At 35.8% G+C, this 72,089-nt stretch overlaps 2 protein-coding genes across 4 annotated transcripts; both read left to right on the plus strand.

Moving 5' to 3' along the window:
* Positions 1-24,564: 24,564 nt before the first annotated feature.
* Positions 24,565-26,784, plus strand: LOC111911353 (pentatricopeptide repeat-containing protein At1g63330). Its single transcript, XM_023907143.3, has one exon. The coding sequence runs from the start codon at positions 24,794-24,796 to the stop codon at positions 26,705-26,707; it is 1,914 nt and encodes a 637-aa protein (XP_023762911.1). The 5' UTR covers positions 24,565-24,793; the 3' UTR covers positions 26,708-26,784.
* A 14,871-nt stretch (positions 26,785-41,655) lies between these two features.
* LOC111911352 (uncharacterized protein At5g43822) lies at positions 41,656-43,857 on the plus strand. Of its 3 annotated transcripts, none has more exons than XM_042898743.2 (8): positions 41,656-41,847; positions 42,211-42,302; positions 42,400-42,562; positions 42,651-42,769; positions 42,844-43,023; positions 43,145-43,201; positions 43,443-43,507; positions 43,612-43,857. In XM_042898743.2, exons 3-8 carry the CDS (start codon positions 42,431-42,433, stop codon positions 43,653-43,655), a joined length of 597 nt encoding a protein of 198 aa, XP_042754677.1. In that variant the 5' UTR covers positions 41,656-41,847; positions 42,211-42,302; positions 42,400-42,430; the 3' UTR covers positions 43,656-43,857. The 3 variants fall into 3 exon arrangements, with proteins under 3 accessions (XP_042754677.1, XP_023762909.1, XP_023762910.1); XM_023907141.3 differs by having other exon boundaries at positions 42,236-42,302; XM_023907142.3 differs by lacking the exon at positions 42,211-42,302 and having other exon boundaries at positions 41,659-41,847; positions 43,612-43,856.
* The last annotated feature ends 28,232 nt before the right edge of the window (positions 43,858-72,089 follow it).

Genomic DNA, 72,089 nt, shown 5'->3' on the forward strand with positions numbered 1-72,089 from the left:
GAATCAGCTATAATTTCCTGCTTGGAACTCTTCCAAGTCCCTGCTCCTCCATTAAGGTTAAAGACCCATCCCGACTGCGAACGGTAGTTGTCCCTGTCGGTCTGGAAACTGGCGTCACTATACCCTGGCACCTTTAAGTCATCACTCCCTCCGAGGACTAGAAACCATTCCTTGTTCCTCCGAAGGTACTTAAGGATATTCTTCACCGCAATCCAATGTGCTCTGCCAGGATTCCCTTGATATCTGCTAACCATGCTCAAAGCGAAGGCTACATCAGAGCGAGTACAAGTCATAGCGTACATGATTGAGCCAACTGCTAAAGCGTATGGTACTCTGCTCATTTCTGCTATTTCAGCTTTGGTACTCGGACTTTGAGTCTTACTCAACTTGGCATTACTTTGTATCGGTAATTCTCCCTTCTTCGAGTTTTCCATACTAAAACGTTTTAGTACCTTCTCTAAGTAAGTGTTCTGACTAAGTCCAATTAGTCTCTTACTTCTTTCTCTTACTATCCTTATTCCCAAAATGTAAGAACCCTCTCCGAGGTCCTTCATAGCGAAGCACTTCCCGAGCCAGGACTTAACCTCCTGCAGAGTCGGGATGTCGTTTCCTATGAGTAATATGTCATCGACATATAGAACGAGGAAGCTAACTATACTCCCACTGGCTTTGACATATACACATGATTCATCTTCGCTTCGTACAAATCCAAACTCTTTGACTTTCTCATTAAAGCAAAGATTCCATCTGCGAGACGCTTGCTTAAGTCCATAAATGGACTTCTCAAGCTTACACACTCTATTCGGATGCTTCGGATCCACAAACCCCTCTGGTTGAGCCATGTAAACATCCTCAGCCAACTTTCCGTTAAGGAAAGCGGTCTTGACATCCATTTGCCAAATCTCATAATCATGAAATGTGGTAATAGCTAGCATTACTCTAATAGATTTAATCTTCGCAACTGGTGAGAAGGTCTCATCATAGTCAACTCCGGGAGTTTGAGTAAAGCCCTTCGCAACCAATCACGCTTTATATGTGTGTACGTTTCCATTCACGTCGGTCTTCTTCTTGAAGATCCATTTGCACCCAACGGTCTTACGTCTTGGCACATAATCAACCAAATTCCAAACTTGGTTATCATACATGGATTGGATCTCGCTATCTATAGTCAACTCCGGGAGTTTGAGTAAATCCATTCGCAACCAATCGCGCCTTATAAGTGTGTACATTCCCATCCATGTCGGTCTTCTTCTTGAAGATCCATTTGCACCCAACCGTCTTACGTCCAGGCACATTGTCAACCAATTTCCAAACTTGGTTGTCATACATGGACTGAATCTCGTTGCCCATCGCCTCTTTCCATTTAGCAGATTTTGGGCCTGCCATGGCTTCCTTATAGCTATTAGGTTCATCTAGATTTATTAGTGTACCATCACTAATATACGTGTCCCCTTCGGTAGTAATATGAAAACCATAAAACTAGGGATGAACTCTAACTCTATCGGAACGTCTAAGAGGTAAGGACTCGTCAATCGGTTCAACCGGAGTTTCCTCCTCGGGTTGATTGCCAGCGGTAGAGGTTCCTTCATCTATCGACTCTTGAATCTCTTCAAGCTCGATTTGCCTCCCACTGTCTCCTTGGCCTATGAGTTCTCGCTCTCGGAAAACTCTTCTCCTCGCAACAAAGACAACATTGTCCTTCGGTCTATAGAAGAGATATCCAAAGGATGTCTGCGGGTAGCCGATGAAAATACATCGCTCACTTCGAGGTTCGAGCTTGTCATGAGTATCTCGTCTTACGAAAGCCCCGCAATCCCAAACCTTGATATGTGCCAATGAGGGAGCTTTCCCTGTCCACATCTCGTGAGGTGTTTTGGCAACCTTCTTAGTAGGGACTCGATTAAGGATATGGGCGGCAGTCTCTAAGGCATACCCCCAAAAAGAGATAGGCAGTGAAGCACGACTCATCATAGAGCGAACCATATCTAATAAGGTTCGATTACGCCTTTCTGCCACACCATTCAACTGTGGTGTCCTAGGAGGCGTCAATTGCGAAACTATTCCACACTCCTTGAGATAATCATGGAATTCAAGACTTAGGTACTCTCCTCCTCGATCGGATCGAAGCATCTTGATTTTCCTGCCCAATTGATTCTCCACTTCATTCTTGAACTCTTTGAACTTTTCAAAGGTTTCTGACTTTTGCTTGATTAAATGATATACCCATATCTACTATAATCATCGGTAAAAGTCACGTAGAAGCGGTTCCCATCCTTCGTGGTTGATCTAAACGGTCCACATACATCGGTATGTATTAAGTCCAATAGACCCTCACCCCTTTCACACGTACTCGTGAAGGGTGACTTAGTCATCTTTCCAAGTAAACAAGACTCGCATGTGTCATCTTCCCTAAGGTCGAATGACTCCAACACTCCATCCTTTTGGAGTTGGGCTATGCATTTCTTGTTGACATGTCCAAGACGACAATGTCACAAGGATGCTTTATCCATACTAGTGGAAGAATCTATATTCAAAACATCATTTCCTAAGTTATTAACAATCATAACAGTTTCATAAATTCCATTACATGGTATAGCTTCAAAGTAAAAGACACCATTTAGATAAGCCAAAATAGAACCATTCTCATTATTAAAAGAAAATCTAAAACCTTGTCTATATAAACCATGAAATGAAATGATGTTTCTAGCCATTTCTGGCGAATAGCAACAATTGTTCAAATCTAAACATAAATTATTCCTAAGCACTAAAGAATACACTCCAATCTTGGTCACAGGCGACGATCTTCTGTTCCCCATGATTAGATTGATCCTTCCTTGCTCCACATCCCTACTTCTTCTTAGTCCTTGCACATTAGAACAAATGTGGTAACCACAACCGGTATCAAGAACCCAAGAAATAGCATGATTAGAATCATTAGATTTAATTGTGTATATACCTGCGAAAGATGGCTTGATCTTTCCTTCCTTGATGGCTTGCAGGTACTCTGGGCAGCTTCTCTTCCAATGTCCTATCTTGTGGCAGTGGTGGCACTCTGCCTCCTTAGGGTTAGGGCAGGGCTTAGCGGGATCAACTTTGGTCCCACTAGAATAGGCACCATCTCGGGCTTTAACCTTGCGATAGTTCTTAGACGAAGCCTTCCTCTTCTTTCCCTTCCCTTGACCAATAGCCAAGACAGGAGCAGCAGGTGGATTGGGAGTTGGTGCAACAGACTTGTCTTTGAAGTTGCTCTCAGCGACCCTCAAGAGACCTTGGAGTTTGCTTAGGGTGACCTCCTCTTTGTTCATGTGGTAGGTCATCCTAAATTGATTGTACATCGGAGGCAAAGAGTGAAGCACCATGTCGATCGCCAAGTCTTCCCCAAAGTCAACATTTAACTTGCGAAGGCGGTCAACATACCTTTGCATCTTTTGCAAGTGCACGGTAAGAGATTCTCCATGACCCATCTTAGCGGAAATCATGTTAGTGAAAATCTCATAACGCTCTTGTCTTGCGTTTTGGTGGTATCTCTCCAATAAGTCTTGATGCATCTCGTACGGGTACATGTCCTCATAGGACTTTTGGAATTCGGAGTTCATGGTGGCTATCATGATGCAATGTACCTTCGTTGCATCTCGCTCATGAGTTTCAAAAGCGGTTATTTCAGCCGGAGTAGCGATTTCAGGATTGATTTTCTCGAGCTTCTCATCAAGGACATACTCCTTATCCTCATAGCGAGCAATGGTGCGAATGTATCTTATCCATTCGCTAAAGTTTGTTCCATCGAAGGTGACCTTTTGGCAAAGGCTCATCAACGTTAAAGAACTAGCAGCAGCGTTGTTTGCGTTCGACATCTACAAATAGAAAGGACAAAGATAGATTAGAATATGAATCCCTAATTATCACCCAATAAGAAAAATTAGGGCTAGGATCCAACAATAACATTTACATATTAGAAAAGGGATGTCGTAATCTAACATGCAAATAAATTGAAGGTAAGTGAATGACGATTCACTAATTCTCCACCATAAAACCTAACTATTAGTCCTAAATGTATTGAGAATTCCTAGGTTCGAATGAGATTCATTGAAACTATTCAATGGCATGTTTAAATCTTGATATGCCCCTCTAGTTTGTGACTGGGATACCGAGGATCACAAAGCGGGTGTGAATTACCATGCAAATTCACATGGTGCCTTCATTGTAACGATCACCTATTCGATGTGCCGGTAAACCACACACGCTCCATCGAATTATGATAAACAATGAATCACCCTTTTCCACCTTTGCTTAGAACCCATTAGTGTGCCGGTAAACCACACACGCTCCACTAACTTCTTAGCAAGGGTGCAAAGTGTAATTTCATGGGATTGCATTAATTCACTTTTCCTAAAGTAACTAAGATTGGGAAATTTTAAAAATGTGTAGTTACTTTGTATTACTTATTATACTTTTAATGAGAGGATGAGGTTGCCCTATCCTACCTGTTCGGATAACGACCCTCCACCGATCAAGCAAGCGGTGGGTGTGAGTGTACACCCATTAAGCGTCATTTTATAGGCCGCAACCTTATACCCACCTTATAAAATATAAATTTCAAAACTTGAGGACAAGTTTTAAACATTTAAAACATGGAGGATCAAATAACAAATAACTTCAATTAACAATTAATTTCCTAATTATCTATATTTGATTTATTCAAGATTTCTTTCAAGATAATTACCAAAATAATCAAAATAATTAATTAATTATCATATAAGGAAATTAAATATTTTATTAGTTGATAAATATCTTTAATTAGATCAAGATTATAGTCATATATATCAAAAATCAGATTAGGGTTGATCTAATATGATTAAGGTAAGTTTCCATAAGATAATCATGAAGAAATCCTGAATCTGGCCATTCCTGACGCTTGGACTCGCCGAGTGCACCAAGGGACTCGCCGAGTCCACTATGGAACTCGTCGAGTCCATGACTCAGAAACACAAAAATCGAATTTTGCAGTTTAGTTTCAGACAATTAAGCAACAATTTAATGAAAACCAAGCTAGGCTCTGATACCACTGTTGGGTTTTAGCCATAAGAACTTTCCAATGTGCGCATGCAAAACCCTAATGCTTGGATCTAGGCTTTCTAATTAAACATGCTTTGAATCCAAGACTTCTAATGACTATTTAGGAATAAGAACAATGTTAAAATAGATCTAGAATCATACCTTTGAATTCCTTGTTGATCTTGTTGTCTTGGAGCTTCTAGAGTCACAATTGTCACTCCTCTAATGGCTTACAAACACCAAATAGCAAGGAGGATGATTTGGGAGAGAGGAGAGGGGATAAATTCGGCCAAGGCTTCTCTACTTTTGGTGAAGTACCGATTTCCTTATGCCATGGGGTCTATTTATACTTGTAGACTCCTTAAGGGTTACAACCTAAACCCTAATTGGATAATCTTCTCTTAAGGCTATCCAAATCCATTCCTTAGATAACTCTTTGACGATTTGAAGCAATCCTTAGCTTCTAGAATCCGTCCAATACATATCAATATGGATTTACAGTCTAAAGTTTAACTATCAAACAATTGATAGTTTATACCCTCTTATTTAATTAATCTCTTTAAGTCACCAAATTAATTCCAATTAATTCTATGACTTATATTAATCAAATAACAATATTATTATTCTTTATATTATTCTCATAATATATTAATAATATTTACTCTCTCTTAATAAATCATCCTATCAAGTTGCTATGGTGAAGGCAACCCAAAAGGACCATGCACAACCGGGTCAAATACTTGCCTAATATAGTTGCAGCCTTAGACACTATTCCAACAATAAGAACTTTCTTATGTGCACATGCAACCTTATAACTTGGATCTAGGTTTCTCTAACTGAACATGCAATATATCCAAGACTTTCATGGCTAGATCTAATGTAAACTAACAATAAGACATATGAAAAACAAATCTAGAATAATACCTGGAGTTACTTGCTTGAAAACCTTCTTCTTCTTGGAGCTTAGAGTCACAAATGTCACTCCTCTAATGGCTTACAAACACCAACTAGCAAGAAGATGATTTAAGAGAGGTAAGGAAGAGGGAAATCGGCTCTAGGGTTACTCCAATAACAAGGTGGTCGATTTCCACAACCCTAAAGGCCTATTTATACTGTGAGCTCCTAGGGTTTCACCCTAAAACCCTAATTGGATAACTTAGCCTCAAAGCAATCCAATATCCCTTCTAGATAAGGCCTTGGACAATTTGTAGGTGATCCACATCCCTAAAATCATCCACCCCATATCTATAAGGATTCTTAGCTCAAAATACAACTATCACACATTTGACAGTTTATGCCCCTTTATTCAATTAATCTCTTTAAGTCATCAAATTAATTCCTAATTAATTTATGACTTATATTAATCAAATAATATTATTATTCCTTTAATATATTATTCTTATAATATATTAATAATATCTCTTCTCTCTATATAAATCACCCTGTCAAGTTGCTATGGCGAAGGCAACCCAAAAGGACCATGCATAACCGGGTCAAGTACTTACCAAATATAGTTACAACCTTAGACACTAATCCAACAACAAGTGTTTTTAAATAGTGTCCAAGCCAAGAAATTAGGGTTTTGGTCATTGGCCTCGTACGCCCCGCGTACGAGCCTCGGCCACCCGTTGCATGCACAAGCGTTCGCTAAGCGTACTCATATGTACGCCTAGCGTACGGAGGTTCCTTTTTTTTTGCCAAAAATGAAATACTTTGAGGGTAAAAATAGGATACCTGGATTTGAGTGTTACAACTCTCCCCCACTTGAACTACACTTCGTCCTCGAAGTCCGCTGACGCAAATAGATCCTGGTAATGCTCTCGCATCTTGTCCTCTGGCTCCCAAGTCCATTTGGATCCCTTCCAGTGTTGCCATTTCACCTTTACTAGCTTCACCACCTTGTTACGAATAGCTTTAGTTTTTCTATCCAATACTGCAATGGGATTCTCCACATAGTTCAGGCTTTTATCCACCTGAATATCATCCAATGAAATAACTGCAGTCTCATTTGCTACACACTTCCGGAGCTGATACACGTGGAAGGTGTTATGGATCTAAATAAGCTCATAAAGAAGATCCAACCGATAAGAAACCCTACCAACTCGGTCAGAAATTCTAAATGGACCAATGAATCGGGGCTCTAACTTGCCCCTCTTCCGAAACTGGATGAAACTATTCCAAGGTGACACCTTCAACAAAACAAAATCCCCCACCTGAAACTCAAGATTCGAACGACGTCAATCAGCTCTAGCTTGCCCCTTTGCATGACTCGCAACCTGTCGCGCACCTACTGAATCAACTTAGTGGTCTTAAGCACCACTTCGGTGCTTCCCATAACACGATGGCCAACCTCCCCTAACAAACCGGAGTCCTACACCTCCGCCCATACAACATCTTGAATGGGGTTCGGTCGATACTAACATGATAATTATTGTTGTGAGAGAACTCCGCCCATACAACACTTGCCGCCTTACGGCTCAATGCATCGGCTACCACATTTGCCTTCCCGTGATGATACAAAATCTCACAGTCATATACTTTCACCACGTCTAACCATCTTCTCTGCCGCATATTCAGATTCGGTTGATCCATCAAATATTTCAAACTCTTATGATCAGTGAAAATGGTGCATCGGACCCCATGTAAGTAATGCCTCCAAATATTTAGGGCAAATACCACCGCCCCCAATTCTAAGTCATGAATGGGGTAATTCTTCTCATGAGGCTTCAGTTGCCTCGAGGCGTAAGCAATCATATGTCCCCTCAGCTCCCAAACCCGAAATAGAAGCGTCACAATACACCACAAAATCATCCAATCCCTCGAGTAACACCAGAATCGGGGCCTCGCATAATTTTCGTCTCAATGTCTCAAATGCCAATTGTTGATCTGGACCCCCTCGAAAGGTCACACTCTTCTTGGTCAAGCGGGTCAAAGGTACTACAATCTTGGAGAAGTTCTGGATAAATCTCCAATAAACCTCCCAACGCATCACCGCATCAATCTTGGCCGGATCCACTAAAATACCCTCTTGGTTGATGATGTGTCCTAGAAACTGCACCTCACGCAACCAAAACTTGCATTTGGAGAACCTGGCATAAAGCCTCTCCCTCTTGAAGGTCTACAACGCCTCTCTCAAATGATGCACGTACTGCTCTTTGGTCTTAGAGTAGACCGAGATATCATCAATGAAAACAATCACATACCGATCCATCATCGGCCTGCAAACCCGATTCACGAGATCCATGAACACTGATGGGGCATTGGAGAGCCCAAATGGCATCACCACAAACTCATAATGACTATAATGAGTTCTGAAGGTCGTCTTCGGTATATCCTCATCTCTTATCCTCATATGATGATACCTCGACCGAAGATCAATCTTGGAAAACCAAGATGCACTCTGAAGTTGATCAAATAAATCATCGGTCCTCAGAAGCGGGTAACGGTTCTTCACCGTCAACTTGTTCAGTTCTCGATAATCAATACACATCCTGTGTGAGCCATCCTTCTTTTTCACGAACAGGATCAGTGCTCCCCACGGGGAACTACTTGGACGAATAAACCTCCTGTCTAGCAGCTCCTACAGCTGCGTAGACAACTCCTTCATCTCAGGTGGAGCTAGAAGATACGACGCCTTGACTATTGGAGACGCACCAGATATCAAATAAATCTGGAACTCTACCTACCTCTCGGGAGGCACCCTAGGCAACTCCTCTGTAAAAACATCAGGAAAATCTCACGCAATAGGTACCCTGCTAAAATTTGTCATGGTCTATCTCCTTGAATCTGACACATAAGCCAGAAACCCAGAACAACCCTGTTGAAGAAGTCTCCTAGCCCTCGCAGCCGAATAGAGAGTTGGCCCATGCGAGGCTCTCTCTCCATGAATAACCAGTTCTCCCCCACTTGGACTTCAAACTCTCACCAGTTATCGCTCGTAATCTATTACGGCCCCATTGGGCCCCAACCAGTCCATCCCGATGATTACATTCAATCCTCTAAAAGGAATCGGTACCAAATCAATAGGAAACCTCTCGTCGAACATATTCAGAATACTCCTCCGAAATACCCTCGCAACGCTCATGGTACAGTCATTCGCATTCTCCACCTCGAGTGGTAATCCAAAGTCCCCAGAGCATCTCGAAACTTCTTGCTAAGTGCAATAGATACAAACGATCAGGTAGCCCCCCGAATAAAAAACAACAGGAGCCAACAATCCATTGACCAAAAAGGTCCCTATACAAGGTCATAACAACAAAATAAATAAGACAGAAATAGATCACATACCAATCATGACGGCCGGCACTGCTCGGGCCTCCTTCGTGGTCAGCTAAAATGTGCGGCTCTTCACCACAGGAGACTTGTGGTGGGCGCAGGCGCTACCACTGCTACCCCAGTCAACCTCAAACAATCGGCCTTTTTATGACCAGTCTGGTTGCAATGAAAACAAATCAAGCCCTTCTTTGGGCAATCCCTGCTCATGTGGCCCGACTAGCCACAAGCATAACATGTCGAGCCTGATGCCCGACAGGCTCCACTGTGCGGCTTGTCGCACTTGGCACAGCAGCCTCGACCCTACTGGCCCGTAATGGGAGGATCGGAGGTCTTAGGCTTCTTGGCTTGACCCACTGCTGCATGAACCTAATCCGTATTCTGCTTTGTCCGGAGCTCCAACTCAATTTCCCGTTCACGGGCCTTCTCCACTATGTCATTCAGGGTTTTGCGCCCTGAAAAGGTCACAAACAAACGGATATCCTCCCTCAGCATGGATTGATACCTCATCTTCTTCATCTCCTCATCTGCAGCGTACTGTGGAACCAATAGTGCCCTCTCTCTAAACTTTGGCGGTGATCTCCTCCACAGTCTCTATCATCTGATGAAGGTCCTGAAATTACCTCACCACCCGCTGCACCTCAATGGCCAGTGCGAACTCCCGATCAAACCTCCGCACAAACTCCTCCCAAGACATCTCATCCATATCCGCCAATCCTACCTCGCGGGTAACCTCCTCCTACCAATCTCGCGCCCGATCCCTCAGCATACAGGATGCGAACCCCACCTTTGCCGCCTCGGGGAAAAAGCTCGTGCGTTGGGCATTCTCCATGTCTGCAACCCAGCGGTCACTAGTGATGGGGTCCCTAACCCCAAAGAACCCAGACGCACCACACGCCTTGAACTCCCGAAATGAGGGAGTTCGAGTCCCAATCTAAGCCGAAAAAATCTCGGCTCGAAAATACTTGAGCCGCTCCTCCATAATCTCCATGATCCCCTCCTAGATGGTACCAAAGATCACTGGGGTAACGTCAAGGATGCCACGAGTAACCTTAATTGCGATAAGCTCGCGCAGCCTCTCATCAATTAGCTCTACACCCGAGCCTGAACCTAATCCTGATCCTGATCCTGAACCCGAACCTCCTCGCATAATCATCACCATCCCCAACTGAAAAAAAAAATACAACATAAAGAACAATTGATAAGGAAGTTCAAAGGGATTCCTCCTCATCGGACTCCTTAGAGCTTCCAAGTTTGTCCTTGTTTCAGGTACAGGTCCTGTGCTTTCAGTAGTACGAGCCCAATACTACCTTCCACAACTACATGTACCTTCCCCGAGGCCATACATGATGCCTCTAATTCACCCAACCACAGATAAACATGACCCACAGAACACAACACAAACTCAGATCCTAGACTATTCTAGGATTTCTCTATCCTCACCGAATCAGAAATCAAAATCATCATCGCACGTTGCCCTATGCATGCAAGTTATACATAAATAGAATCATATAGACTATCAAATAAAGCTTCTAGCCTAAAGCCACAACCAAAAAAGGAACATGACATAAGGCAAAATCCATCATTCTAGGGCAATGCCTCCTAGAAATATACAACTTTGAAAGCATACACTTAGCAAATAATTAATTCAACATCAATTCCAAGAATATATCTCTAGCATGGCCAATACTACCTTCGACACCTATCCATGCTTTCCTCAAGAATCACCCTAACTCCTCTAAGTCACCTACTCAAACTGATGCACCAAAAATTCACTAAACAGCGCCACAAAACCCACTGAAGCACTTCCTAGGTTCCCGACCTCACTACCATATACTACTGAAGAACTCCCCGTAAAGCCAGTCACGCACCTCATGAATACAATCATATTCACTTAGTGGCTAACTCCCATCACCTAGGAATTCCACAAAGCACAAAGCGAGAAGCATTCGTTCAGTAACACTCCAATCCTTAGAATGATCATAGAACACTCAACCCACATACCATAACTCATGCTAGAAATTCCACCATTACTGTCGGTTGCCTTATGCATGCAAATTGTACGTAAAAAATGATCAAATAGACTGTCGAATAACAGACTCTACCCTAGAACCACAACCAGACAAGGAACAAGGAATAAGGCAAAATTAATTATTCTAGGGCTATAAGATCCTAACAGTATACAATTTTTAAAGCTTAGCAATTATTGATTCCAACATATATTCCTGTCACAGCAGAGCATCCAATACACCCAATGCAATAAGGCATCACATATAAGGCCAATCAACCACTAACTAATCAGCAATAGCTGCAAGTCTACCAACTCATATAATATATATACAAGGCATCTCTCCTAGCATTCAATCATGCAAGAACTGAGCAGATCCCTAGCCCTAACTAGCATGCGATTCACAGATTCATAAATCAAGTCATAACAGCTAACATGTATGAGTATTATGGGAAAACTTACTTGATCTCAGTTGATTGCATGTACCACACCCTTCTCTTAGAAAACTCTTTTATTGAGAACACTTTTCTTTTGAAAACTTTACCAAATCCTCAGTTTGAGTTCAGACACACTCGAGAGTATGTCTGAATCCCTCAAACAAAGGCTCTGATACCAACTTGTAACATCCTAAAAATCATGACATAATTTTTTTTTGTTTTTAGATTAATAAATCGTTAATACATGTCTTTCCTATCAAACCAAAGTAACCAAGTTTTAGAAAAACATCGACAAATTAGAGTAATTCACAGAAAGCGGAAACATGTGGTGTGTGGTTTGCAATCATCCTGAGCCCTTCCAATTGAAAACTGGAGTACCTGAAACATAAACTAAAAAGTGTAAGCACAAAGCTTAGTGAGTTCCCTAAAATACCATACAACATACAACCAAAAATTATTATGCAACATACATACATATAGTCGCCATGGCTCCCCCCATAGTCTTTATCAGAATGCCATGAGCTCCCCCCATGGTCTAACATCTAAGTGCCATGAGCTACCCCGGGGTCTTCCATGCAAGTATCACAGAGACAACTAGCATACCACATAACACGTAATGGGCCGACATGGGTGCCTTAGCTCCATGGATATAGTGAGAAGACTCACCTCGAACAGTTGAATCCTACAGATACTCTCTAACTGCAGATCCGCTAAAATCCCCACGTTATCAAACAAATAACACCCAATTAAGAATTTGGGTCCACACCTAATCCAATAATCTATTCATGGGGTAAAAAGACCATTTTACCTGTCACCTAGTTTAGTCCAAGACTAAGGCCCCAAACTTCTTAACATAAAGGCCCACGAACCAATCATCATCCAAAGCCTATTTATGGCTCAATTTTACAAACTGAGCCCAAACCCTTACAGGGGCCTTACCCTAAATCCCAATAACATTTCCCCTACTCCAATCACATTCTTACAGATGGCCTAACCAAACCCCAAGCAATCAAAGCCCAAACTCACAAAGCCCATTTTGACCGAGTACGCAGGGAGTACAGGCATGTACGCGCAGTGTACTCACTTGGAGGTTTGTACACTGCATGTACCTGCTTATATGCCCAACGTACTCACATTATTCAGCCGAAATCTGATTTTCACTCGATCCATTAATCCAAAGCTTTTCAAACCACAGATCTGACCTCCTTGAGCTGAAATACCACGTAAAGTTGCCAACTTTACGTTCATACATTACTAGAAGAAGATCTTAAGCTTAAAAGGGACTTATTGCTTGACTTAATACATGCATGACTCCATAATACACATAAAGCTTGCTCCTTTATGCTCAAGGATACCAAAACAAGCTTAGATATGAAAGGATGAATCCTTAAACAACCTAAGTCATCCATAATCTCAAAAAGAAGACCAAAATCATAATAAACTATCCATGAAGAGATCTAATAATACATAAGCCAAGATGCAAACTTGTTACCTCCAAGAGCTTCCCTACAAGGAGGTGATTCTGGATCCAAAGCTTTCCCACTAAGCAACATAACTTCCAACTTCTCTTCTTTCCTTCCCAAGGGAAAAAATGAGCATCAAAGCCTCCAAAAACCTCAAGAACACCTCCAAGAAGCTCTAAGGTCGATTTAGGGTTTTAAGAGTGTGGAGGCTGACTTAGAAATGAAGGAAAGAGGCTAAAACTATGCTTATATAGGGTACAACCCTAAAAGTTAAGGTTTTCAACCTGACCTTCGTACGCCCAACGTACCTCCTCGTACGCCTAGTGTACGAGGTCTCGCACCCCGAACCATCTTCGCAGTATACTACGCATACATCCAACAACGCCTCGTATAACCTCCCTCGCATCAGTACGCCCTGCATACCACCTTGGTATGCCCCGTGTACTAGGGTTTTCCCCAAACCCTAATTCATTCCGAAGGCTATAACTTTCTTGATACAACTCTGATTTCGACCATCCTTATATCCATGAAAAGGTATCAAGACACTCTACACTATTATCAACTCATACTTTCCATAAGATATCCCGAACAAAGATCCACTTTCCATAAAGCCCGAGCTGACAAATTACTGAAATGCCCTTTGATTCCAAAACACAAACCGAATACCCGAAACATTTGAATTACATTATCCAACCCCAACTGAGTCTGAATCTCAATTCCCCAAGTGTCTGAAGCCTACTAATACCCAATCCATGAATACCATCCCCCAAATCGGGAAACGATTCAAAACAAGGCGTTACATACACACATCGCACTCTCCCCCTTTTACTTAAGAAAACCGTTTTCAGAAAAAGTTAACTTTTGTTTCTTTTGAAAAAGGGTTTACCATTTCCTCGGTTTGAGTTCTAACACACCCGAGAGTGTGCCCATATCCCTCAACCCAAGGCTCTGATACCAACTTGTAACAGCCCGAAAATTTAGATAAAATTTTTCATTTACTCCCTCCATCCCAAAATTATTGTCCACATAAAAAACACTCAGATTAAGGAAACATTAATTACCAATAACTTTATACAATAAAATGACAATTTTCTCCTTACATTGCATTTAATGTTCCATTAAATGCTTAGTTTGTTAAGTAATAATGAAGGGGTATTTTGGTAAAAATGTTATATATTTTTAGAAGTAGACTATTATTTTGGGACAAACCAAAAAGGAAAGATGGACTATAATTTTGGGACGGAGGGAGTAATATTTAGAATTTACAACCATATTTATTTTTCCAAAATTACATTACATAAACACATATCCATAAGAACAGAGTATCCAAAACAAGAAATGCGGAATATTGGAGAGTGCATGTTGCGCCATGAAGCTGGGTCGTTGCCCTTAGACCCAGAAGTACCTGAAACACCAAACAAACTATAAGCGAACACTTAGTGAGTTCCCAAAATACACAAACGTATAACCACATAATGCCATGCAAAATATATACATAGGATTGCCATGGACTCCTTCCATGGTCTTCACCTAGAATGCCATGGGTTACCTCCATAGTCTTACATCCAAGGGCCATGGGCTCCCCCATGGCCTTTACCAAGTGTCATGCGCTCCCCCACGGTCTTCACATAAGTTATAACATGCCAAATAACAACCATTGCATATTCAATTATTGAAACCAACTATCAAGTAATGGGTTGGCATTGGTGCCTTCGGCCCATGAGTATAATGAGAAAACTCACCTCAGTATGCTGAACATAACAGTTGCTCGACTACCAGTCCAAAATCTTACACTAAACAAATATACACATAACCCTAATTAGGATTATGACACAAGGGCCCAAAATCCTAAGTCCAAGTCCCTCCATGATGGCTCAAAGGTCTTTCCTTCACTAATAAGCCTCACATCAAAAATCCAATTCTATATTGGGCCACAAGGCCCAAAAGGCCCAATCATGCCAACATTGGCCCAAATAATAAATCCAGGACCATAACTCCAGCAAGTCTAGGCACAAAACAATTAGGGCCCAAAGGTTCGAAACTTCGACGGAAGCCCAAGACTCTCTGAGAGCGTACGCCCAACGTACCTCTTCAGTACACTTAGCGTACTGGGTTCATGGGTTGTACGTGCAACGTACAACATAGTACGCCCAGTGTACAAGCTGTCTTGCATCCAACTCCATTAAGTTATTAATACATGAAGAATTTTCGCTCAAACTTCAGATCTTAGATGTGTTAAGGTACCTAAGGCATAAAGTTGGAAACTTTATGTTTTTGCATGCCATATATGCTCCCAACAACCCATTCGATCTCATTAATACCTTTCCAAAGGTCTTAACTCATGCATGGATCCATAAAAGTCATCAAGTTTGCAATTTTATGTTATAATCAAGCCAAAGGACCTCAGATTTATACTTCCTAACCTCTAGAGTTGCCCACCCACCCAAGAGAGGATTTATGGACTCAAAAGAGGACTTCTAAAAAACCCTAACTCAACAAACAACAAGGATAAGCAAGGTGAAAGCTTTTTACCTTCCAAAGCTACCCAAGATACTGTAGATGCAGGATCAAGCTCTTCCTACGTTCAAGGCTTGAACACCACCTCCTTCTTCTTGCAAACCCACTTGAATGGCCACTAAAAACACCTTAAGGCACAAAACTCACACTCTCTTGCAAAAATAGGGTTTTAGGACGAAAAGAGGCAATGGAAGCTTATTAGGGTTTGGTCCAAATGATATAAGTGTGTTTAAATAGTATCTAAGCCAACCACCCGATGCATGCACAAGCATACGATAAGCGTACTCATATGTACGCCCAACGTACGGAGGGTCCTTTTTTTACCAAAAATGAAATACTTTGAGGGTAAAAATGGGATACCTAGATTTACGTGTTAAACGGTCAAATGGTATTGCAATCGATGATGATGAAAAGAAAAAAACACACAAAAGATGACCTATTTCTTTTGTGGTGTAGGAAAGGCAGGAAGGTGAAGAATTTGTCTGAAAAACCCATCATTAAGGATTAAGATGTAGTGGCGCACTGTGGGCTTAGTTTCATTAAGTAGTAGCGGTTTTCTTCTCCTCCACCAGTGAAAAAATTCGTAGGAAAACACCATTGTCTTAGGTTTTTAGTTCAACTAAGTCAACATCTTCCCGAGTCAAAAAGATTTGGGTTTTATCTGAACCAACATGGTTGATTCCCCACTTCTTCTGTGGAAGGAGGGTGGCACCGGTGCAAGGTGGTTTTGGATGTGTAGCCATTGAAATTGCTAGCTTAGGAAGAAGAAAAGAGACGTTGAAATCCTGGAACTTTGGTGGGCATAGGGTAGGAATGTTTATTTTCCTTTCTCATTAAATGGAAATGTATAAATATAATGCATAATCTTTTTAGTGGATGAATAAGAATTTTAAGTGGAAAATTTAGCACCCATTAAAAATAATTGATTGAGCTAAATCAACATTAAAAACAAGTGGATTTTTTTGTTGAGTGTTTGTTGTAATCTGGTGCATGAACGTCCATTTAACACATATACACCTCTTTTTATTTAATGATTGGAAATTCGATCATATGATCTTAAAATATATATTTATTAGGGTAGGAATGTTTATTTTCCTTTCTCATTAAATGGAAAGGTATAAATGTAATGCATAATCTTTTTAGTTGATGAATAAGAATTTTAAGTGGAAAAATTAGCACCCATTAAAAATAATTGATTGAGCTAAATCAACATTAAAAATAAGTGGGTTTTTTTGTTGAGTGTTTGTTGTAATCTGGTACATGAACGTCCCTTTAACACATATACACCTCTTTTTATTTAATGGTTGGAAATTCGATCATATGATCTCAAAATATATATTTATCTCATTAGAACCTTAGTGTGTGTGTGTGTGTGTATATATATATATATATATATATATATATATATATATATATATATATATATATATATATATATATATATATATATAGTCGACTACATAGCGCATGTTCGGGGCATAGAGCGTTTGAGAGCTTCTAGTTTCTAGTGTTTGACAAAACGCTCCAATTTGAACAAAAAGTCTTGTTTGACAATACAAGTTTCTAGCGTTTAGTTTAAACAAAACACTCCAAATCCAAAAGCTACTTCACGTATCGTTTAACAAAATGCTACAAACTACAAGCTACCTGCTATCCACTACAAGCTACCCGCTACCAGCTAGTTGTGTTGAAGATGCTCATAGTCTATCCAAAATCGACAAAGTAGGTTCAAGTTGTCTTCCAAGAGAAATTGTGAATCTTTGTAAATTATTTTTAGAAGTATTCGAGGATATTTGTCTAACATATCAAAAATAGGTTAAATGTTAATTAGGTGTTCTTATTATATATAACAATCTTAATTAATTTAAAAATGAGTTCATTTTAGTTGTGCTTTTGGTTAATATGATTCAAGCATTATTGTGCTTTTTTATGATAAAATTATAAACGAAATCTAGATTTATATTTTTTTTACTTTGCTTTGTAAACAATTTGCAGTGTATTGAGTAGAAGTATGAACATTAATTTTTTTTTTCTTAAACATACTAATATAATGAACACAAGTATTTTTATACTTTTATTAATTTTGGAGAATATTCAAAAACACTTCAAAAGTTTTTCATTTTTACAACATACCATAAGTCCATAACGAGAATTATCTCTTAATTTTTTATTAAATTTGGAGAATATTTTTTTTGATATATATATATATATATATATATATATATATATATATATATATATATATATATATATATATATATATATATATATATATATATATATATTGTTAGAGAGGGGTAAATTCAACATTTTACTAAAAGATAAATAAAAAGCTAACTATATTTTAAGAAACTCAATTGAATCGATAAAAAGATAAAAAGAATATTTGTTGCATTTGTATTCTTGTTAGAATATGTTTTCATATATATATATATATATATATATATATATATATATATATATATATATATATATATATATATATATATATATATATATATATATATATATATATATATATATATATATATATATATATATAGTATGCTTTCAACAGAGAATCATTATGAATAGGAAACCAATAAATTAATCATGAGCGTCAGAAATCACAATGATCAACAACCAAAAGAATTGATATATACTTATATATTGGACGCACAGATTATACCATAAAACTCACATCTTTACAAAAAAAATCATCTCTTTTTTTGTTTCAAATTTTTTTAAGCAATGTTTTTTATCGTGAAAAAAAAAACCGAAAACCCACTTTGTTTTGTTATTTTTTTTCAATATGTAAGTTTATTTTATCCAAAAAAAACCAATTATACCAAAAATCTTACATTTTTGTCCTTTTTTAATAAACATCAACATCGACTAAAAAAACTTAATCGATTCAAATTCACATTTTGAATCTAAACTCTAAATAGTTCAATTTTAACATTCACAATGTGAATCTGACTTATTATTTCAACTCTTTGTTCATTCACAAATTAAGTGAAATTTGCATATGAATTGAAATATATTTCCATGTAATTTTATACTTTCTCCGTCCCAAAATTATAGTATATCTTTCCTTTTTGGTTTGTCCCAAAATAATAGTCAACTTCTAAAAATAAATAACATTTTTACCAAAATACCTCTCATTATTAATTAACCAACTAAACATTAATGGAACATTAAATACAAAGTAACGACAAAATTATCATTTTATTATATAAAGTTAGTGGTAATTAATGATTTTCTTAATCTGTATGTTTTTTGTCTGTGGACAATAATATTGGGACGGAGTGAGTAATATTTTAACATTTTGATTACTAGTAAATTAGTGTTGTAAAATCAACAAATAGATTTGTTCACATTGTGAATCTGAAATGTATATAATTTAGTTTCCAGAATTCATAAGATTAATCTAAAGTATTATTATTAACACTATGAATCTATCTGAGCAGATTTACAATGTATAAATATGTGCATAGATTAACAATATGAATTTGAGTAGATTCACATTGTAAAATCTGAACTAAAATTTTGATTTTTTTTAAACATCAATATAAATCTATGTTTAAAGTGTACCAAAACATATGAATTTTGATATATTTATTATTTTTTTCGATAAAAAATAAACCTTAACTTTTCAAAAAAAACAAAGAAAATGAAGTGGATTTTTTGAAAAAAAAAAATTATTTTATATATATGTTAATATGGATCTCTATGGAAAGATGACGAAAAATTATGAACAACGATGTATTTGGTTTTTTTTTCGATAAAAAAATATGGCCTAAAAAGTTAAACTAAAAAAATAAAATGAGTTTTGTTATAATCTATTACATGTGCATTCAATATATATATATATATATATATATATATATATATATATATATATATATATATATATATATATATATATATATATATTGGGTTTTATAATTTAAAGTTTTTAATTTCCGGTATTTAGCACCGAAGCTTGATTTAATTCTTCAATTAAGCATTAAACAATCAAGAATAACATATTAAAACCAAAGAATCAAGAATCCAAACTTGATTCTGTAACACAACTCAAAAACTATTATGTGAGGATGACAAGAAACCAAAATTAATTTTGATAACATATTTGAAGAATAAGACATTACTGAACAAGTCTCGTGAATAAGATTTTTATTTCTTGTTGAATAAAATATATTCTAGGAAGAATTAGACTAAAAAGAGACATTCTATTCTTGAAAAAAAAATTAGACATTCTTGAATAATATGTGGTATTTAACTACCATGAACCAAAACACAACCCTAGCCTTTTGCTAAATTGAATTTCAAGGTCTTCGATCGCAGCTCTCATCCCTTTATCTAAAGTTCTAAAATATAAATAGATGACTTTGTTAGTTTTTGAATCAACATATTGAACAATTTTTTGGGTTGAACTCACTGAAGATGGAAAAGAAACGCTTTTTCTGATGTGGACGACTTAATCGAATGGAGATTGGATAGGAAAAAAACTACCATAATAAAAAAATTGTTGTTAGGATTTGATAATCATCATTTTTTGCCAAAATCAAATGGAGAATAAGAAAACTGGGGAAGAAATTACTTGAATCGAAAGGAGACAAGATCGATTGCAGCAGATGATTATATGAAGAATATGATTCATCTATAACACCCAATCTCCAAAAAGGATCAGTTTAGGGCATAAAAGACTCAAAGGCATGGTTTTGGGTAAAACCAAGTGTCACGATGTGACCATGGGGAGGTCACAACGTGACAAGAAATTAAATGAAAATGCGGATTCATATAGTCTCACAGCGTGAGACACAAGTGCTTACGACGTGAGATGGGTTGCAGCCCAAGCCCATGATCTTTTAGGGTTTCCTTCGTATTTAAACCCCATAAACTTCATTCTAGGGTTCATTAACAGCGTCCTTCGTCCTCAAACACAGAAAAACCCTAACCATAGCCTCTCCTTGAGATTCTAGAGCTTTTGGTGGTGTTTTGGTGGCTTGGAGACGAAGAGATCACCATTAGAGCATAGATCTAGCTTGGAGACTTCATTTGCACCTTCTTGCAATATATAGGGTTTACTCCCTATATAAAGAACACTACCCCTGTGGTTCAGCCTCCCTTCACCCTCATATAGCCTCCACGAAAACCCTAGCCTACTTTTGTGTGTTCTTGTGATTTGGGAGCTATTTGGTAGTTTTTGGTGTAGTTTTGGTGCAGGGTCAGCCCAAGCGTAGGGCGACCTGGGCCACCGCCCAGGGCATCACAATGAAGGGGGCATGAAATTTAGTCGAGCTCTTATGGGCGTATTAATTTTCAGCACAAATTTTGATCTAGGGCATGAGGCATTCGACACATTGAAGGGTAGTAGAAGGCGGCAAAACGCAGCTCAACAATCATGTCATAAAAATCAGAAAATGAAGAGTCGATAATGCAGAATAATCAAGCCTAAATAAGAAATCGATTGCCTTGAGTCTTCCAAGCAACGGTGAGTTTTTTTTTAAGAATCTACTTTTTATTTTTTTTCTTTCATTATTTAAAGTTTAAATCAAAATCTATAATTCCTAAACTCTGAAATCTGAAATTTTGCATCCGAAATAGTAACCAAAATCTTATTCTTTGCGTTTTGATTCTTTTCTTTCGAAAATTCTGAATGTATATTTGTCAAATGGATTTGTGTGGTTTGCCTTAGTTTGTGGAATATGGAAATAGGAATCCCTGTAAATTTTATGATTTTTGCATTTTATAAATAGAGCCTAAACTGGACAATTTTGCCCTTAATTTGAGTTTGGCTGTGCATTTTCTCTTGAGCTGCTGATGTGTAACATACTTTTGATCCAAGGTTGGACAATTTTGTCCCTGAAGATGGTAATTGAAATTTCAAGTGGAGTTGGATGTTGTTTGTAATCTTGATGATCTCTTATGTTAGGAGGTGATGACAACTAGATAAAGTTTATGTTGCAATGTTCTTACAAGTGAACGATTTTCAAATTGGTCTTATTCATGTGGCTGATGCTGGTAATTCTAAATCACTGTACTTATGAGAGGCTTTGTAATATTTTACTATTAATTTCTTGATTGTCTTCAATGTTGGTCCACTTTGCTTGGTTTTTAGTTAGTTCTTTGTTGATAGGATTATAATACTCTTAGAAATTAGTATGGAGTATTAATTTGAATCTTTATATGGATTGAAGATCAAAAGGATTTGGGCTATTTTGTTTCATTTTTATTTGGTTATTCATTAATGGGATTAGTGTATTCTATTTAGCTAATAGGATTAAGGTCATTTTAATTATATGTTTTCTTTTAGTTTTTGAGTCAAATTTATTAATTATCATCCAACTTCAAATATGTTTGGTTTTTATATTCCAAACTACTTTGTTTTGACAGTTATAATTATATTTACTATCGACTTGATAGATAGACTTTTTCTTTATGTATTAATTTATAGACATTAAACATGCCTCTAAATAAAAATTGTATTAGTATTTTTGTTCTAGAAATTGATGTTGTATACGAGCATGGTGTATAGATAGCGCCACTATCAACTATTTTTCGTCCGGGGCATAGAAAACCAATAGACCGGCCCTGTTTTGGTGCCTTGGAAGAGGAAGGAACTTGAAGAAGGAGCAAGGATCCACCAAGAGCTTGTAGATCCAGAAAATTAGCACCATTTCTGACTTATTTGAGGTATCAAGTTCCAACCTTGGCCATTATATTCTTAGATTTGTTTATGTGGGGTGTTTAAAGTTACTTTTGGACTCCATTGTTGAGGCTTCTAGCATCTTAATGATTTCAGACCATAATAGTTGTCCTTTTGGGCTCTTAGAGGCACTAAGAGTCATAAAAATCGAACCTTGGTGGTTAAGCCACAACCATGCAAGTGTTTGTGGGTCTTAAAGTTTGTTAAAAGGACCAAAATCATGTTTTGACCCCAACCTTGCATGCAAGCACATAAAGTTCGTGACTTTATGGTTTAGGAGGTCTAAAAGGACCTAGATCTGTATTTTAGACGTAAAGACTTAACGGATTAAGTCATGAATGAAGTCCCAAAGAAGTTGGCCAGTACGATGGGCGTACTCCCTGGTACGCCGCATGTAATGGGTCAAACTCCCCGTCTTGGTCAAGGCCAGCGTACGCTGGGCGTACGTGCCGGGTACGCCGCACGTACGCATGCAGATTGGAAAAATTGGGCTTTTGGGCCCTAAGAGGACGGGCCTGGACTTTTGGACCCCATGGCCCGTTGTGAAGTATCATTTTGGACTTAGGAATAAGGAACTTGAGTATTGGGCCTTTTTGGGCCAAGATTGGGCCCTTGAGGATTATTATATTAGACTTGGGAATTTTTGGGACCATTTGGGGAAAATAAGGTCTAATTCAGAAATTAAGCAATGAGTGGGCCCTTAGGGAATCCTTAATGGGCCGTAAGAGAGCTGGGCTTGATAAGCTAGAATCGGGACTTAAGTATGTCTCAATTTGAACGAAGGGTAAAACGGTCATTTTACCTAGAGTAGTGTTATAGACTTTGATTGAGTGTTATGTGTCTCTGATAGCTGGGAGTCATTAGAGCAGCTGTTAGAGATTTACTCCACGAGGTTCGACACGCAGTTTACGAGGTGAGTTACCTTCCAGTAGAAGTGGGTCTAAGGTACCAAGGCCGACTCACTAGTAGTTGATTACAATTTAGATGAATGTTTATGTGATAATTGTTTGGTTTGCTATTACTTGATATGTTCTATGTGCCAGTATGTTATGTTCTATGTAAAGTGGTAGTAGGAGGGGATTAGTCCCCCGATCGGTTGTTAGGACCGAAGGGTATGTCGGACACCCCAGATATGTCTGACATCATGTTTATGATATGTTATTATGTGATAGTAGTACGGGGTGAAATAGTCCCCGTGACTGGGTGAGATAGACCAGAGGGTAGGCAGACACCCCAGAATGGCCTGACATGGGTAGTTAGCACCCCAGAATGGCTTGACACGGGTAGTCAACACCCCAGAATGGTTTGAGATGGGTAGGTCGGACACCTTAGAATTGCCCGGCAGCATGTATGATTGTATAGTGTGTGGTATGATGGGGGAACCTACTAAGCTTTGTGTTTACAGTTTCAGTTTTAGTTTCAGGTACCTCTTTATCCAAGGGGAAGGAGCCGGCTGCGTAGCAGCGCATCACACACACATGATTTCTGCATTGAGTGTTCTGGGATTGTACTATGATTTTATTACTGTTCGATGTTTCTTTTGAGACATGTTTATGATGGTTTATGAATTGATATGATATCGACAATGTTTTCAGTAAATGATTTTATAAATTACTTAATTAAAAACGAAATTTTTGGACTCGAAAATTGGAATGTTACAAACATGCTATCACCATTCCAACTGTACCGTTGTCATTACCACCACCACCCACCACTACCGCTGCAACTACCACCACCTCACCCATACGGCCATACCCCTACCGATATTACCGCCATAACCACCGTCGTCACCGTTACTGCTGTCACTACCACCACCCCAATCCTACCCCCACTACCACCATTATTGATTGTTGTTATCATCATCACCACTTCCACCACCATCACCACTTCTTCCATCGCCACCACCACCTTCGACACCCCATCATTGCCGCCACCACCACCCCACCCCGAGCCTAACGCCGCCCCACGATTTTCTAAATGTAAAAACTAATAAGAAAATACACATCTAAACATATTTTTTAATTTTCTAAAATAAATAATAAATAAGTTTATTAAACAAATTTTCTAAAATTCTAATGTACCACTTATATTATTTTTATAATAACAGAAAACGAAAAACAAAAATTTGCTTTTCCCTATCTAAACTCAACCAAAAGTTTTATCGAGAAAAATGGTTAACGCGACATCCCAAACACCCGTAAATCAGTGAGCGTTCGAGAGTGGATCAAAGCCATAGGTATCTGTGATCTTTCAATTGAATCAACAAGTTTTTTGATGATGTCCACTGTATGATTGCAAACCCTAAAACACGTTCAAGCATAGTCCAGCTCTTAAATGGCGATGGAAAACTTGCATGATGACGACGACGATTATGAATTGGCCTCCTTCTTTGAATCCGCTAGCTAATTTGCTTCATTCCGTTGTTGATTTCCCTATAATCGTATCGTTACTTCGAAACAGTCATCGTCGTTCTACGATTGCTCCGCTTCATTCTCTAAGGCATTGCGAGGAAATCGACCGAGAAAATGACCTTGCTCTATACGATGAATTGGTTTCCTTCAATAAATTTGCTCATCGCCAACCTCTCCCCTCCATTAAAGACTTCTGCAAGTTATTAACTCGTATCGTTAAGATGAATCACTACTCCGTTGTTATCTCACTTGTTCAACGGTTAGACGTGTTAGGAGTAAAATCCGACATTTATGCATTCAACATCGCCATCAACTGTTTCTGTCACCTAAACAGAGTAGATTTTGGCCTCTCTGTATTTGGTAAAGCCTTGAAACGTGGTTTCGAACCTGATTATGCTACATTCAACACTTTGATCAGGGGACTTTGTGCTGATGGCAGCCTTGATCAAGCACACAAACTGTTCGACCAAATGCTAGAGAGTGGCTTCAAGCCTAACATCGTAACTTATGGGACATTGATAAATGGGATGTGCAAATTGGGAAACACTACTGATGCTATTATCCTGCTCAGAAAGATAGAAGAAGAATCACCAGGCGTTATCATCTATAGCACCATCATACACACCCTTTGCAAAAACAGGCAAGTTACCCATGCTTTGCATCTTTTCCAAGAAATGACTGAGAAAGGCATAACCCCAAATGTTGTGACTTATCTCTGCTTGATGCAGGGGTTATGTAGTTCTGAATCACCTCAACTTGCCAAAAGATTGTTAGATGACATGTTAGCTCGAAACATCTCACCAAATTTGCAGGCTTTTAACGTGTTAATAAATGCATTATGTAAACTAGGGTTAGCAACCGAATCACATAATTTCCTTGCTTTCATGATTGAAAAAGGAATGCTTCCCAATACAACCACCTACAACACATTGATAAAAGGGTATTGTTTGATTCAAAGATTAGATAAAGCTAAGCACTTATTTAATTACATGAGTACACAAGGTTGTGATCATGATGTTGTTAGCTATAATGTTTTGATCAATGGATATTGTAAGAATCAAGAGATAGATGAAGGGTTAACACTACTAAAGAAAATGTCCAAACAAAAGATTGATCCTAATGTAGTTACATACACCACAATTATCCATGGTCTATGTCTTGTTTCCAAACTCGAGGACGCACTTGTAATTTTTCATAAAATGCAAGATTGTGGACACATTGCTAATGTTGTTACTTACAGTACTTTGATAGATACATTATGCAAACATGAAAGAGTTAATGAGGCTTTATATTTGTTTAAACTAATGGATGATACACATGTTCCACCTGATGTGTTTACTTTTACTAGCATCATTGATGGGTTGTGTAAAGTTGGGGAAATTGATGCTGCAAATGATTACTTTCTAGAACTTTCTTGTAGAGGGTTACAACCGAGTGTATGTACATATACTGCAATGATTGGTGGGTTTTGTAGGAATAGGAGATTAGATGAAGGAGAAGAGTTGTTTATGAAAATGGAGGAGAGTGGTTGTGTGGCAAATGTTCATACTTATACTGTTATGATCAATGGGTATTGTAGGAATGGGAAAGTTGATGAAGCAAATGAGTTGTTTGTTAAGATGAAGGAGAGTGGTTGTTTGCCAGATAGTTGTTTGATTAATAGTATTATTCAGGGGTTTCTTTTACAAAATGAGATGACAAAGGCGATTCAGTATGTTGACATTTTGAGGGAGAATGGGTTTTTGTTAGATGTGTATACGGAAGCTTTGTTGCAAAATTTTCAGTGTTGTGGGGTGTTAGAACATTCATCTAAGAAAGGGGTTGAGATTTTTTCTCAAGAGTGTAATGGTGAATGATATGTTGATAACTTGTAGTTACTTTAATATTCTTGATTGATGAGTTTTTATGTGTGTATGTGTGTATTTTTTTTTAATATTATGATATTCCAAAATGATCCATCTCAATGCGCATAACATTAAAACATAGCTCAAATCTATTATAATAAATGAATTTTTTTTTGTCATATGTCATACTCTCGCTTAATTTGTCAAATATCAGTTTGTGGTTATTTTGAATTAATTTATTTTTCACATGTTATTTTATGGGTTTATTTATTTTATTAAATTTCATATAATATTTTAATGTAATAATTACAATAAATATAGAATAAATGAATATCAATTTCATTAATGAACTTACCTTCTAATTTTAAAATTTTTATATTAAAGCTTATTAGTTTATTTATTTAAATTATTGTTTAAATTTAAAAGATAAAAAAACATTTCAGTTTTAATAATTAATTATTTTTCTTATTTTCTTATAAATTTATATTGTCCTTAAGATCTCTTAAGGTTATTATTGAATTTGGAAAAGTAATTTCTTAAAATGACTTAAGAGTTGCTAACAAATGTATTTTATTTTCCTAAATTTTTTTCACAACATTTGTAAAGCCATTTTTTTTTAGTTTAATTATATATTTATTTTTCTATAATGTTTTTAATACAATTGTTTTTAAACAAATCTATTTTGAAATTTCAAAGAAATACAACTTTCTTATTCGTTTTAACTAAAAGTTTATAAAAGATGTACAATTTTGTTAGTATAACGTTTTAAACTTATTTACATGTTCATATCTTACTTTAATGAAAGTATTTTTAAATGTTATAAAAAAATATAAAAATTTGTGTGTTTTCCATTCTAAAAAATATGTAAAAAGTTATAAAAAAAAAATCTATGAACCATTTTAAAAATTTTATAAAACGAGTTTAGAAAGGATTGTATGAAAGTAATAAAAGTTGTATGAAAAATGTTAGAAAAAAATATATTAAAAAGTTGTAAAAAAAGTTTAAAAGATTTATAAATACTTTGTTTAAAAACATTTTTATGAAAACTGTATAAAATTATATGAAAAAAGTTCAAAAAATCATAACCCAAGTTTAAAAATTTGTGTTAAAAAAACCTATAAAAGACTAAGAAAATAATAATAACTAGGGTTTGGACCTTCTGTGCGATGCTGCGGAAATCCCGTATGTTGAAAAACATGACGCGAAATGGATAGGATTTCTTAGTAGAAATTTTATCAATATAGTTTAAACCTTCAAACTGATGGGTTATGAGCACTACGTCATTCCTATGGAGTACATGCAACCCCTAAAGCTTTGGATCTAGTTTGTCTAATGAGCATGCAATAATCATCCAAAGTCATAAACCCTAGATCTAGCATACAATAATCAATATTATCATAATATAGGGTTTAGATCTTACCTTTGATTGTTATGTAGCAATAACAATCTATTCCTTCTTGTAATTGGCTTCTAAAAGCTTAGTGTCACAAGTGTCACACCTCTAATGGCTCACAAACACCAAGAGCAAGAGGATGACTTAGGAGGGAGAAGGAGGCACCAAAAACGTCCAAGAAACTCCAAGCAATGCTTAGCCGCGTTTTTGGGTGCCTTGGGGGTCTTTATATAGTGAGGCTATTAGGGTTTTGAACTAGGAAACCCTAATTTGACTGCTTAGGCCCTAAACAGCCCATGGACTCCCTCTTTAGAGGCCTTGGATGAATTCTCATGGGTTTCCCCATAGATTTCGTCCACTCCAACCTCTATGGAGTCCATTAGCCCAATATCCAACTATCACACGATTGACAGTTCTAGCCCCCTTTATTTAATTAATGTCTTTTAGCCACAAAATTAATTCATATTAATTCTTGACTAATATTAATTAAACAATATGATTTCTCTTTTTTTATTATTCATATAATATATTAATAAATCATTAATCTCTTTCTCCATAAATCATCCTATCAAGTTGCTTTGGTGAAGGCAACCCAAAAAGACCATGCTCATAATCGGGTCAAGTACATACCAAAATAGTTATGGACTTAGACACTAATCCAACAGTCTCCCACTTGGATAAGTCTAACAACTATTTTGCATATGACTTCAAACCTGATCAACAATTGTAGCTTTCAAAAGCCGCTGTCAACTCTGATCTTATCAGAAGCGTGTCCTTTAGATAAGGGATTATATATTCATCCATTCTAGATATCGTATGAACTGAGACATGGATTTTAATCATACTCTCTATTCATGTGTTGTTTCCCGATTTCCGATTTATGACAACTGACAACAGACTACAATTGAAGACATCAACTTAGTCCCGGCTTGGCCAAGCGCTTAGGGTGTCATCACTAAATCATCGAGGGGACCACATATATCGCTTTTATCCCATTTTGGGTAAAAGGAACGGATAAAATTCGACTCAATGCTTGCTTGTACTCACTCACTGAATCACACACAACAATATGTTTTATAACACCAAGTTATTGATGCGTTTACATATTATCAATGTGTAACCGACTCGCAAGATACAACTCACACATCTCGGTTTCAAGAATATAAGATATTATCGTCTCACCAATCACTCGTGATAAATCCATGAAGAGATCCAAGTGAGCGTGGGTTTAATCCAATGCTCAAATCATATTCATAAGCACTCATGAACGTTGCAACAAACATTTGCTATGTCTAATACACTTTAGGCAATCTACAAACCAATTCATGACAATCTTCTTTCATACCTACTCCCAAAGTATGAGCGACTGTGAAACGATCGAATAATCTTATTATTCAGGAAGTCAAAACATGCAAAGTGAAACACAAGAATAATTGAACCCAATATGGCCCCAAACTTTTGAGTATAAATAAAACTCCTTTTATTTAATCACCATATTGATTACACATTATTCATTATATAATTTTTTGGGTAATCAACTTATTACTTGAATTATAACAACAATTGTCCCATGCTCTTAGCATGCACACTATGTTTACCTATGGTCCTTACTTTTTGAAATAGTATAATTGAATAACATTTTCAATCACACTCATTTCACAATTCCCAATCCTTACCACAAGTTTGAGAATACCAAATTACTGTCACTTATAGAATATGTTAGATTTTAACATTTTATGTAACGATTCTTTCGTAATCTCATAGCGCCAAAGTCACAAAGACTTTGCCAATGAAATTACAAAGTCATCTATTGGAGATTGTTGCAAGACAATTCCATAGACATGAAGTCTCACATTCAAAGTACATTCCTTTGAACATCCTTCTTGCATAAAAGTTTCTAATCTACATAGAGATTCTTAAAGTCCAACTCCCAATATGGAAATAATTCCATATTTACCATATGACAACTCATTATTAATATAATCATATCTAATAATAATAAATTAATAATGTCAGTATAGTCCTTCCATTACCATACTTCCAACTGCTCATAAGCGACCAATCCTTAGCGAACCTTAGATTGTCCTCTTGACAGTTGATTAATCACCTTTAGTCATATCTGGTTCTAATCCTTTTTCCCTCTTAATGCCATAGGCATTTGGAAAATTTTAGAACACGCAAATATTATAGCATATGCAATCGATCCTATGTCTGAAGCATATGGGATACGATTCATAATGTCTTACATAAAGACGTGATACTTGACCAGTCTTTTGCTACAATATCTCTAGTTGCCATGTTCTCACAATTCGAACTATGAAGAGGGATGCCGTAATCATAATCGAATTTGAGAAAACAATCTAAATTTTATATGACTAAATTAAATAAAAAATCAATCCAAGCTTTTAGAACTGAAATGAAGTATAAAATTCTCTCCCTTATTTATAGCAAAACAACTTTTCAACCCTTGCAACTTTGCAAATTGAACCTTTTGTTTTCTATAATTAATATTGCTATCTCGCAATACTAACCATAATTATCATGCTTGATGTGTGTAAAACCCACTAGTTTTAAACCTACTTTTAATTATCAAATAACACACAAAAGGCAGTGAACCTATCAATTGTGGTATAGTTCAAGCAAGTAGGGTATCGAACACAGGGAACGGCAAATTAAGTAGTGAAAACTAATTTATCTAATTTAACTAATAAGTAGGGGTTTTCTCTAGTTTTATAAGACTAGAAACTTACTAATGATTACTTGTTAAACTAGAAAATGAAGACTTTGACTAGATTCAATAACGGAAAAGTACTTCTATTTAGTTCAACTTAATTGATCCTATGGTTGATTTCAAGGTAAAAGTGCAATGGATTAATTCTTTTGCTAGTTACCGATTCAATTGATTAGTTCCGTATTCACTTCATTAATCCTTAGCAAATAAATCAATTTAAACAATGGCCAGTTGTCTATTTCAATTAAATTTACTAGATATAATATTCGGGTTAAGTTAGACTTGCAATAGCTAATTAATTTATCTTTTAATTAACTTCTTGTTTAATGGTCATCTCACAAGCTTGCACATAAATTTACTTGATTTTCTTATTAATCCTAGTTTCATGTTCATTACACTAGACATATGACAAAAAGTGTTCACTAAGCATATGAGATTGATAACTAATAGATGTTCATGCTAATTAATTATCTCCCTATTAACAGAAAATCAATTATCATTCATACACAAGGTTCTTTAGCAAGCTAAAATAACTAAATTAACCAACATAGAATTAATCCTACCAAGAATCAAACCATATTACCAATTTCGTATCCCCAAATAGAAGTTTAAAGAATTTAGTTCATAACTAAGGTAAATAACAGCAAACAAATAAGTTCAAGTTGCTTAATCATGTTGACAAAACAAAAGAAATAAGTAGAATGGTGGAATTATGCCTTAATTACTTCCGGAATTGGATTCTAGCTTCCTTGGTCGACTTCTAGGGTTCTTCTGGCTTCTTATTTGCAGCTAAGCACTTCTGAATCGTCCCAGAACTTCTTTCTCTCGATCTGTGGAATTATCTTTAAATAAGCGGTCCGACTCGTCGAGTCAAGTGGTGACTCGTCGAGTCCCTCTCACATTCTACGTATTGCGATAACTATCTGGGATCCTGAGTCATTATCCTTCTGATTCCTCGACCGGACTCGTCGAGTAGATATATGACTCGACGAGTAGAAGCTTCTTTTTCAGTGTTTTCCTTCTTCATTCCACTCTCAATCTTCTAAACGCTTCTCTTGCTTCCTTTTGCTCCCGAGCTTCATCTTTGGACTGAAAAACATAATTTAACACTTTTAAGTACCTTTCATCCATAATATGCGATAATTTAGCTAATATATGAATAAAAAACTATACTAAATACACACTAAATATGCACATATCAATGCTCCCACTCACATGATGATTATATCTTTTCCAAGCATAACACTTATGCTCCCACTAGCTTTGAAACATATTCAGAAATTAGCTGGACTTCTAGAAACCAATACTTATTGACTTTATTTACAAAAGTTCATATTTCTGAAACCGAGACGCTTCGATAAGCCTTTATCTAAGCTTCTCGAACTCATACACCTTTCCTTAGATAACCTATATGTGTGTTTAAACAATTTTAGAACTTATAACAATAAGTCTAAAATGTTCAGACCCATTTGTCATTCCCCATAATTCGAACTATGAAGAGGGATGTCGTAATCATAATCTAATTTGAGAAATGCAAATTACATAATGCTATCTTCAAAATCTCTCTTAGTGAAAGCGTTTCCTCACAATCATTTTCATGAAGGATAGAAACCTTATGACACTCAGATTTTGTGGTGTATGTGTTCCTATCCATGTGAATTTGTCACAACCATAATCATAAGACAATAATTGTGACAAATCCAAAATCTTATGGATCGAACTTGTCCATTCTTAATTTCATGCCATCAAGGGTCCTACCATTGCTTCTAAGTTATTGAGCAGCTCAACCCTACCTTTCAATGTACTTTCCATTGATTAAGGTGCCTTGCCCCTATGTAACCTATTGAGAACTCATAGAACTCACATGCATAGTTGACCAAATTGGAATGGCACAGAAACAAGAATATGTCAACACGATAGGTTAGAAACCTCAAGTCGTGTGCTAGTAATTAACAACATGTTTACTTTCGATTAGTTCTTGAAACTTTTCAAGATCTTTAGACTCCCACTGACCTCTTGACATATTAGATTCTTTTATCAAGAAACATTTCTTGACAAAACAAATATTCAAGAGTTAGTGTGTGTCTATATCAAGACAAAACCTACACGGAATTTGGTACTAGTTGGTCTTTGTCTTATTCAAGACATCACAAAATGTGCATGTGTAAGAACATTCCTACTTAAGATTATGTCACTCAAGTCACAATCTTGGAGTATGACTCTAAGACTTGATTTTGGAATGAAGTATGATATATCTTATTGACTTAACCACTACAACAATTCTCGATTCCTCTTCTTAGCCAAACTAGTGCACTAAGGTGTCCTTAGAGGATGAATTGTAATATGGTTCCTACGATTACCAAGACGATCATAAAACACGATACAAAAGTACTCTCCCATCTTCTTAGATTGGAGAAACTTTTTATCTTTCTGCCGTCATTGATTCTACTTATTCATTCTGCCATTCATTGAAACTTTTCAATGATTCAGAATTACACTTAATCTTGTAAGTATAACAACATTTACTAGACTTTTAGTAAATAATGACGAATAATGTTATTGTTATTTATGGTGGACTTTACTAGCGCACAACATTGTGAACTCGATCTCCTAGTCCTTCACTTGACTCTTTGTCAAGGAATTAGCCTTAAAATTCCAAAGTACCAAGATTTCCATACATCACATGATTCAAATCATATGATTCCAAGCTTCTGTCCAATTGAAACTTCGGCGATGGGAATCTTTCCTTACTTATAAAATTACGACATTACCATAAATAACATAACTAAGAATCACATTCATTTAATATTGCTTATAACAGAAACACACAGACATCAATTTTCACAAATGCCATTGCAAGGAAATATAAATAAGACAAAATCAAATTTTATTTTATTGCGGAAAAATATATCCTTACAATGCAAATGAAAACTATGCTATTACATATTCCTAAGCATTTATCATAACTCTAAGCAGCAATTCAAAAATCCGATCATCGGATATATGCGATCGTAATCCATTTCTTCGCGATCAGACTCAGCTCGCTCCTTCCTATAAGCTTCCTTTCTTTTCTTTGATCTTTCAAAACATCAAAATGTAATCTTATCACATCATGTATTAAGAATCTCCAAATAGGAACTTAATGGAGTTAGATAGTGGATTTTTTACCTAAAGCAGAGTCATACATCTTGACTCTCCCATCTCTTAGATCTCTCAGGTAGTCAGGACAGCTTCGTAACCAATGCCCCTTCTTTTGGCAGTAGAAACATATGGACTCTTCTGGAATGGCACATGGGACTATCTCAGACTCATCCTTTCTTTTACGTAGAGAAAAATTTTCTGGACTTCCAATGTTGCCATTAACCGTAGAAGGTTGGGATATTGATTTATCAGACCAAAGTTCTCGACCAGTGTGCCAAATCATTTTTTATTCAGCAGCAATAAGCAAATAAGTCAAATCAATAAGGGTCATGTCGTGGTCCATCATATAGTACTCTCTAACGAACTTACCATATGATTCGGGAAGTGATTGAAGAACCAAGTCAACAACCAACTTCCTTAAGACATCGACACCCAACATCCTTAACTTGTCAATGTGTGACTTCATCTTTAAGACGTGTGCACAAACAGACTTTCCATCTTTGTGTCTTATTGCCAATAGGGCTTGAGTGACCTTGAACTTTTCAAGTCTTCGAACACATGGGTCAGGGATAATTATTGGAGGAGGTGGAGGAAGTGAAGCATGATTTCCATTTCCACAATCCAATCGTGGAACATCATCTTCACGTGGAAAACTTTTTCCAACGGATTCAGGAAGACCATAGTTGTCAGACTTTGACATCTATAAAACGGGAGAAAAATTCAAGTTGGTTGATTGAGTGATATTAAGGCTAGGACCCAACACAATATTCTACAAACTGGAACAGGGATGTCGTAATCCAATTTGTAGAATATTTGAAGGTAGGTAGAGGATTTACCAATTTCCACCATGAAAAACGAAAAAGAAGGTTAAGTTTTAAATGTATTGGAAACTCCTAGATCTTTTTAGATTCATTGAACTTTTCAATGGCATGTTTAAATCTCGATACGCCCCTCGATTTGTGACTGGGATGCCGAGGATCACAAAACAGGGTGTGAATAACCATGCAAACATATATGGTGTCCCCAATGTTACAATCACCTATTCGATGTGTCGGTTAACCACACACGCTCCACCGAACTATGACAAACATCGATTCACCCTTTTTCACCTTTAATTAGAGCCCAATTAGTGTGCCGGTTAACCACACACGCTCCACTAACATCTTAGCAAAGGTACAAAGTGTAATTTCATGGAATTGCATCAATTCACTTTTGCCTAAAGTAACTAAGATTGGGAATTTTTTGTAAAACATTTAGTTACTTTAACATTCATTATACTTTTAATGAGGAGAGGGTTTGCCCTATCCTACCCGTTCGGCTAACGACCCTCCACCAATTAAGGAAGCGGTTAGTGAGAGTGGACACCCATTAAACGGTCATTTTATAGGCCATAACCTTATACCCCCTTATAGATCAGCTTCGTGAATGAGACCTACTAACGGTAAGGCTAGCAGTTTAAGTTATACATATATAATATTAGACTTTTAATGTTATATATAGTATAAGGGTGTATTTTACATTTTTAAAATACTAGGTGATTTAATTTTATAAATTACACTTTTAATTTAATTAAATATAAACCATATCATTATGGATTTATTAACTCTCTTTTAATTATACTTTTAATTAACTTAATAAAACTATAAGGGTGTAATTTGAACTTTTCAAAACTAGGGTTTTAGAATTTAAAATTTCAAAATTAAACTTTTAATCATCTTCACGTGGAAAACTTTTTCCAACGGATTCAGGAAGACCATAGTTGTCAGACTTTGACATCTATAAAACGGGAGAAAAATTCAAGCTAGTTGATTGAGTCCTTAATAAAACACCCAAATGAGATATTAAGGCTAGGACCCAACACAATATTCTACAAACTGGAAGAGGGATGTCGTAATCCAATTTGTAGAATATTTGAAGGTAGGTAGAGGATTTACCAATTTCCACCATGAAAAACGAAAAAGAAGGTTAAATTTTAAATGTATTGGAAACTCCTAGATCTTTTAATCAAAAATTTAAATTCCAAAACTTGAGGGAAAGTTTTGAAACTTTTCAAAACTATCTAGATCAAATTACAAATAATTAAAATTAATCAAATAATTGGTAATTATCTAAATTTGACCTAATTCAATTTCTTACTAGATAATTCAAAACAAAATTAAAAATAATTAATATTTATCTTATAAAACAAGTAATTATCTTAATTTTGACAATTATCTTCTATTTTGGTAGGGATAATCACCAAATATTGATAAAATTTGGATTTTATTAATGAAAAATGTTTTTGGTAATCATCCCACAGCAAAATAGGTCAAAATACCGAAATATCCTTTGTCTGACCTCGGGACTCACCGAGTCAGGGACTGGACTCACCGAGTCAGCCTAACTCGCCGAGTTCACCAACTGACTCGCCGAGTCAGTTAGGCAAAGGACCAAAAACTTCGATTTTCAGGCAATGAATGATTAAACAAGCATTAAATGCATCAAACAAACAGCCTAGGATCTGATACCACTGATGGGTTATGAGCACTACATCATTTGTAACACCTAAAGTTTTGAAGGCCAAGAAAGGAAAGAAAACCCTAACTTTAAGGGGAGACTCGGCGAGTCCAAGGAGGAACTTGGCGAGTCTGAGCGGGATCTGGGTCGAGGAGTAAGTGACCGACTCAGCGAGTCGGGCAAGGAGACTCGGCGAGTCAGGTCTGTTCGAGGAAAACCCTAAATTCGGGACTTGGACCTTATTTAAGTGCCTCATTCTCTTCTCTAGGGTTCCTTTACTGCCTCTTTAACCCTGAATACCAAACCCTAGCCGCCATATCCATTGTTGAGCCAATTATTGCCTTGAAGAGTGCACTAAAGCTTGGAAAAGGAAGAAGGGTCTTGAGGGTGCAAGAAAGGGGCTATAGATCTGGGATTGGGAAGATATTTCTGAACATTTGAAGGTATTAAGTCGTTTCCCTCCCTTTAGATCTATTTTGGTTGTGAGTTTTGGGGCTTTTTAGCCATGATTAAGTTGTCCATTTGAGTTAGAAGCCGGATCTAGAGTTGCTACTTCAGATCTAAGCATATTTTGGTCTTGGAAAGCATAAAGTATCAGCCCTTGAGTTGATTATGAAGCCTTTTTGCCTTAAACCATAGTTTATGGTGTATTTAGCCTAGATCTCCTTCTCTACACATAAAGTTTGCAACTTTACGTGAGGAATAGGCTTGGGGAGGGTAGATCTACAGTTTGGAGCCCATGCATGACTCAAAAGTCCTCTGCATGTATGTAGATATGAATGGACTCGGCGAGTAGTATGAAGGTTAGGAGGAACTCAACGAGTGGGATGAACAGCTCGTCGAGCCGGATGATTTAGGCAGGAACTCGGCGAGTTTGAAGAACAACTCGGCGAGTTGGTTGAAGATTGCCTTGGACTCGGCGAGTCTGTTCTTGGACTCGGCGAGTCAGGTCGTGAAACCCCAAACCCTTCGAGTTGAGACTCGAATCAGTGAGTCGAGTGGAGACTCGGTGAGTTGGATAGGTCAGGACTCGGAAATCGGTAGACTCGGCGAGTCATGGACTGACTCGGCGAGTCGAGTCGCAAAGAGAAGGACTCTGAACATATGAACTTGGCGAGTCAATAGGGTGACTCGGCGAGTAGGGTTGACCTGGAAGGTTGACTTTGACCAGGACTTTGACTTTGACCAGAGTTGACTTGGTTGTCTTTCGGGGGTGGTCAGTTAGACTCAGTGTTGCATTAATATTGGTAGCTCGGGGAGCGAGTGGAGCAGGAGTTCAGAGAGTTGTCGGGCAGCAACTAGTGGGTTCATCAGCCAGTGCAGGTGAGTTTCCCTTTGTATGAATGGGTCTACGACCACAATTCCGGCCCATGTAGTTATGAGTAGAAGACCTGGGGATTAGCCCTAGGCACAGAATGCTAGTATGGTATTCGGGACGAGGTCCAATGATAGAGGGCAGGTGCCCAATGAATGGTTTATGTGATAGTTTATACTTGTTGTCTGTGTGATACTCGTATGTGCCTGGTAGGGAGGTGAGTGTGGGCGAGGTCCCATATCACACCAATAGCAGAGTGTGGATGGTGTTCCACATCTCAGTAGCAGCAGATCAGGGGTGTGGCCCAAGTTAGGGAAGAAGTGAGGGTGGGCTGGGCCCGTACCTCACTATCAGCAGGAGTATGGACGCGGTTCCATGACTCATCAGTAGCAGGACAAGGGCGGGGCCCAAAGATAGGCGAGGCCTTAGGACAAGATCCGTTAGTATGTGTTTAGCTTATGTGATGTGATGTGATATGTTTATGTGCTATTATATGTTAGTGGGCGAGGCCCTGTGACAGGCGAGGCCTAAGTGAAACAGATCTGTATCCGAGCGGGGCTCGAAGCCAGGCGGGGCCTGGAGCGGCGGGGCCGTTGTAGCGGGCGAGGCCCGAGGTAGGGGGCGTGGCCCAGTATGTGCAGTATGTGGTTATGCATGGTATGTGGTAGGGTGGGGAACTCTGATAATGAACATGTGTTTTGGAAATTAATACTCTGATTATAATTGGATTGATGATTTTGCTTTAAGTAATGTTTTATTAAAAAGAAAATTTTTAGTCTTGAATTTTGGGATGTTACATCGTTCCTATGGTGTACATGCAAACCCTAAAGCTTTGGATCTAGTTTGTCTAATGAACATGCAATAATCATCCAAAGCCATAAACCCTAGATCTAGCATACAATAATCAATATTATCATAATATAGGGTTTAGATCTTACATTTGATTGTTATGTAGCAATAACAATCTATTCCTTCTTGTAATTGGCTTATGAAAGCTTAGTGTCATAATTATCACACCTCTAATGGCTCACAAACACAAAGAGCAAGAGGATGACTTCGGAGACGAGAAGGAGGCACCAAAAACGTCCAAGAAACTCCAAGGAATTCTTAGCCGTGTTTTTGGGTGACCTAGGGGTCTTTATATAGTGAGGCTATTAGGGTTTTGAACTAGGAAACCCTAATCTGACTGCTTAGGCCCTAAGCAGCCCATGGAATCCCTCCTTAGAGGCCTTGGACGAATTTTCATGGGTTTCCACATAGATTTCGTCCACTCCAACCTCTATGGAGTCCATTAGCCCAATATCCAACTATCACACAATTGACAGTTCTAGCCCCCTTTATTTAATTAATGTCTTTTAGCCACAAAATTAATTATTATTAATTCTTGAATAATATTAATTAAACAATATGATTTCTCTTTTTATATTATTCATACTCATAATTAATCTCTTTCTCCACAAATCATCCTATCAAGTTGCTTTGGTGAAGGCAACCCAAAAGGACCATGCTCACAATCGGGTCAAGTACATACCAAAATAGTTATGGACTTAGACACTAATCCAACACAAACGTGTTTAGATTGTAACTTTTTTTATAAGATTTCGAACCAAACAATTATGTATGGAGGAAGCACACAAAAATACAGGAAAACTATAACGTGACAGTGGCATATGTGGTATGGACTCTGATTACCTATGTGCTTTGACTCGTCTTCGCAATACTATTCCAGGATTCGACTGTAGTGGTTTCACTAATAAGGACATCCCCCCCCCCCCCAAAAAAAAATCCCAGAAAGCATTGGCGTATGCCATTTTTAGCAAAATCACCAAAGATATGAAAGTCGACTTCGACATGACTGTTAGACAGAAAGCAATTTTTGATTGTCTTCGAGCACCTCACGCTCAAGATTTTTTGCTAACTATCCATATTGATGGCCTCGGCCAACATATGTCTCCTGTAGAGTACCGAACTATCCTTCGTTACCGCATCATGATTCATCTATTCCCAATTGACGAGATATGCCTAGTTTGTCGCAAGGCAAGTTTGGACACTTTTGGGGAACATGCGGTTCGTTGTAGAGAGCTCACTGGTTTCAAGTACCGACATGATGTGGTTAGGAATGTCCTCTTTGATGTTTGTCGTCGTGCTGATACTTCTGTAAAGAAAGAAGCACCAGTGAACTTTTTGACAGACTCGTATAATGGAAGATCCACACTTAGGTCGACTGACATTTTTGTTCTTTGGATGGATAGGAGGGAAGCACGCTTGTGTGGATCTTACTGGGGTCTCTCCTCTCGTCGGTATGAGGAGCGGGGGTTTCACAGCCTGACATGCCGCTTTGAAAGCCGTTGTGTGCAAAGTGGCAAAGCACGAGAATGCATGTATAGAAAATCAACATATGTTTATACCTTTTGCATTTGATACTTTTGGATTTCTCGCGCCAGAGGCAGAAGAGCTCCTCAACAGAGTCCAACAGGTCATGCATTCTGATGTTATATCTCCCAGCTCCACAAATGTTTTGTTCATAAAACACCACGCGAACTTTCTCCCAAAAACAACAGAATATTTGACTATCGCCTTCGATCGGGTCTTGGGAAGCCGAAATCCATTTCTCGGCTAGCTTTTATTCTTCCTCTTTTGTCCATGGGACCTTTTCTTGGGTAGTGTTGGGTCAAACCGTTTTTTAATTTTTTCTTTTTAGGTTGGGGTGGTGGTGAATGTTGAGTTTCCGAAACAAAATCTAGCGAATGAGGGGGTTGTGATGGTTGTAGTTAGAATTGTTGTTGTTGGAATTGTTGGAAAGCTTGGTATTGTTGAAGTTGTTGTTGTTGGAAGGCCGGGAAAACTTGATATTGTTGTTGGAAAAGTGTTGTTTATTGGATAAGGAAACCGGTTTGGGGCAAATTGACAAAGCCACCTTTAGGTGATTCCATGGTCGGAAATTGGTGAATGGTTGTATCTAACGCAAAAGTGCTATTAGGTTTGTGATTTCTAAAGTTTGGGGGGGAGGGGGGGTGTTTTGGTTGGGATCAATTTTTGATTGATATGAAATTGTTGTGTGTGTATTGTGTATAGAGAAAAAAAAGAATGATGTAAAAATGAATGTAAAAATGTGGTATTTATAGATACAAATAGAAGTTAGATTTGTTTTAAAAAAAAATTGTTTAAAAAATGTAGCCGTTCAACGACTACTTCTTTTCCTCTTCTCCCATTTGCCGTTCTCCATCGTCCTCCCAAGCACGAGGCTCAATGAACACGACCGACCACGAGAACCTGGGGTGGTGTGGACGGACCACTATCATGGCCACGTAGACCACGAACTGGCTCGTTGCCAGTATACCGGAAGGTCTAAGAGAAGAAAAACAACGACGCCAAATCAGAAGGTAGATTCAGAATGTTTGAGTTTTGCTTTTGTTTCTTCATCGATCGTTCCAGCGATAGAGTAATGCTCGCCGGAACCGAGCAATTCAATGCCGAATCAACGTTCCAAACTTGTAGAAGCATCCCCAGTCCCCTTCATCTTAGGTTTGTTTGTTTGTTTTTTTTTTTTTTTTTTTTTTTTTTTTTTTTTAATCTCAACTTGTAAGAGGTTTTACCTTTTGTGGTTGTTAGGTGTAGAGTAACTACCTACGTAATTTGATGGTATGATCTATCTTTCTCCCTCTTTGTTTAAGTACATCTAGTAAACATTATATATGCCAAATACAACTTTTTTTGGAACTTTTGAGATTTTATTTGAAAAAAAAGTACTACCAGCGGGGAGCTGGCAATTAAAACTAGAAAGCGTAATTTAGCAACATTATGAACTAAATCATCAAATTAGAAGCACGAGAGTATTTTTTTTTTTTTGGCTGATATAGGCTATAGCAACATACTTTTCCATCTATTTCCTTTTTATAAAAAACATAGTAGATTAGTAGCCTTAAGTTTTAACCCCAAAACTCAGATACAAGCATTCACTTGTCTCCTTGAGTGATTCGTGCCATGATACAACACTCTAATCGACGCCGTTTTGATCCTTCTAAAGAGCATTTCCCTTCGACAGAGCCCTAACCTGCGACTGCTACAACATTTAGGTAAGTGGTTGTACTGTTAAAAAAAATGGTATAATTTCTAAGTTTGGCTTTTAATTTTAACACTTCTGATTGAGGCATGATGTCTCAGTTCTTGATCCCTTACATGCATCATATCCCAATTTTCTTGTTCTTTATATGCCTACGCAGGGACACTGTTCGAATTTCGATCATTGGTTTAATTGCTTAATCTGGGCATGTTTTTATTCAATTTAATTGCTACTGACTATACTGATTTATGAAGAATATGTTCTTTTTGGGTTTTGATGCTCCAAATTGGTGTGCTTTGTGTTCATAAGGCTTTAACTTTCATTCTTAATAATCCGAGTGGACACCACACCATGTGTTTGTGTATATGCCTGACAGAGCTATGAACCCCTCATTCTTCCAGATGTTCATACCGGTTATCATGAAGATACTTGGGGTTGAGATTATGACATGTTTACCAAAATTTTGAGGTTAACAACACATTAAACTGTAAACCCAAAATAAATAGGTAAACTTTTAACACGAGTATCAACAGACACTAATCGTGTGTATCTTGCTGGAATATAGGCAAGAATTTGTGTTTTAGATTTGGTTAACAATGGAGGCAACAGTGAAAAAGTTTCAGCAGAAATTTAAGAGGGTGAAAGATGACATGGATAAATGGGACGACCTCCATGCTCGATTAGTGTCACAGTTCAGAAATGCTTCTTCCATTATTGGAAGGTTACAGGTCCTTCACATTCCAATTTCCACATACATAGATTCAATCTCTTGATTAATTCTTATCGATTTTATTTCCTTTTTTACCCTCTTATCAGTTGCTTGAAAGTCCCAAAAACTATGGCTCCCTAAAAAACCTTGATAACATTAAAAATACCATCTTCACAAAACAGATGGAATCCCTTCAGAAGATATTGCTTTCAATGACTAAAACTCTGTAAGTCTATAATAATCCATAATCCTAGTTAATTTATATTTAGCTTAATAATTTTCATATCTTGATGTTTTCAGGGAGGAATTAAATGGTGTTGTTTTTTCTCTTGCAAAAACTGTTCGTGATGCTAAACAGCAAGTGAAAGGTGGTTCTGTTCAGCTTTCAATGAAGCAATTACATCAAAGAATTGGTGTAAAACCAAGTATTGCAGATTGCTTAGAAGGGCTTCGAATTCTACATGAGATGTATCAATCAGAGTATGAATCTATACATACATTATTAATAAATTTAATATTATCAGATATTTTTAATCCTACCATATTATTTTATAATTGGAAATAATATACAGAGGTAGTTTTTTTTAATCAAATGGTGTAGGTATGTGCTTAAATCATCCGTGACATCAGCGCTTGTTAGCCTTGCCTTGAAACCAAGGTATACTTTTGTTACACAAAACTGGACAAGGGCATTTATGTCTTTTGCACAAAGGTCCCAGTCCCACCTTTTTAGATGAGACAAAGAATAAAAATGATTCTCCGATACTACCATTGACATATGTCACAGTCTTAGCTCAATGTATGCCAGATGCAGTACAAGACCATTATGTTCTGAAAAAATTATTTGTAGTACTTGAAGAAAAATTTATATTTATAATTTTTTTTAATGTTCATTGTAGTGTTGGTGATTTACAAAGTCTCGAGCGACTTTTGGTAGATCAACCGAATATCCCGAATGAAGAAGGTAAATAATAAAGTTTTTGAATTTTGAAAGAATGATTGTTTGTTATTACTCTTTTATCTTTGTTTTTGAAGTGCGTATTTAGTTTAATTGGTGTTTTTGTGCAGTGCAATCCATATATGATGTCATATTTGCTGAAGAAATGTGTTGATGGGGGAGAATGTGAAATTAAGGGTTTAGGTGTAGCCGTATAGGACATCAAATCTTCTTTGTTTTATTTTAGTTAAAATGTTAGGGTTTATCAAGAAACTATTTTTTCTACTAATATTGTTTAAACAACAATTTCAAGAAAAAAAATTATGTGTATGTTCAATAATTTGTTTGTTTAGTGTTTTTAGCTTTAAGGAAAAAATTTGAATCAAAGAAAAAGTTTTGTTTGAAAGTTAGCACTTAAATTTTTTATTTTAAACAAAACGTTGTTAACCTGGAAGCTACTTCAAATAACATTTGACAGTTTTTTGTTTTCATGTTTACATTTTACACATTTCAAAAGTTTACAACTATTTTTACTGAACAAGTCTACACAAATAAATATTATAACTTTCAACGAACGATTGATTTTGACAAAAATGTTGATATTACATCCAAATGCGCAATTGAGGCGTCTACATATGTTTATATTTTATTTAATCTTAGTTATAAACTTACAATTACTTGAATATACAAATAATTAATATTAATATTTTGTTTTATTAGAACTTATATTATTAGTGAACATATACTTTATTGAAGTTATATTATTATTGAACATGGAATGATCGGTTGCACAACTACCATATGCCCTTGTCTCTTCGTCAAAACCATGTGAATATAATCTAAATATTTTTTCCAATTGTAAGATGCTCTTAAGTAATTGTTAAAAGTTTCAGTAGAGTAAAACTTAATGAAATGATTAAACTAAAACAAAATTAAATAAAGTTTAGGGCTAATGTCATAAAAACCCTCAAGTTTTCAGGGTTTTGTTGGTTTTGTCCAAAATTGAATTTTATGTTCGTTTTTACCCTAACATTTTCCAAAAAATGTTCGGTTTTACCCATTTACCGGTGATAACAGGTTACCATTATATTAACTTCGCAAAAAAAAACCCCTTAAGTTTACAGTTTTTTAACGTTTTTACTCTTAAGTTTATAATTTTTTTTTACACTTTTACCCTATGTATTTTTTTTTTCATATTATACGTATTCAAACAGAAAAATCATATGAATATGTATATTATGAAAAAATATATACTTGGGGTAAAAGTGTAAAAAAATTATAAACTTAAGGGTAAAAACGCAAACAAATGGTAAACTTAAGGGTTTTTTTTTGCGAAATTAATATAATGATAACTTGGAAAACCTGTTATCACCGGTAAAAGGGTAAAACCGAACATTTTTTCGAAAATGTTTGGGTAAAAACGGACATAAATTTCAACTTTGGGCAAAACCGACAAAACCCTGAAAACTTGATGGTTTTTATGACATTAACCCTAAAGTTTAATGACTAACCACTACAATTAAATAATAAACAACTTAATCTTGCAAAATTACTAATAGTTGTTAAACGATGGCATTAACATGGACCTATTGGATACACTAATACACATAAACATAAATAGTATATATAGGTTCAGGTTCATTTGAGACCATTCTAATTTTGTGAGACCGTGAGACCAAATCTAAAAATAATTTTAAAATGCAAAATAAACGGAAAAATCCAAAAATTCTTTTTTTAAATATTATTTTCGGAACTTGAATTAACTAAAAAAAATAAAAAAATAAAAAAAAATCCCGTTTTTTTTTTGAAAAATACGTGAAATATTCTAAATAGAATATTACACTTACATATTCTAAAAAATAATTTTAAAATGCAAAATAAATGGAAAAATCTAAAAATTCTTTTTAATATTATTTTCGGAATTTGAATTAACTAAAAAAATAAAATAATAAAAAAAAATCTTTTTTTTTTTTGAAAAATACGTGAAATATTCTAAATAGAATATTACACTGTACATATTCTAAAAATAATTTTAAAATGCAAAATAAATGTAAAAATCAAAAAATTCTTTTTTTAAATATTATTTTCGGAACTTGAATTAACTAAAAAAAATAAAAAAAATGAGTCTCACGGTCTCACAAAATTAGGCCGTCTCACATGAACCTAACCCTATATATATATATATATATATATATATATATATATATATATATATATATATATATATATATATATATATATATATATATATAGAGAGAGAGAGAGAGAGAGAGTTAGGTTCAAATGTTTTTGACAACTATTGTGTGACTGAATGCACCAATAGGAATTGAGGAATAATTAAATAATTAAAAAAAATTGAATAAGGGTAATTATGTAACTTTAGAATGATAGTTAAAATAAAATCCCTTAATTAATGGGAATCACCATAAAAATCTCTTTGACCAACTACTTAACCCTAGCCCTAAATCTAACTCATCATCGTTTCTAATCCACGTCTTCTGCTTCTCACCACCAAAATCTTCCCTTACACGGAGGAGGAACCACTCGACCTTTTCGACCATCTACCAGACTCTCTCCTCCTCTTGGTCTTCAACAAGATCGGTGATGTCAAGGCTTTAGGTCGTTGTTGCGTTGTTTCCAAGCGATTTCATACCCTTGTTCCTCAGGTCGAAAACGTTGTTGTTCGTGTCGACTGTGTTATCTCCGATGACGATGCCACCTCCGCCTCCGGTGCCTCCGATAAATCTCGTGGACCCTTGCAGTCATGGCCAACACAACTTCCCCTTATGTCCTCCAAGTCCTCAATCTCTCCCTCTTATAAGTTATATTGTCTCACGGTTGGCTTCTTCTGCTGCTCCGCTTCTTCACACGACTAAACCCTTGTAACTGAAGATGAAAAGGGCGTCGCCACCAAATAATTTCAATCCCAGGTACTTTTAATTTTTTTTTAGGCTAGCAATTCAAATTGACATCTAATACTGGTGCACATAATCTCAAAAGTACTTAACTTTTGATTGTGAATTATGTTTTCCAGATTTCAAAACCCAATTTTGATTGCCAAAATTGGTAAGACTATCACTAATTTTTTTGAAGAAACTGAAGAAGCACACCACGTGTTTGATAAAATGTCTCAATGAAAAAATAGTTAAAAATCATTAATGTTTTTACTTCACTTTGTTCCTTATTCTTTTCAGAACTATATAACTCAATTTAGATTGGGTTAGATGCCATTTTCATAACAATAGGTTGATGCTAGTTCCTTATTCTGTCAGAATTTGTAGTTTAATACATTGAACATATCGAGAAGAAACACATGGAACCCGAAGAATGTTAGTTCCTTATTCTGTCAGAATAGGTTGATGCTAGTTCCTTATTTTGTTTGTTGGATATATTCTTGATAATACAAATTCTTAAAAACTATTCTTGCAGAATAGTTTATTTTGTAAGAATATTATTTGTTGTATTCTGATAGAATTGTAGTTAATTATTTGTATGTTTAATGTGCAGGTTTTACAAGTGTATCACTACAAATTACTTGGCAATGAATTTCTGGTAGAAAAGGCTTCAAGAATGGCTTGAAGACCTGATGGGAAAGGGTTGAAGAATGAATTAAAGATTGATCACACTCATTTTTTAAGAATGTTGTTATTTTTTAAGAATTATACTTGTTTATTCTTTCAGAATGTTTGTTATTATTCAATGAATCACAATCATACAATGTAATTTTTTGATATATTATTAGTTCAAGAATCGATTTTGTGTATTCTTTCAGAATGTATTTACTAGTTTATGTTTGGCATTCTGCCATTCTGACAGAATAAAATCGAAAAATACATTCACTATTTTATGGTTGACACTTTATCATTCTGACAGAATAAAATCAGATTTTTAAATTTGAATTAATTTAAAATATTCAGATTTTTAAAAAATAAAGGAATTAATCATCCCTAAAAATCCGAAAATTTCATTTTTTAATATAGGTTAATTGACTAAAATGCCCTTATGTTGAAATTTGTATGATTATATGGTACATGCTATCCTATTCTACTACCATAGACCCTCAAATCATGACATTTGATTATATTCCATCCGATGGTCCAGATCTGTGCATTCTGGCACACAATAGTTAGTAAAAACAAAATAACCTAACCATATATATATATATATATATATATATATATATATATATATATATATATATATGGTTAGGTTATTTTGTTTTCACTATCTATTATGTGCATGTATCACTGATTCTAGACCAATCATTTTAGTTATTTTAAGAAAGTAATTAATGCATATTACATGTTGAAGATATAATGAATATTAATTACATTTAATATGCATTAATTACTTTATTAAAATAACTAAAATGATTGGTCCAGAATCAGTCATACATGCAAACAATAGATAGTGAAAACATTTGAACCTAACTCTCTCTCTCTCTCTATATATATATATATATATATATATATATATATATATATATATATATATATATATATATATATATAGGGTTATGTTATTTTGTTTTCACTATCTATTATGTGCATATATGATTGATTATGGACCAATCATTTTAGTTATTTTAAGAAAGTAATTAATGCATATTACATGTTGAAGATAACTAAAATGATTGGTCCATAATCAATCATACATGCACACAATAGATACCGAAAACATTTGAACCTAACTTTCTCTCTCTCTCTCTATCTCTCTCTCTCTCTCTCTCTCTCTCTATATATATATATATATATATATATATATATATATATATATATATATATATATATATATATATATATATATATATATGAGCGAGGTTTTGCTTTCCTTACAGAAAAAAAAAAAAACAGCAATTGATTTAAAATAACGAATATTACCTAATTTACTAGTAAGGCTAAACGGAATGACCAACAACTTGCCAAACTTGTTATGGGTTGATGAACACGGCCCCTAACACTCGCTAGGGGCTCGCTATATTAATGTCGTTAAGAATATAAATGGTATTTTTAATGAACGCCAAGCCAATTTCATGCATACACGATAATTGCATGGCTTACTACCAAACTTTTCTTAATTTCCTAAATAATTAATATATTTAGTACTAATAAAAAATGTGAAAATCATTGCTAATTCAATTGAATTTAACTGTTAGAATTTAATTTCGACAACTGATTTACCAACTTATATTAAAAATAAAGTAATTTAGTTAAATTAGAAAAATAAAAAAATAGAATGTTAAGAGTGTTACAACTCCCTACTATGCTAAGATTAAGTGTTAAATGGTCAAAAACGAGGTAACACTAAAAAATCTGACGTTGCAAGGTATTAAAAATGTTACGACTCCCTTAGCCTCAGAACCTCTTTAGTAATTCTAAATATTTGTTAGTTATTAAGTATAAATATTACAAGGAGTTGGACTAAATAATGAAATCAACCCTCCTAAAAGTATGGTAAATATTGTTAGACAAAATTGCAAGAATGGTACCTGTGGTATGTCAAAACTAGCTACTTTGGTCCAAAATGGGTTTGGCTTGCAAAGATGGTCCAATAGTTTTGTTTTGTTGCGAGTTTAATCCAAAATTTTAAAACTTTTTATAATGACGGATTTTCCCTTGGTATTTTTCCTTTTTCAATTTTTTTATTAAAGAAATCAAAAAAAAAAATCTTTCTCTCTCTCTCTCTCTCTCTCTATATATATATATATATATATATATATATATATATATATATATATATATATATATATATATATATATATATATATACACACACACAGAAAATACACCAAGTAATTCCATCCTGTCTTCCTGAAAATTCGTGGACAAACCATCGAAGCTAAATACGAAAGAGAAGTGAACTCAGGTGAAGTTTAATCGGCGATAAAGGCGGCATCCAATACCTCTGTTTAATGCCACACCCAGAACCCAAATCATGTATCTTCGAACACATCTATTTCTCTTTACCCAACTCTACCGTGTTCGGGAGTTCCGTCTATGAATCCCGTCATCAATTTGGGGAAATCATGGCCACAGAGTCGTCGGTCAACTGTGACATGGTGATTGCAGTCCCAGATTTCGGCTAGTCGGACATTCAGTGAACCCTCTCAAAGGATTCATGATTTTGGGGTGAAATTGAAGCTTTCACCAGTAAGAGCGGTTTTGGAGGGAAAACCGGTGGTGGTGGTGGACGATTCCATTGTTAGGGGGCCAACATCATCAAAAATAGTCTGATTATTAAAAGAAGCAGGTGCAATTCCACTTCCCCAAAGTTTCTTAAACTAAAATGGATTTCTTACTTCACCTCCTAGATTTTTGATTTTCAATTTGGGTGTTATAGGGCTAGCTAGTGTTAATTTTTTTCTTGAAAAAATTTGAATTGCAATGCAAGGGGGTCCGTCGAGATTGACAACCCTCTATGGGTTTACTCTTTGTATTCACTGTCGGGCGATTGTTACAACGAGGGGGCTGCTTCGGTGGTCTCCTTGGTTGTTCTTCTTCTTGCCTTTTGTTCTAAAAACAATGGTGAATCAAGAATTGTTCAATCAAATTCTAAAGAGAGATATTGTTCCAAATGTTAAGTCTTACAATATTAAGATGTATGGATTGTGTACAAAGAGTTCGATGTGGGATGTTTTTTTAAAACATCATGAACAGAATAGGAGATACAAAAAAACGATAAACATGTGGTGATGGGCTTTTGTTTGATTCTATATCTGCAAGTCTAAAGCAAGAAGAAAACTCTCGATTTGTAGGTTTGAATCAAGAAGAAAATTAACGGTGTTTGATTTGGAGGTGTGAAAGCGATAGAGACAGAGATGGCGTTCAAGAAGAAAGCACTTTCTATTTGGAATGATAGGTGGTTATTTTACTCGGTAGAATTAATTCATCTACATACAAGGTAGTATAACTTGAAAAATATATATTATATGGAAGAATCAACTTTTTAAATAAATTATTATTTTCTCTTATAAAGTATTTTTATGTTATATTAAAGGTGAGCGTGGTGCGGTTTGATTTGGTTTTTGGTCAAAACCGAACTTAAAAAACCGCAACTTCGGTTTTTTGTAGTTTAGAAACTGCAGTGTTTGGTTTATGTGGTTTGGTTTTTGCGTTTTTTTTTTGTCATTTATTATTATTTTTTTCTAAAACTCAGGAATCTCAGCGATTTACTTTGACTCAGATGAGGAGTGCTACTCATTTTTTTGGAGATGAACAAATACCACCACATCTTGTTTTGTAATCAAATCACATAACTATTCATTCAACATGTCTCTAATGCTTCAATATAATATGGATAAAATATAATATTTGTTTCACAGGTATATGCGATAATATCAATTAATGTATTAATAAAAATTATACTATCATCACTAATACTCTTCATATTTAAATGTTAAACAATGTCATAAACATTTTTGTTATTGTAATTATCACTGAATGTATGCTTAAAAATATACAATCATCCTCTGATATATAAGATAGATATTTATATTTATAGAAATTTTAATTGTAATGGGTTCTTGGTTTTTACAAATATCAACTTTATATATATATATATATATATATATATATATATATATATATATATATATATATATATATATATATATATATATATATATATATATATATATATATATATATAGGTAAGAGTTCATTTGAGACGGACATAATTTTGTGAGACCGTGAGACCAATTTTTTCTAGCGAAATACTTCAATATTTTAGTCATCGAAAAAACGTAATATGTATAATATTCGAACATTATATGTTTTTAGAATATTTTAATGTAAAATGTGTTAAAAATATTGTTTTAGAATATCAAAATATTATATATATATATATATATATATATATTATTTTTTTGAATAACAGAATATTAGAATATTTCACTAGAAAAATATGGTCTCACTGTCTCACAAAATTAGACCTGTTTCAAATGAATCTAACCATATATATATATATATATATATATATATATATATATATATATATATATATATATATATATATATATATATATATACAGAGAGAGAGTTAGGTTCAAGTATTCTAACTAATTATTGTGCGGATATCGTATGCTATAAGAATTACTAAGAGAATAAGTGTTTAGCAATGCGAATACGTTCAACCTTACAAAAATATCGTCATTTTCATACATTATCGATAATTATTATTTATTTTTGTTCTCAGACATCGTTTTTCACTCATTTTCATTCTAACAAAATACGATCCAATAAACATTTTGACAAACATTATGACAGAAATGAAAATAATAATAATAAGTGTATAATAACCTTATATACGATTTAATTAGTGAGAATGTGTATTAATGAAAATAGTTATGAAAGATTGAACGTATTTATATTATCAAACAACATATTTTCTTTATCATTCTCATAGCATACGATATCCGTACAATACTTAGTTAAAATAGAATAACCTAAGCGTGTATATATATATATATATATATATATATATATATATATATATATATATATATATATATATATATATATATATATATATATATATATATATATGCGGTGCGGTTCGATTTTTTGCGGTTTTCGCAATAATAGAAACCGCACCGCACCAAACATTTTTGGCTTTTGCAAAAATAAAAACGCACCATTGGTTTTTTTTTTTTTTTTTTTTTTTTTTTTTTTTTTTTTCGGTTTCGGTTTCGGTTTATACAGATTTTCCGGTTTGCAGTTAAGTTTTTTGCTCACCCTAATATATATCTATCTTAAGTTTCTATTTACTGATAGTTAGTAAATTAGATTACATAAAACACATAAAGACAAATATATCTTTGATATTTTTGAAATGCACGAAACATTAAATACAATATTTTACTTATACACTGTTTTACTTATTTGGTATATTTATTTATCATTAATGTTGACGAGTCTTATGTTTCATAAGTAAAGATAATAAATTTGTTATTTTTTTTTTAAAATTTTATAGGATTCTTGTATTTTTCTTTATCTTTTTCGTTATAAATATATTCAAAAAGAATTATTAATTACAACACTTATACATAAGAGTTATGAAAGCAATAGAGATAACCTGTATATCATAAAAATATTTGATCATATTATATCAAACTTTATGAGATTTTTGTAATGACATGGTTTTTGAAAATTAGTTTACAATTTTAGTTTAATTTCGAATCATTTATAAAAAAAATTTCATAGGATTCTTGTATTTTTCTTTATCTTTTTCGTTATAAATATATTCAAAAAGAATTATTAACTACAACACTTATACATAAGAGTTATGAAAGCAATAGAGATAACCTGTATGTCATAAAAATATTTGATCATATTATAACAAACTTTATGAGATTTTTGTAATGATATGGTTTTTGAAAATTAGTTTACAATTTTATTTTAATTTCGAATCATTTATAATATTTGTAAGAACTTAAATAAGTTTTTCCTCTATGTCAACTGGTGAGAAAAGAATTAATTAATTCTAATTGTTTTAATGATATTAATTAAATCATAAATCTATAAGGATGAGGTTGTAAATTCTAATATCTTTGCAATTATGCAAATTAATAATGACCTAATTTAAAAAGTCAACAACATTTATTTTTTTTGCATTAAAATCAATAGATACGATACTATTATTAAATGTTATAGGAGTTAACATTGTCTATATAATGTCAAGAAAATGAAAAACTAACAATACATAGACAAACAATTGCACACCCACCACACATTGATTTTTCTATCGAATTCATCATAAATCGAGAATGAAAAGAACATTCATCGTGATCTTTTTGCTTTTTGTTTTAGGTGAACAACTCTTTCTATGTTTATGAAATTCATTTTCACCTTGCTCTTGAGTTTTATTATTATTATTATTAATAAAAAAGAGAGAGAAGTAAGAGTGATTAAACGAGAAAACATGCACTTAGCTTTTAAAGGAATGAAAAGAAAAATAGGGAATCTAAGCATATGTTTTCTCCCCTAAAAATCATATGTAGAAAACAAAAGTTTCTCATTCTTTTTTTTCCCTTCAAAACCGAAAAATACTAATTAATTTCTTTTTACCTTCTCTTCCTTTCCTTTTTCATAAATGTAAAATTCAAAGATGTTTATGCATGTTATGAAACAACACTTCTACATCAGTTAGTATGCAAATAATTTTAAGTGTTTATATATATATATATATATATATATATATATATATATATACACACGTGTGTGTGTGTGTGAGAGAGAGAGAGAGAAAGAAAGAAAGAGACTTAACATTTATCTTTTTTTTTTCTTTTTTTTATTTTTTTTTTAATTTGTGTTTCAGGTTTTAATGATGTGATTTCCTATTCACAAGATGCACTTCCAGTATGTAATAGCTTTTTTGATTGCATTCATTATGATTGTGGAATACTTGGGACTGTTTTTTGCCTCCATCATCATTGTGTTTGTGTAGGTAAAAAAGAACAAAAGTTTGTACCCCCACATATGAAAATAGATAAAACTGTAAACAAATAATGTCAAAATACAAATATCGAGTGGAAAAACAAAATTTAATTATTAATATGAACTTTTTGATATATGCAACTTGAATCTTATTTATATTTGTATTTATGCATAAACAAACTAATGTTATATCCTTTATGTGGCATATGATTGTTTTATTGTTGCAACATATATCCAATGTAGTGATATAACTTTAATGATTCAAATAGATTAAATATATAACCATATAAATGAGTTATATATATCATATACATCATGAATGTTTGACATACAAATTTGACATTATATCGCATACATGGAAATTTCTGTTAATCACATGTTTTGCAATAATTTATGAGTTAATTAAAAAAAATTAATTATTTTGATCAAACATGTTTTAAAATGATTCATGTTGTTATATATCTTTGACAAAAAGTAGCTATATTGGATTTTGACATCTTTTGACCAACTTGCAAACATACTTGTCATTATTTGGCCTAACAATGTCACATCAAGATTCAGAGCTATCATTGTTGGTTTTCTATGTATCATTACAATCTATAAATCAAAGATTTATCTTAGTGTACTTGCATCATAAGTTCTAAATTTCATATTATTACTACTACCATATGAAAACATAAAACATAAGGAAGAATAATATACCTCTTATGTAGCCCTTGATCTCTATGCTTGATATCTTTTCCTCCTCGAAGTTTCTTGGTTGAGAAGACACAAACCAAAATCTCTCTAATGATATCATACCTAATAACACCAAAAAAGTGGCATAAAAATAATTATGTAACATCCCCAAAACCATAGTAAAAATTTTCCATTTTTTTTAAAGAGAATAAACCATTTTTCCATAAAACATAAGTCACCAAAAATGTTGTTCCAGAATCATTTCATAAAACCAAAGTATCAAAATCATAGTAACTTTCAAAACATAACAACCACTGGATGTTGTGTATTGTCAAACATTTGCCTTGACCCGATCCTCAAAAGTACCTAAAATATTTAAATCCACAACTATAAGTCAAAGCTTAGTGAGTTCCCAAAAATACCCCACACAACAATACATATGTAATGCATGCATACCAGACCTACAATAAATGGCTGGACCGTCTCCTGAGCCTACATCATATGGCTGGACCGCACTCTCCTGAGCCTATAGTATTAACCGGACCGCTCTCCTGAGCCTACAACATGTAGCTAGACCGCTCTCTTTGGCCTACAGTAATAACCGGATCCCTCGGGTATTTTGGCTTACAACACAAAACATGACCGCCTCAACCCAACCACAACATGTCGATATCAAATACCATAACTCTTAAAATATATGTAATCATAAAAGATCTACCAAACTAACAGATCACTACATATTATCAACATCCTAACACATAAATGATACATACTACAGTACAAAGTATAATGAGAAAACTCACCTTACAGACGGATAGACAGAACCACGACTCATGTAGAAGTAAAGATTGGCACTACGAACACCTATGCATCAATTATAGGTTTTTACACCTCAACCGCCACCACGTCATGGCAAGCAGCTCGCCACGTCATGGTGTCTCACGAATGCGCGCCAATTAAACTGGAAAGGCCATGTCTTGGTCTCTCTACTACCATGTCGTGGCCAAGCCAAAACCTTACAAAAAAAAATTAGATTAAATTATTCAAACTACAAAGATGCATACACTGAAAGCAGATGTTACAAACTAGGAGAAGTCAATATAACAAATCGTAAAAGGGTTAGAAATCGTAAATAAAAATTTAGGCTAAAAGTAAATTTGTAAATTAAACTAAATTTGGAATGAATTTGTTATAAAATTTAATATTCGGATAAAATTCGTAAATAAAAATTTAGGCTAAAAGTGTAAAATTAAAGATGAATGCCAACATCCGAGATGACATATATACAGAAAACAAGAATTAGTTATTCTTTTAAAAAATAAAATATGTTTGTTCACATTATAAAAAGTTTATATCCTAAATTCATTGATAACTTTTTTTACCTGTTATATTAAGATAACATATCATTTTTTCAATTTTTTATTTTTAGCCTATGTTTTAAGTTTTGTTAAAAATTTGGTCTTTTTTTAACAACTTCTCATAGAATTAAATTCTTTTTTATAACTTTTTTTTTTCTAAACTTTTTAAATGTCTTTTCAAACTGCTTTTTAAAAAAAAAATACAACATTTGTATCACAATTTATTTAAGTTTATATATATATATATATATATATATATATATATATATATATATATATATTTATTGAACGGCATAATGAATTAAAAACTAGCGAAAAACTAGCAAAGCCACAACAAAACAATTATTTCATGACCGGATTTTTCAACCACTCGGTCCAACTTATACTAGCCTTACAATTCCTAGCACAATACCAATTAAAAGAAAAAGAAACAACGGAATCAAACAAAATTTCCTTTTTCATCTTCTTATTCCCAAACAAGATGTCATTTCGAAACGTCCACAACATCCAAAGCAAAGTAGAGCACACCAAATCCATAATTGACCTTTTAGAGCGCACCGTCGTCAACCCATCAACACACTACAACTGGTCTTCAACAGACAAAAAACGAAGGGATATGAAGCTCCACCCACTTTGCCACCTTAATCAAAATTTGTAAAGCCACCGAACAAGTAAAAAAACAAATGGTTTATGTCCTCCCGAGCCTGTTGACAAACCGGACACAAAACCGAATCAATGTCTAACCCTCTTCTATCCAAATTATCTCTCGTAGGAATTCTATTTAACACTACTTGCCAAATAAAAATGTTAACTTGAATAGGAAGCCACCAATTCCATCTAGTCGCCAAACCACCTCAAGGAAGAACAACCCGATCTAATTGAAGACGAGTCTCTTTCACCAAAAACGTATCTTCAGAACCAAAGGACCAACACCAAGAATCTCTTCTAGCTGAATGATGTACCGACTACATCAAATTTCTCGATTGCAAATCTTGATCAGCCAACACCCCACCATCAAAATTCCGAACCCATTGAAACCTCCAATCTTGTCCATCCCAATAGTCACTAACCAATGCATCAACATCACTAGCTACAACACAGAGCCTAGAAAATCTAGCTCTCAACATAATGTCACCACACCAAATATCATTCTAGAACCTAATACTTTGACCATTCCCCTACTTCCTACATATAGAGTCAAAAGGAATTAAGCCTCTATTATGCATATCCCAAACCGTATTAACAATCCCCATCCAAACTGCTTTCTTTGAATTGGACCGTGAAGCCATGCGAAACCCTCCATCACTCCCGTAACAAATTTTAATAAGATCCACCCACAGAAGATTAAGGCTATTCAAAAACCGCCAACGCCATTTGTACAACAAAGAGTGATTAAACGAAGCCAAGCTACCTATAGAAAGGCCACCATTTTTTTATCATTTAAAACCATCTCCCATTTAATCCAGTGTAAAAATCTTTTTCAATCATCAGCTCCCCAAAAGAACCTAGCTCTAATTATTTCCAAATCCTTAGAAACCAAGATAGGCATCCGAAACACGAAAAGAAAGTAAGTGCCCAAGCTGCCAAGCACCGAATGAACCAAAGTTAACCTGCCCCCAATAGATACCATCTTTGATTTCCATAAAGAAAGTTTTTTGCAAAACCTAGTAAAAACTGAGTCCCACACCAACTTCCTATGCATGAGCTGACCAACAGGAAGCCCAAGATAAATAAAAGGAATAGAATCTGCACCGCACCCATTACACGTAGCTAACTGCGCAATAGACTCCTCCTCAACACCAACTCCGTACAATTTGGGCTTATGCAAGTTAATCTGAAGCCAAGACACCATAAAGAAAATCCTAAGAATTCGAATTAAATTCTTAATATTCTCCGCATCCCATTCTCCAATAAAAATAGCATCATCCGCATAAAACAAGTGTGAAATATTCAGATTATGATCTCCAATAGAAACCCCTTCAAAAACCGAATTGTGAATAGCATCCTCCATACACACATGTAAACCTTCAATGATCAAGATAAACAAAAATGGGGATAGTGGATCTCCTTGACGAAGACCACGTTACAGTTGAAACTCAGATGTCAGATTACCATTCAGAAGGACAGATGACCTAGCAGACTGCAGACAACCCCTAATCCACATGAGTCTCATGAAAACGGGGTCTTTCAAAATATGATTTTCATGTTTTTATGTGTAACCTTTGTGTTATCATGGAGATATTTTTTCACTATAATATTGTAATTCAAAAGTATTATTAGATATATTGTTTGCATTTGTTATATTAACGTGTTGAAAACATTATAAGACCTTGACATATATTTGATTTGAAAAATGTAATTATGATAGTTTGTTTAAGTTTAGTGATGGATACTTTATTATTGCTATATTATTGTATTCGATTTATTTGTATTTTGGACAAGAAAAAACAAAGGTTTATTTCTAAAAATTTGGAAGAAAATTATGAATTTTCTTATTATATTTTATCTTTTTTTTTTTAAAAAAACTATCACTAAAAATATCACTAAAGGGTTTCTTGGTATTCCTAGGAACCAATCAAAAAGTCGCATGTGTTGGAAACAATTAAATCTAACATTCTTCATCTAACGCTTGGTCCATGTATTATTCATTTATCTAAATATTGGAAATTTTGTGGGAACTCGACGTGTTGGGGAGCTCCAACTCGTCGTTTCAAGAATTTTGTAGACGTGGATTTTATTGTCCCAACTCGATTAGTTGGTGAGTCTCAACTCGACGAGTTGGCGGCTAAAGATGAAACCTTAATTTTAGGGGGTTCACCCTATTTAAAGGACTTTAAATCCTTGGTTGGCCTCCTTACCAGCCACCCTTGTCCAGAAACCCTAGATTCGTGTGTCTTCTTCCAAGTTTGAGTGTGTGAGCTTTAAGAATTGATTTTGGTGGTTCTTTGGAAGGAGCTTGGAAGTTGGAAGCATCTAGCTTAGAAGAAGGAGTATAGATCCAAAATCTCTTCATCAATAGCAGTTTTCTTGAGGTATAAAGTCGACAACTTGCCTTATATTCTTCTAGATCTCTTTGTTTGAAGTTTTAACATGATTTTGGGTTTATGGATGGGTTGTCCAAGATGTTGGGGTTTCTAGGGGTTAATAAATCATATCTAGCCCCTTCTTGGCATCTTTTGGCCTAAAGTTGCAAAGTTTATTAGTCCCTAGGTCCCATTCATGCAATGAGTCCCTCTTTAGGTTTTTATTAAATCCCTAGAGTGTATTTTAGGTTGAATGGACGTAAAGTTGGAAACTTTATGTGATTATCCGACCTTTGGACTCTAGATATGTATTTTGGGACTATATTGGGAGAGTTCAAGGGCATAATGGATTAAAACTCACTCTAAAGAGTCTAGGTTTTGGGTTTGCTTCTTATTGGATGGTTCTTAAGGGTAAAGTCAGAAACTTTACCCTTCTAGACATCATTTTGGAAGAGATCTGAGTTTTGGAGTCCCTAGTTTTGATGGATTCAGTTTAATGCTTTAAAAGGTTGGTTTTATGGCCAACTCGACGAGTTCATTAGTGAACTCGACGAGTTCATGGGATTTTTCCCAATCTATGTGGATGATAGAGAAACTCGATGAGTTGAGGGACAACTCGGCGAGTTGGGTCAACTAAAACCGTTGACTTTGACCATTGGCCCTAGTCTTTGACCAAGTTTGACTTATAAGGAGTTTTGGGGTCATATTAAATTGAATCTAAGGAATTGTTTCTGTTTAGGGGTTGAGTAAAGCTGACATTCAGAGTCGAGGCCTAATCAACTATTGTTCAGTTATCGATGTGAGTTTCCTCACCATGCCATTGGGTCTAAGGTACAAATGTCGGCCCATGTTACTTAGCTGTAATGATTATTTGTGGATGTGCTATCAATGTGTTATGTACTCATGTAAAGATCATGAGGGGGTTCCCATGACAGTTGGATAAGACCATGTGGGGGTTCCCATGACACTTGGATTAAGACCATGGAGGGTTTCTGTGGGTATGTTATGGGAAACTCATTAAGCATTAGCTTATAGTTTGTTGGTTGTTTCAGGTACTTCGGGATCTAAGGGCAAGGGCCTGACATGATGGTGCGACACACACTCTCCAGAATTTGATATTGACACTCTAATCTTTTGAATAATAATTTGATGTAATGGATTTTCGAGATACACTTTATGATTGGAATCTATAATTAAGGGTCATGGATTTTATTTTTAAAATGGATTTTACAAGTTGGTATCAGAGCCTTGGTTTGAGGGATTCGGGCACACTCTTAGGTGTGTCAGAACTCAAACTGAGGGAATGGTAAAAAAAAAAATTCAAAAATCAAAAGTTAAAAATTTCTTGAAGCGGATTTCTTTGTAAAAGAAGGGAGAGTGCAATGCGCGTAATCGGCCGAGCTCAAGTAAGTGTTTCCCTAATATGTTAGCCATGCTATAACTATATTTGAAAGTTTAATAATCGGATGAGTTCTACTATGTGTATGCTTTCAAAGTTGTATACGTCTAGGATTGCATAGCCCTAGAATGACGAATTTTGCCTTATTACCGTTCCTTGTTTGGATTGTGGTCTATGGTAGGGTATTATTTGACAGTCCATGTGATTCTATCTTTGTATAACTTGCATGCATAGGGCAGCCTGTTGTGGTTAACTAAGTTCTGGTTTGATGGGGATTTAGAAATCCTAGAATAGTCTAGGATTTGAGATATGCTGTATTCTGTGGGTCATATTATTGTTTGGGGCGAATTACAGGTGTCAGGTAGAACCTCGGGGAAGGTACATGTAAGGTGTGGAAGGTAGTATTGGGCCCGTACTACTAAAAGCACACGACCTGTACCCGAACTAATGTTAGACCTGTGAACTTTAAGGAGAACGGTGAGGAAGTACCTCCTTTGAATTTCTTTATCATTCCGTCTTCTGGTATTTTCATTTGAAGATGGTGATGATCACTAGAGGTTTAGGATCAGGATCAGGTTCGGGCTCCGGTGCAAAGCCCATTGATGAGAGGTTGGGCAATCTTATTACAGTCGAGGTTACTCGTGGCATTCTTGACGCTACCCTGGTGATTTTTGGGATCGTCAAAGAGGGTATGATGGAGATCATGGAGGAGCTGATATGGTCTTTTCGAGCCAAGATTATTACGGGCTAGGTTGGGGCTGGAGATCCCTCGTTCCTGGAGTTCAAGGCGTGTGGTGCGCCCAATTTCTTTGGGGTCAGGTATCCCATAATTAGTCGATGTTGGGTGACAGGCATGGAGAATGCCCAACGGACGAGATTTTTCCCCGAGTTGGCAAAGGTGGGGTTTGCATCCTGTATGTTGAGGGATCGATCACGTGACTGGTGGGAGGAGGTGACCCGGGAGGTTGGATCAGCAGGTGTGGATGAGATGTCTTGGGAGGAGTTTGTGCGGAGGTTTGACTTGGATTTTGCACCATCGATTGAGGTGAAAAGTTTAGTGAGGGGGGTTTTAGGATTTGCAGCAGACTACCGAGACTATGACGGAGATCAGTGCCAAGTTTCGGGAGCGAGCATTGTTGGTTCCGCAGTACGCTGCAGACGAGGAAGTGAAGAATACGAGCTATCATTCCATGATGAGAGATGATATTTGGGAGTTTGTGAACTTTTCAAGGTGTAAGACCCTGAATGATATGGTAGAGAAGGCCCGAGAACGGGAGATTGATTTAGAGCTCAGCACGAAGCGGAAGCTGGAGCAGGTTCAAACGGCTGTAGGTCAGGCTAAGAAGCCTAGGACCTCCGATCCTTCCAGCAGGGACGTGGCCGATGTGCCAAGTGCGGGAGGCCTCACAGTGGAGCTTGTCGAGTGATAGGCCCAATATGTTATACATGTGGTTAGCCAAGCCACGTGAGCATGGATTGCCCCAGGAAGGGCTTGATTTGTTTCCGCTGCAACTAGGTCGGTCATAAAAAGGCCGATTGTCCGCAGTTGGCTTGAGGAGGAGGTGCAGTGGCGACGCCTGAACCTGCCACCATGAGGATTACTGATGGCCATCCCGCCAAGGCGGAAGCTCCCGCGATGAAGAGCCGCACATTTCAGTTGACTACAGAGGAGGCCCGAGCAGTGCTAGATGTCTTTACTAGTATGTGATATATTTCTTTCTTGTTTATTTTATTGTTATGCTATGTTATTATGATATTGTATTGGGACCTTCTTGGTCAATGGTTTGTCGGCACATGTTCTTTTTTATTTGGGGGCTACCCGATCGTTTGTATCTCTTGCGCTCAACAAGAAGTTTCAGGATGATCTGGGGACCTTAGATTCCCCACTCGAGGTGGAGATTGCGGATGACCGCACCGTGAGTGCTACGAGGGTATTTTCAATGGAGTGTTCTGAATGTGCTTGGGGAGAAGTTTTCTATCGATTTGTTTACAATTCCTTTGCAGGAGTTGAAAGTGATCATTGGGATGGATTGATTGGGTTCGAATGGGGCCACGATAGATTACAAGCGTTAACTGGTGAGAGTTCGAACCCCAAGTTAGGGAGAACTAGTTATTCATGGAGAGAGAGCCTCGCATGGGCCAACTCTCTGTTAGGCTGCGAGGGCTAGGAGGCTTCTTCAGCAGGGTTGTTCTGGGTTCTTGGCTTATGTTTCAGACACGAGGATTCAAGACACACTAGAGTTGAGAAGTGTTCCGATCGTGCGAGGTTTTCCTAACAAATTTCCCAAGGAGTTGCCTTGGGTGCCTCCGGAGAGGCAAGTGGAGTTCCGTATTGATTTAGTGCATGTTGTGGCTTCGATAGCCAAGGCATCGTATTGTCTAGCTCTGCCAGAGATGCAAGAGTTGTCTATGCAGCTTCAGGAGCTGCTAGACTGAGGATTTATCTGTCCAAGTAGTTACCCGTTGGGAGCATCGATCATGTACGTGAAAAAGAAGGATGGGTCACACATGATGTGTATTGACTATTGGGAGCTGAACAAGCTAATGGTGAAGAACCTTTTGGATAAGGTATCTAAGTCCATAACTATATTTGGTATGTACTTGACCCGACCCGGCATGGTCCATTTGGGTTGCATGGCATCATGCTTTTAGATAGACTAAATGAGAGAAATAACACTTGTGGTTTATTAATATATTATAAGTTCTAATATATTAATAGTATTATTTAATTAGTATTGATCAAGAATTAATTAAGTGATCAAAAGATGACTAATTAAATATATGGGTTGATTATGTAAATCATCCATAATTTGTATAGTGGGCTAAAAGGCTCCATGGATTATCCAGTTGAGTTAAACCCATAGGATGCTCCATGGATGCTTCATGGGAGTTACAAACCCATGGGTCATGGAAATGAAGAGTCATGTCACATTAGGGTGTACATGTTGTAACCCTAGATGTGACAAACTATATAAGGAACATGATACTCACCAAAATTGGCTACACTAAGAACAAGAGATAGCAAGCCGATTTTTACAAGTGTTATACAAACTCTAAAGTTATTCCAAAGCATTTGGTATTGTGTGATGCATTTGAGGCATCACACTTGGGGTGCTAGGCTCTCAAGGTTTTCAAGGAATCAAATCAACTACAAGGTATGTAATTCTAGCCATCTTTTAGATTAAAAGTTTCCCATGTATGCTAGATAGGATTATGAACCTTGGAAATCATATTTTGCATGTGTTTTAGACAAACATGGATCCAAGGTTTTCTAGAGTTGCATGTACACTTAGGGGTGTTAGAATGCTCAAAACTCATCAGTGGTATCAGAGCCTAGGCTTGTTTGTTAATACTTGATGCAAAATAGTGTAAAAATCGAATTTTTGAGCTGTCTGCACAGGGGACTCGACGGGTCCAAGTGAAAATGCAACCAACTCGGCGATTCAGTTCGAGCACTCGACGAGTTGGCCAGGCAGGGTGCAGAATTTCGATTTTTGCTGCTTGAAATGGACTAGAAACATTACCCTAAACTGTTTTGGTGTTGTAAAACTTGTTTTAGATGGTGTAATGGATGTTCTAATCCATTTACAGTAGAAAATATCAAATTTTCATGATTTTATGTGTTCATATGTTCTTGAAACTTTGATATGAATATTCATGTTCTTATGAGTTTTTGATAGATCATAGGAATTACTTGTTTAAATGTTTAATTCATGATCTTTATGTGTTTTAGTGGAGTCCATAACTTGTCCTCGAGTTATGGATAACCAAAAGTCTATTTGTGTTAAAAACCATTAAAAGAACACATAAGTTATAAAATGAAGAGTCTTCATTTTAATAACTCATAAGTTATGAATTTGAAAGGTTTTGTAAAGTTACAAAACTTGCCCTCAAGTTTTGGAACATGTAAAGTCACTTAATAAACTTTAGTTCCAACCCCTAGATTTTTAATAATTAAAAATCAACCCTTATACTTTATAATATTATAAGTTAATATATATATATATATATATATATATATATATATATATATATATATATATATATATATATATATATATATATATATGTAAGAGCAAGTCGTCTTGTCATTAGTAGGCTTCATTCATGAAGTCGGGCTATAAGGGGGGGGGGGGGTATGAGGTTGCTACCTATAAAATGACAGCTTAATGGGTGTCCACTCTCACCTAGTGAAGAAACTCACCTCGCACTGTTGAATCAACCAGATATACCATGGCTGTTGGTCCGACAAATCCCCGAGCTATCAATATCATATAAAATCCAATACGTTTTGGGTTCCAATCCATAACCATAAATCCATACTTGGGGTAAAAAGACCATTTTACCCGTAACCTAGATTGGTCCAAGACTAAGGCCCAAACTTCCAAATCTACAAGCCCAAAAAACCAATTAACCATCCAAAGCCCACATATGGCCCAATTTTCCAAATTGGGCCTAAATCTCTATGTGAGCCTTACCCTAACGCCCAACGAGTTTTCCTAGTCGAAAATACTTGTATTCATGTAGCCCAACCATGCCCCAAGACACAAAGCCCAAGAGATAGCCCAACCCCGAAGCCCACACATGCGAGGCCTAACAAACTGAGTACGCGGGGCGTACGCATAACGTACTCGCTTGAAGGCTTGTACTCTAAGCGTACTCACCCTATTCATCTAAAACCCTATTTTAACACTTAACCCCTTAAGACAAATCTCCAAAACATAGATCAAACTCCCTTGAGCTGGAAAATCACATAAAGTTGCTAACTTTACGTTCATGCATGGCTAAATGAAGCTCTTAAGCTTAAAATGGACTTAATAAGGTACTTAATGCATGCATGTGACCAAGAATCCCATGAAGCTTGCACCTTTATGCTAAAGGAGACCATATCAAGCTCATAATCAAAAGAACAATCCCATAAAACGACTTAACTCTTCTAACAACCCGAAAAGGAGCCCAAAGCATAACAAAACAAACTACGAGGAGATCTAATCATCTACAAGCCAAGGTATGAACTTGATACCTCAAAGAGACTACAACAAGTGGAATGATTATGGATCTATGACCATGAACCCTTCAAATCTTCAAATCTTTAAGGACCGAGATTTGTTCACGGCCGCAACCATTCAAGGACCGTGAACCCTTCAAATCCTCACCAAGAACCGTGAACCGTGTACGGCCGTGAACACTTTCTAGCAGTGAACACTTTGGAAACCTAAAACCATCCATTCACTTCATCAGTCTCGGTAACATTCCTTAACCAATAGCAAGTGTTTTCCAACACTATAATTAATGGTTTCGCTAATAATACGCATATATGTACTTAATTATTATTAGGATCCCGTTAAGTGCCGCGTATATCAACTCGAGGGTCTTCGTTTCCAATCTCGTTGTCCGGCACACACATGCAACCGACTGTGAGTTCATACCTCTACATCTTTACTGTTTTTTAACGTTTTTAAGGGGAGGATACAAGCAAGACACAAATAAATTTAGAGATTTATATAAAGGATTTAAATAGGATTAAAACTTATACGATTGATTTAAACCAAAGATTATTACATTTATAAATCACTTAGATATTTGTCCCTTTTCTAAAATACTGAGCATAAGGGAAGTTTTCAACATAATTGTAGAGTTTATCAATGTCAAACTTAAATTGAATACATCAACAAACACATAAACTATAATAGGTATAGTTTATGGAATAATTACCTTATCAATGCACAAAATATAGATTCAATGGGAATGAACATATAAGCTATATTGGGTATATTATGGGTCATATCAACAGTCATTTAAATTCAAGGGATTCATTTTATTCTACACCTAATCGTTAGTATAACATTTTATGAGTGAGCATCTTCGCGTACTTACTTAAGTACCCACAAAAGTCCTGAGATTATAACCAGAGTCTCCTCGAGGGAGAAAGTGAGTTTGTGTATAGATCTATATAGGATTGAAAACTCCGCACCTTGTTGTTAGCTACAGTAGGACCTACAGGTCTACGAGTGACAAAGTCATTTCGATTCCGACACCTGAAGAACGTCGTTCATGCAATTCAATGGTCAAGTATGGTTATAACAACTCATAAATTTGGTACTAAATAATACGATTAATATAAGAATGGTAACAACTTTAATTAGTTTTATTTTAAATTAATAAAACTACTATACATACTAGTGTTATCCAGGGTTTTCAACAAAATATTTTATACATATTGGTGCTATCCAGGGTTTTCAAACAGAATATTTTATACATACTAGTGATAGCCAGGTTTTTCATACAAAAGGGTTTTCATTCAAATCAACATTATATGATACATCTGGTGGTAACCAGGCATACGAACTAATACTTTATGGAACACTGTAACAAACTCATATGTTAGAAAATATTGAATTTTCTTGGAAACATACAAACATTTTCACTAATTCATTAACATGTTTTCATTACAAAAACATTCTGATGAACTCACCATTTTAATGCTGATACTCTTTTCAAAACCGCTTGTATTCTCAAGAAATCAGTAGACAGGTACTCCTACAGCTTTTGAGAAGACGGAGCGTATAGAGTCATGTCTTTATATTTTGCTACTTTTTGATGTACATAAATATGAATCAAACAGATGTAAATACCTTTTATGTATTCAATGTAATGGTTGTGTTTACTTTGATTACTATGATCCAATTGTTGTGATACTATACATGACGTCATCCACCCCCGAACGTTTCTGCCGTTTCGGTTTGGGGGTGTGACACAAAGCATGAAGCCTATCTAGCATATAATTTGGAGATATACAACATAAAACTAGATGGAAGAATACCTCTTTCTTGTAGCTTGTAGAACTTGGTCTTTAAGAGCTTAGCACCCCAAGTGTGATGCCTCAAACAAGTCACAAACACCATGAACAAGTGGAAAATGATGAGAGAGAGGTCAGAAAGCTCAAAAATCGGCTAGGGTTTTACCTTAGGAGTCTTAGGGCCGATTTTAGCAAGCTTGGGGCTTTATTTATAGTTTGGAATTCCTAAGGTTTCAATTTGTAAACCCTAATTCACTTTGGATTTTAATCCAATAACTTATTATCCTTATGGACTAACTCTTCATACACTCTCACAATGATTTAGTCCATTCCTAATAAACATGGATCATTAGCCCAAACAATAAATATCACTAATTTACATATTCAGTCCCTACAAATTTAATTAGTCTCTTTTGATCACTAAATTAATTCCAATTAATTCTTGATCAATACCAATCAAATAATATGATTTCTCAATTAATATATTATTCTTATAATATACTAATAAATCACAAATAACCTCTTTCTCGGTTATCCATCCTATCAAATTGTTCTGATGAAGGCAACCCGAAATGGACCATGCTACTCTCGAGTCAAGTACATACCAATTATAGTTATGGGCTTAGACACCTAATCCATTAGTGTCTATAATTTTTGAAAGTCATATAAGACTAGGTTTAGGTTACATACCTTGATTTTTATGTTTTAATAACAATGTTTCCCTTGTAGATCTTGAAGCTTGAGAACTTAGTGTCATAAGTATAACACCTCTAATGGCTCACAAACACTGCAAGAGAATTATATGAGAGAGGAGGAGATCAAAGTTTCGGTTCTAGTTTCTATCAAAGAGTGGCCGAAAATCCAAGGCCTAAGGACTCTATTTATAGTGAACCAAGGATGCTATGGATAACCCTAATCTCAAATATGGTAATTATCTACCTCCTTTGATTATCCATATATGATAAGATGTTCTAGAAACTTTACAATAATCTTACATATACCATCAATTCCGTCCACCCTTCCCCTAGGAAGATTCTGGACCCTTTTGCTTAACTATTGAACAATCACACTTTTAGTCCCTACACTTTTAATTAATTCCTATAATCCGAAAAATTAATTCCAAATTAGTTTCTGATTAAATATTAATTAGTAATATGATTACTAATTAGTATTTTATTTCCATAACATATTAATAAATCATTTATTCAAATTTATTAATCAATTAATAAATTCTTCCTCTTCCTCAATTAATCATCCTGTCTAGTTGCATGTGTGAAGGAAACCTAAAAGGACCATGCCACTATCAATTCAAGTACATACCAATTATAGTTATGGGCTTAGATACCTAATACAACAGTCTCCCACTTGGATAAGTCTAATAACTATATTTGCAAGTATGACTTCAAAAACTGATAAGCAATAGTAGCTCTCATAGCTATTATCGAACTCTGACCTAGTCAGTTGCGTGTCCTAAGATAAGGGATCATATAATCCTCTATTATGCAAGATATCATGTGAACAAATGACATGGAACAAAATCATTCTCATGGTCCAATAGTTTGTTTCTCGATTTCTGATTTGTAATGACAAAGAACTTAATCGAACACATCAATTCAGTCCTGACTGGGCCCGACACATAAGTCAACACCAAATCATCAAGGGGCCCAAGATATCACTTTTCCCCTCAGGGAAAAGGAACAGATAAACTCTAACTCATATGCTTGTACTATTTACTCATCAAATCATGCACAACTATCAAGGGGCCCAAGATATCACTTTTCCCCCTTGGTCAAAGCAACCGCTCCTTCATTATCATAGAAAATTTCCACCGGCTCCTTAATGGCTAGCACTACTCCAAGATCTCGAATGAAGTTCTTCAACCTATAGCCTCCTTCGATGTTTCACTCATGACAATATACTCTGATTCACAAGTAGAATCAACCATGGTCTCCTGTGTGTAAGTTTTCCAAGTTACTGCTCCTCCATTAAGGGTAAACACCCAGCCTAACTTAGAACATAAGTTGTCTCTGTCTGTTTGAAAGTTGGCGTCACTATACACGGTAACTCTTACGTCATCACCGCCACAAAGCATGCAAACCCAATCCTTAGTTCTGCGCAGATACTTAAGTATGTTCTTAACCGCTATCCTATGAGCTTTACCCGGATTTACATGATATCGACTAACCATGCTCAAAGCAAAATCCACATCAGGGCGAGTACATGTCATAACATACATGATCGATCCAACGGTGGAAGAATATGGAACTCGAATCATTTCTGCTATCTCTGCATTGGTACTCGGACTATGAATCTTACTCATCTTGGCATTACTTTGGATAGGTAACTCCCCTTTCTTTGAATTCTCCATGCTAAAACACTTTAGCACCTTATCCAAATTTTCAGGTATGAATTTTAAAAGCTTATAAATTTTTTTTCAGGACAACTCGATGAGTTGGGAGGCTCCAACTGGTCATGTAGAATGTTTATGCTGGCGTATATTTCCATGTCTACTCGACGAGTTGGAAGGCCCCAACTCGATGAGTTGACGTCTGATTATGAAACCCTAATTTTTAGGGTTTTGCACCCTATATAAAGGACTTATGGCTCATTTGTGGCCTCCCTCATCGCCCTTACAGTCCAGAGAAACCATAGTTCGAGCCTTATACCTTTTTGAGTGTGTGTGTGTGTGTGTGATCCTTGGAGAGTGCTTTTGGTGTGGTTGTGAAGGAACTTGGAGCTTGAAGAGGTTGGAGTAAAGGGAGAAGAAGTAGATTTGACATCTACTCTGTGTTAGCAACCATTTGGAGGTAAAAAGTCTTTTCCATGGCTTTCCATTTCTTAGATCTCCTTTTATGAAAGTATATGGTCATTTTTGGTGCAAAATGGAGTCATTCTCGGATGTGAGCTTGTCCACGGGATGTGGATTCAGATCTGGACACCTCTAGGCCTCCATGAACATACAGTTGCCCACTTTATCTAGTCTTGGCCCTCCTCCATGCCCTAAAACTCTTATTAAGCTTAGTTTTAGTGTTTTAATCCCTTTGATGCCTTGCATGCATGTACAGTTAGCAACTTTACGTGGTATCTCAGTCCTAAGGGGCTAGATCTCTAATTTGGGGCCTTGGAATTGACTGAAAAGGGTTGAACATGTTAAGACAGGAAAACTCGACAAGTTTCTTAGCCAACTCGATGAGTTGGATAGGGTTTACCCGCCTTCTGGATATTGAGTGAACTAGGCGATTTGATTAGGGTTTTTTGGTCTTCTGAACACTGAAGAACTCAACGAGTTACACGGGTAACTCGGCGAGTTATCTTGAGTCTTTTACGGACTTCTGAGATATGAAGTAACTCAACAAGTCTGTAGATGAACTCGACGAGTTGGGTCAACATGGACTGTTGACCTTGACCGTTGACTTTGACTTTGACAATGGTTGACCAAGTTTGGCTTCTGGGGGTATTTTGGTAAATTGGGATTCTAATGGAATCAGTCATATGGTGGTTATAGGCAGTTGATTTTGGAGCTGTGAGTTGGGATTCGATTTATCGGTTCAACACTACTTGAGAGATGAGTTTTCCTCACTATACTGATAGGGTCTAAGGTACCAATGTCGACCCTTTTCGGATTGTTATCCTCATTATCACATGATGATATGCTTAGTGATCTGTTAGATCTGTATCCTGGTATATAGGATGATGCTATGTTTAGTGACCTGTTAGGCCGGTATCCTGGTATATATATGATTAGTGATATGTTAGATTTGTCAAACTGTTTGTGCATGTTAGCTTGTGTTTGATATATATGTGTGTTGATTGTATGCTTGGGGGTAGGTTGAAGCGGTCCTACTTTGTGCTCTAGGCCAACATACCTAGAGTGGCCCTGATAGACTGAAGGCGCAATGGGTCATACTAGTCAGGCCGAAGGCCCGGAAAATGGTCCAAATAGGCTAAAGACCCGGTAGGGCGGACCAGGCATGCTGAAGGTTCTGAGAGTGGGCCAGACAGACTGATGGCCCGATGAGGGCGGTGTAGTCATACTGTAGACTCTATATGTATGTTGTTTGTTTTGATATGGTTATAGTTTGGATGGTATTGGTATTTTGGGGGAAATCACTAAGCTTTGGGCTTACATGTTTAGATTTTGTTTCAGGTACTTTGGATGATCGCAGGAAGGCAAAGGCTTGATTGTGCACCTCCTAACATTTTATGATTTTGATTTTTGGGATACTCTGATATGAAAATATTGTGAAAATTTTTTGTAATAAGTAATGGTTTTTGGATGCTTGAAAAGTTTTAAAGTTTTATGAATTTTATGGATATTACAAGTTGGTATCAAAGCCTTGGTTTGAGTGAATTCGAGGAACACTCGTGTTAATGCAATCTCAAACAAAGGAAAAGATTTTCAAAATACTAAAGGAGGATGCAGAGTGTACGATTAGTCTGATCCAGTAAGTAGACCCCAATATATGATACCTAATAGCCCAGGGTTTTCAAAATGATTTTCAAAATACTACTGATAGGCTAGGAATCTTCGGGAATTGCATGATAGAATTGTCTAATTATATGATGCCTAATAGCCTAGGGTTTTCCTTATATGAAATTGACATCATTACTATAGTTTCTTAGTGTATGCATCATAGTTGTAGATAATTAGGATCTTATTGCATGAGAATGTTTGGTTTGGCCTTATTTCATGTTCTTTCTTGATGAAGGGCTTAGGGTAGGATCAGATATTCGAATGTCTATAGGGTCCAACGTTATGTATGAATAGCATAAACGAGTGTTGCATGGTTGGTGGAAGTTTCAGGGATGAGTTGTGTGGGGTCAGTCGGCCAGTTATGAGATATTTAGCCTTCCTCTAGGAGTGAGGATTGAGTGCTCGGCTATGCTTATGTATATTGTTAGGGCGTTGTGATGATACT

Source organism: Lactuca sativa, chromosome 9, assembly GCF_002870075.4.
Source record: "Lactuca sativa cultivar Salinas chromosome 9, Lsat_Salinas_v11, whole genome shotgun sequence".
Classification (NCBI taxonomy): Eukaryota; Viridiplantae; Streptophyta; class Magnoliopsida; order Asterales; family Asteraceae; genus Lactuca; species Lactuca sativa.

Excerpts from the sequence above, each read along its gene's own strand:
- LOC111911353 (XM_023907143.3), top strand. The coding sequence starts at position 24,794 with ATGATGACGACGACGATTATGAATTGGCCTCCTTCTTTGAATCCGCTA.
- LOC111911352 (XM_042898743.2), top strand. The coding sequence starts at position 42,431 with ATGGAGGCAACAGTGAAAAAGTTTCAGCAGAAATTTAAGAGGGTGAAA. Across the intron at positions 42,563-42,650 it reads CCATTATTGGAAGGTTACAG|TTGCTTGAAAGTCCCAAAAA; the intron begins GTCCTTCACATT and ends CCCTCTTATCAG. Across the intron at positions 43,024-43,144 it reads CATGAGATGTATCAATCAGA|GTATGTGCTTAAATCATCCG; the intron begins GTATGAATCTAT and ends CAAATGGTGTAG.